Genomic DNA, 72,089 nt, shown 5'->3' on the forward strand with positions numbered 1-72,089 from the left:
TATTGATGTCTTTTGTTATAATTTGGACACTTTTGGGTTCTAATTCTTCCGATTCACAGGGATCTCTGACTGGCAAGCTTTCCCTGTGAGTTACAATGTCGACATACAGGAAATTTTTGGGTAATTGTGTCTGCTTTCCCACACCTATAGCAGAAGAAGACATGCCAATTTCGCGGCAGTTCAGTTTATTATTGGAACTCTAAGGTTGGTTTTCTAAACGAATAGCTGACAGACTTTCATCAGCATTCTCCTCTGGCACTTTTACAGGTTACTCATATATTTCTTTTATTTAGCGGATTGGTCGTTGGAGACCATCTGTATACGTGCTTGTGGAAGCTTCGTTTGGCTTCTATACATTCTATACCCAGTTGTGCAGCTGACGAGATTATCATTTGATACACTATTGGTATTCGTAAATCCCCATTGGAAGATACATTATTCTTGCAGATTGTCACCAATGTAAATATACACTCATCTTTCAACATCAGTTGTCTCTATATAAGGATTTTTTATATGTAATTTTTGGCTTTTTCTATACTCTTCACAATAGCATGGAGAGTATATTAAGTTTGTCATTCCGTTTGTATCATCTCGAAATATACAATTTAAACCACACATTATATATATATATATATATATATATATATATATATATATATATATATATATATATATATATATATATATATATATATATATATATATATATATATATATATATATATATATATTCTATGTCGATAACCGTCCGCCTCGAGGGACCTCATTTTGTAACAATTCTTGGGTGGTGCGTGCTGAGTCCTGTTGGAATGTCCAAAGTCTGCGGCCAAAATGTTTGCGTGCCCAAGGCTTTAATGCACCCTCCACAATATCTTCGCCATAATATTCGGCATTTATTCTGATCCCACGGTCGATTAATACGAACGGAGAGTGACCATCGGCTGTTATGGCGGCCCACACCATCACCATGGCCGGCGCTTAAGTTCTGGTGGCCAACCGAAAGTGCACATTTTCAGCTAACCTCTTTGGCAAGTAAACACGATCATTTTATGGTAGAAAACCAAATTCGTCAGTTCATCAATTTCGGCTAAACGAAGCAACTCTTTAGCTCTTTTGAGCATATTTGCTTTCTGTTGCGGCGTAAGTTCTTGCACTTTTTGGAATTTCAATGGCTTTACCCCGAGCTCATTTTTCAATATGGAATGGAATATTGCGATAGGTTCAGCTCACGTTTGAAGTTGGTTGCAGTTTTTTCATCTCACCCTGTATATACAATTTACTTATAGCCCTACAATATAACTGTACCTCCAAATATTTTAATGTTTTTAGCGTAATAATAGTTCATCATGGGTACTACAGTCTGTGACGGAAAATGACTATGCAGGTCCACACCTTTGTATAAAGACCATACAACGGTACCTCCCTATATACGGTATTTTGCTGGTTTTAGTGACATTATTCTCCGGAATTGTTTCAAATTTCGTATTTGCACTTTGCAACGGGTACTACAGCTTGTAACAGATAATTGCCACGTCCACGTATCCGTATAGACTCCAAAATAACGGTAGCTCCCTGTATTCGGTATTTTTATGATTTTCACAGAGTTTTTAAACGCTTCTATTTATACCCTACAACACTATGTGTTGGAAGTATTATAAGTTTGATTGGGCCAAAAATTATGTAACACCTCGAAATATTGGTTTCCCACATAGGAAAGTATATATGGATCTTAATATCTCACCGAGATGGGTCGATCTAGCTATGTATGTCTGTCCGTCTGTCCATTTCAATATGTAATCAAGCTACAGGTCGCAATTATTAACCGATCCTCACGAAATTGAAATTGGAGGCGGGGTTATGGTCAGAATAGAACCCTATTGTTTCTGGAGATGATCGCACGATATTTAGGGGTTGAAATAGACCAAAAACAGGAAAAATTCCTGATTTTGCAGTTGCTCTATAGACCACAATTATGAACCAATCGACGCGAATATTTACATGGAGTTAGAGTTTAGGAGTGGGCAGAAACCTACCAATTTGGGCGGCCATCGGACAATAATTAGCGGGTAAAATAGAGCCTTACTTTTATGTAAGAAAATAGGAAAATGTCCACTAAACCGCGAATATTTCCAATCCCAGCCAAATCACAAATACATAAAAAGATCACTTCTGATCGTAAGAGTGATGCTAATAGCCAAGATATCGGATATATAGCAAAATATGTACAATATACATGTAAAAGAATAGATGTTATTTATTCTGCTTATAAATCAAGAACCGCTGAGCCGATTTTCACAATTCCCATCAATTCGGAATGATCTCTTACCATAAAACGATAAAATCTAAGAAAATATACCAATAAAAAAGTGAATATCTTTTGTCGATTTTTTTTTCAATTTTTGTCATATTTTTATCGCATGCGATTTTTTTCAATTTGACTTATAATTTTGAATTGTAAATTTTCAAAATTTTTACACCCCCGACACTACGTTTTGATGGTATTATATGCATATCGCAATTATCGTCCGATCTACACGAAATTTTGCATGGGGGTAGGCTAAGGGTCAGAATTAAAGCATATTGTTCTTAAGATGTGCATTTAGAGGTGCAAATAGACTAAAAAAAAATAATTTTTCTAATTTTGTAGTCGCTCTATAGGCCACAATTGAAAACTAATCGACACGGAATTTCGCATCAGAAGAGAGTTAAGGACAGGGAAGAAGTTTAGCATTTTGGATGACCATTGGATTATATTTAGCTGTAAAATATACCACAACTTTCGTGAGATTGTTTTGAATACCTAACAACACTACGGAGTGCGTAAATATTGACCAAATTCTCCAGATCAAAAAACTAAGGGTAACCTCTGGGCGGGGCTCTTTGACATTATTTCAAAAACAAAATCTTCCAAAATGGATTTGGATATAAGGGGACTTTGAACATATTGTAATGTTGTAGGGTATCACATGGTCGGCCCCGCACGACTATAGCCTTTGCTTACTTGTTTTTATTTTATTTATTTATTATTATACCCTACAACACTATGCGTCGGGGGTATTATAAGTTTGATTGGGCCAAAAATTATGTAACACCTCGAAATATTGATTTCCCACATAGGAAAGTATATATGGATCTTCCTATCTCGCCGAGCTGAGTCGATCTAGCTATGTATGCCCGTCCCTCCGTCTGTCCATGTTAATTTGTAATCACTCTACAGGTCGCAATTATAGTCCGATCCTCACGAAATTGAAAATGGAGGTGAGGTTATGATCAGAATAGAACCCTATATCTTTTGGAGATGATCGCATAATATTTAGGGGTTGAAATGGACCAAAAACTGAAAAATGTCCTGATTTTGCAGTTGCTCTACAGGTCGCAATTATATCCCAATCGAAGCGGAATTTAGCAGGTGGCTAGAGCTTAGGTCTGGGCAGAAGCCTTCTAATTTTGATGGTCATCGGGTAATATTTAGTGGGTTCAATTGACAATAACATTTGTTTTAAATAAAAGTCAAATTTTCCATTAAACAGCGAATATTTTTAATTCCGGCGAAATCACAAATAGACAAACAGGTCAATTCTGGCTGTTACGTAGATGCCGATGTAAATATATCGGATATATATAGCGAAATATATACAATGTATATATATAAAGGAAGGGGATGTTAGCTAGAATGCTTATATCTTAAGAATGGCTGGACCGATTTTGAAAAATTTTGTCAATTCAGAATTCTCTCTTGGCATAAAAGTATAAAATCTAAAAAATCGCGTAAAAAGTTGCCAAAAATGATGTTAATATAGATTTTTTTTAGCATTTTATTACATTTTTTTATTTTCTTCATATTTTTTATCGCATGCGATTTTTTCAATTTGACTTATAATATTGAAGTGAAGTGAAGGGCTAGGCCTATTGTTTTTAAAGATGTCCGCAATATAGTATTTAGGGGTTTAAATGATATAAATGAATGATGACCATTGAACTACATTTAGCTATAAAATGGACCACAACAACTAACAGCACGACGGAGTGCGTAAATATTGGGCAAATGTCCCTGGTCAAAATGCTAAGGGTAATATCTGGGTAGTGGTCCATGACATAATTTCAAAAGCGAAATCTTCCAAAATGGATTTGGACATAAGGGAGCTTCTAACATATTGTAGTGTTGTAGGGTATCACATGGTCGGCTCCGCACGACTATAGCCATGCTTACTTTTTTTTCAAAATTTTCCAAAAGCTTGAGTCATGGCTAGGCATATTAATGTCAAATTATAATGGAAAACGATGGCAGGATTTTAGTGTGGCTCTGTAATCCCTTTATGAAATGTCACAAAATATGCCTAGCCATAGATTTCAAGCTTCTTATGTACTTGCACCTTTACACCTTTAAGGTGAGAATACATAAAACGCTTTTTTGACTGGCTTAAGTCATTGGCTGGCTGCTGACACATGATTTTTTATGTGATCTCTTCTTATTATCCTATCTGCCAAATTGATAATTTGCAAAGCATTCATATTACCATTCTCACTTGTCATTTCGTCGGGTCCTATTCTTCTCTGGAAAGTGAGTCGATCTATGTCAAAGGATTCGGGTCTACCACTTTTTATTCTTTTTCTACTACGTGCATTGTATCTAAGTCTTATTTCTTGAATAATGTTTTAAATATTTTTATATTTTTGTAACTTAAAACATTAATACCAACCAGTTGTGACATTTTGCTACATTAGAATTCTATAGTAATTTTTCAGCCAGCATTTTGATAGCATGAACACACATACATCTTCTTTCCCATATCATGTTATCAACAAACGCAAATACACATAATAATCTCCCTGTGCCACAGTGTGGCGTGGGGCATATAATAATTTGTCATAAAAATATTCATATACGACGCCATTTTTTGTGAAATGAAAGATTAGTGTTCTTATATTTATTTATTTTTATTTATTTTGTATTTTAGCTATTATCGAACTAACGATTACTTTTTTTATTATTATTTAAAATGCATTTGCTTTATGGACTGACTGACTTTGTTCAACTTAAATTCAAAAAAGAAAAACATCAGAGTAAACGAGAGAATAGATTTTAAATATAGTGGCGGGTTATTTAAAATAAATTAAGACACTATTAAAATATAACTAATACAATTAAATACACACATATTTTTGAAGTCACAGCGACAGTTAAGTTAAAAACTAGCCACGCCAACAACTGGCTAATTATCTTTTATCAATCATGCTAAGAACTTTGTGACAAAAGGGGAACAATAATATTTTTGTCGTTTTCAAAATAATATTATTGCTTTACAGATAACTTTACACATGTATGTTTCGAGTGAAATTGTTTTTGTGGTGTTTGCATACTTTTTTCGGTTAGCATTAAAAAATGTTTACATCAGTTTAGGCTTAAAATTAATTAAAAGACTGTTTAAGCTTTTTAGAATGCCAAACCAGCATCGCGATAAGTGGTGAAAATCTTTTCAATTGAGTTGACGTAGGCAGCTGTTCTCAAATCGAGACCCAAGTTGTATTTCATAGCGGTCTTCATGATAGCACGAGCAGAACGCTCCATGGTGTAGTCCAAACCAGAGTGGACAATATCCTTTTCAGAGGCACCGGAGATACGTTTTTGGAAAGCTTCGGATGGAGTAACAGGGATGCGACCACCAACGCGACCAAAGCGACGTTCCAGTGATTCTTGTACGGATTCTAAGAGAGAACAAAAAAAAAAAAACAACGAATCATGATATTAATAAGTACGCCACAAGGTTCAACAATTAATGCATGTAGGATACACTTGGGAATAGGATAAATCATTATTACTACAAACATTTGGCATATACATACATAAGGGATAGGCAAGCAGTACATAAATAAAACTACATCTACACAAAAGAAACAAAAGATTGGGCAAATAGTTTTGATGTAATGCGACAATCTTCTATTTACCCGCGATGCTTTTGAATCTTCCAAGATACTATAACTTGAAAAACACATGTATATATTTAATTTTACAAATCAATGAGTGACATTCAACAAAGTTTTAGAAAACGAATTCCAAGACTATAAAGGTTTTCCCAATTACATATTTCTTTTTTTTTAATTTGTCTGTAAATATAATTTCTTGTAAACAACATTTACTTCCATTGGTCATGCTCACAAAAGCACACCTCATTACAACCCCGGTGTTCGTTTTCACAACAAATATGCATTTCAAGTGTAGCTACTACAAATATAAACTAATGATGCCGTGACGAATAAAAACCAAAATATTTGAAATGATACAAATAAAACAAAGGTGTAATAAAATAAAAACATGAAACTGTACCGTCCAAAATAAACCGTTCAATAGACTGTTGTACTGAAGCTATATTGATTTAAGAAGAAATAGAGAAACGGAAAAAGAATAAACGAATTACTATGGTAAAAATGCAATATACCACACATACATACAATACAATAAATACTATATATATGAATCAGAGAACGGTCAATGGTCTGGTCTTGTCTTTCGTTAGTTCTTATAAAAATGGGCTCAAAAAAAATATACTTATAAATGAATGATTGTAATTACACCACACGTTGTCATGTCTGTGAAGCAACCCAAAGATATTTGTGGCAAAACTAATCTCAAATTTATAACTTAGCAAAATAAAAATATCGGATAGTAAAAGCATCAATAAAACCATAGCTAAGCAATAAAATGATTACTTACCCAACAAGTGATAGTTTGATTCACGTTCATATTTGAAAGTAAGACGACCGTATGAGACATGATTCAAGTTCTTTAACCATTCGAAGAAGGAAACAGTTACACCACCAGCGTTGATGTACAAATCGGGAATAACCAAAATGTTGCGGTCAATCAAAATCTTATCGGCAGCAGGTGTAGTGGGTCCATTAGCAGCTTCGGCGATGATCTGTGATCATGTGTAAATTAGTTTGAGAGTTTTAACATTATTTTTTTTTTTTTTTTTTCAGAATACAAACCTTAGCTTGGATTTTATGGGCATTCTCGCTATTGATAACTTTTTCGACAGCAGCAGGGATGAAGATGTCGCAAGGTTCGAACATCAGATTTTCACCTTCATAGGGCTTGGCATGAGGGTATCCCACGATAGTTCCATGTTCATTCTTGTAATCTTCCAAAGCCTAAAGAAATATAAGAAAGTACTTAATAGATTTGTTTTATAATTAAATAATAGCAATGTTCTGATTTTGATTATATCATTTTTTATAACGATTTTACTTTTAATCGCGTTCGTTAAGTCTGACAATGCTTAGTAACTTAAAGAGAAAAGTTCGGACGTCTTATGTCTCTCTCCCTCTTCCTCTTTTGCAATAAAAGGATAATGGGTTTACAATTCAATAAGTTATATTAAAATTAAAAAAAAGAAAGTACATACCTTAGGATCAATACCCTCGGGATTGAAAATGCAGCCGTCGTGTTCAATAACACCAATGCAAGTGGCACCGGCACGAGTCAAATAACGGGTGGAGTGAAGACCGACATTACCAAAACCTTGGACGATAAAAGTTTTGCCACCCCAGCCGGGAGTTGTACCGATCATGCTCATGTAGTTGGCCTCGTTAATGAAATTCTCCAAACCGTGGAAAACACCGCGACCAGTGGCAGATACACGACCATGAATACCACCTTGATTGATTGGTTTACCAGTTACACAAGCATGGGCATTAATATCCAAGTGACCGATAGTTTTGGCATAGGTATCAGCGATCCATGACATTTCACGTTCACCAGTACCCATATCAGGAGCTGGTACATCAACGCCGGGTCCAATGAAGCCCTTCTTGGCCAATTCAAGAGTGAAGCGACGAGTGATTTTCTCCAATTCATGTTCTGAGTATTCTTTGGGATTGATTTTCAAACCAGCCTTGGCACCACCGAATGGTACATCAACACAGGCACACTTGAAGGTCATCAAAGCGGACAAAGCCTTAACTTCATCGCGTGACACATCCATAGAGAAACGGATACCTGTAAATATTGCAAGAAACAATTTTTAATTTAAGGTATTACTCATAAAACTGGGTGTTAAGTAAAATATAACCAATAGTATGATCAACAATAATGTTTCAGTGTTGCAACAACATACAGCCACCATGCCATTTGGAAAATGTCCAACTGTTTTCATTTTCTTTTTATGCAAAATACTTTGAATTTAGATCCTGAAAACGTATGTTCATTCAAGTGTGTTTGTAGAAGTAAAAATTGCTAAATAAAAAACTATTTCAAGGTGCTGTTGCAAAGTCTATTGACTTGACAGCAATGGCGACCCAATTGCAACACAATGTGAATGAAGATCGATTAATGTGCCACGTTTTTCTCTTGCTTTCATTCTTTTTATTCATATCGACAAGTAATTGTGCCAGGAATATTACGAAATTAACATGCCATATGGCAGAAGCACGTGATTACAAAACGTGTGTAAAACAAGTGGCACATGTGATTTCTACAAATCAAAACAAAAAGAAAAAAAATACATTGCTCTGAAAACAGATGTTAAGGCATTGTCATTTTTTGTAGAGTTTGCTATAAATAACAATTCAAAGGAATTTTTATCACAAAAGCACATATGTACGTGGGACTTTGGGAGCGATAAGATAAACACATATCTACAGATATCGTTTTTAATAGACGTTATAAACAAAATGCTTTGAAAGTCTAATATCAAATTCCATGTTTTCTAATTGAATACAATAAATATTCAAAAGGTGGACTATTTATCGTTTTGGATATAAAAGGCAATCTATGTTTATGATATTAAAAAAGGCTTCTATACTTTGATATGGGCCCTGAGATACATATATGATTGATAGGAGTTACCTTTTTACGTTTTCAATCCTTCTTTAAAAAACAATTTATTTATTGAAACTAAGCTATTGAAAATAGATTCATTCAAATTGAGTCTGATTAAGAATAAAATATGTATATTTCTTGTGTTTAGCCACATCCAATATTTACCCGAATCCCATCAGAAATCAACATTTTCCAGATATTGTTTATGTACGACCGAAATTTTTCATCATTTTTAGATTTAATGATTTTCTTATATTTTAAGGAAAATGAATGCATGTATGCTGAAAAATCATGTGGGAAATAATTCTGCAACTTGATTGCTACGCATTTTGCAAATAAATAGCGTGTCCTCAGACATTTTCATCAGACAATATTTCGACTCACGTAAGTCATATAGAACATTTAAGAATGGATGTAGACTTAAACATTGCAATGAAAATATCTTGAAAATCATTGAAAAGGTCTAAAAGCCGCATTCCATCTCATAGGTTTGATCTTTTCTCTCATATCTCGAGGTTTGTGTATCTCATCGTCCAGGCATAGATTTTCCAAAACTCAAATCGGCTTCTAGGTTTATTTTGTCAGTATTTTATATTGATCGAAAACAAAAATTCTCCATAGGTAGTCTTTTATTCATTGTATGTTTTGAAAGACTAGTTTTTTTAGACCTAGGAAAGTTTAGCTGGGACATTTTCGTTCCCCTTTGACCATGCCCCCCTTGTGTTCGTTTTCAGAAATTTTTGTTTTTCTATTATTTCCTTTTTTTACATGGTCTTTTTCTATTCTTGCATTAAATATCATAGAAAGACACAAAAGGCATTTCCTCGTAACGCTCCTTAATACAAAGAGCGAACACAACAAGTAAACTTTAATAATTTTAAACATTATATATTAACTTATTTATTTCGATTAGGATATACGAATAAATTTCCTTTGCTTTAATCTAACAAAAATTGCATTTAAATCTACAAAACAAAAAAAATAGAAGGGTATCAGCTGATCCTGTCGTTTGATCATGCGAACGTAACGAAAGCAAACCATTTAAAATGGATTGTTTATTAAACAAATATTTGATTAAACTGTACCACTTCTAAAGAGCATTCGAAAACAACGAATAATTTATGATGCCATCTCACACGATGAACATAAAACGGCAAATGGTATATAACCTTGTTGCTGCAGAGAATTTTGCACCATTGGATGACAAAAATACAGTTTATCAGTAAAAAAAATGAAAAAGAGAGAATGGCGTTTATTTGCCGAAATAAACGTACAAACAGCAATACAAAATGGCAAACTAACAACAAATAAAATAAGCAAACATCGTAAATGATAATGAATAAAAATTATCGGGTATTTGGTATGTGTGTTGGTGTATGAGTAAACAACACTGAAGATCACCATTGCAGAATACCAACACCACAAGTCCCGATTTTTTGGCCAACGCATACATACATTCATCGCGTGATAAAAGCGTCAGTTTGTAAGAGGTTATTCTAATCAAAAATTTATTTTGAAAAACAAAAGACGTATTTTGACAGAACAAAAAGCAAAACACGTTGTTAGAAAAAAAACAAGTAGCAACAACTTAGCTGGCAAACAGTGAAAATTGGGGGCTCGATCACTCGTCGCCATGTGGGGTGTGTTCTTTATATAGCAACAGATAAAGACCAAGGTTAAAGAAACTATGCTGGCCGGTTGTTATTATTTACGTATTTGCTGTTTTCTTATAAGACATCAGTTCCATTTATACAGTAGATAAGAAAAAAAATAATAATGGCTACCTATATTCCATATATATGTACAGCCAGCACGTATGTAGGACCTATCGATTGTCACCGTTCATATGTCTGTAAAATAGAGAACGTCATCACGGCGGCTATGCTACAGTTTCTCTAGCTAAAAAAACAGCCAAACAATTTGGTAGTCAATAAAAACTATTCACAACACTCTCTAATGAATTTGGTCACCTCCCATAGCTAAAAACAAAATATCAGAATAAACAGAAAAAATGAGTTGTTCGAATACATGCTTGCGAAATATTTGATTGTTTTTTTGTTTTTTAGTTTGTTGTCAGGTGACTTGCTGCGAACTTAAAAACAAGAACAATACATAGCCGCACACATCGTCGAATACTGTTTAGGTGGTTTAGTATACGCTTATATTTTTGAAACAACAACAACATCTAATGCTGGCATTTGCTCATACGTTATGTACAATGAAATTGAGAAATGATCAAAAATGTTTTCATAACTAAAATTTAAATAAATTTAGTAACTCGGACGAATTATATATCTAAATAAAAATATAGTATACTTTATGCTGATGCACATTAGAAGTTTAAGTGCAGAAGTCATTCGAGTTTATTTCGTGTTTATTTTAAGTTTCCTATAATCGATAGCAATTAGAAGACAATATAAATTTTATTTGAAATATATTGACTACCATGGATATTATTGTTAAACGATAATTATGTTTTTTCGCTAAATGGTGCAAAATTCAGAACCAAAAAAATCAAAAGGTATATGAGATTGCCAAACTTTGTAAAAAAAGAAAAAGATCGAACAAAAAAAAACAAGTAAAAAAACATTAAGTAACTTTTAATACCATCCACCTTAGGGTAAAGGAAACATTAGAACCCATTAGGACACACAAATACCAATTTGTAGACAAATTCGCAAAAAAAAATGTGGCAAAAATTATCAAAATACGGAATATCTGGAGGTATAACAAGCGTATGTAAGTCTTGTTGCAATAGATCCCAATTTGAAGTAAATGCTTAAAAACTAAACTTCAACTTTTTTACCTACGAAAAAAGAAAAAATAAATGACAAGGCAACAAAAAATATTTGAGACAAAATGCGGCATCTGACGAAAGCATTAAAATTAATCTAATGTAAAAGCCATGGTTTGCCATTGACAGAATTTCACTCCTCCTTACACGTTACGACACTGCCCATTTTATCAAAAACAAATATGTAACAACAAATTATTACTTCAACAATAAATCAATTCGATTCTCAAAAACAAAGGTCTATATTGTATAGTAAACTATAAACTAAATATACCCTCCCTTATGTAAGACGTTTACAATTTGATCAACCCAAGCTGTACATATGTTGGACTGTTTTGGTAAATTGATAAGCGTTGTAATTTGTCACAATATTTAATAAACAAATAAATGCATATTAAATTTATGACACATTATAAATTGCCTTCTATTTCCAGACTGTATTCATGTGTGCACGTTGGTGGGATGCTTTCAATGTAGCAATGTTGCATACAAGACAATGAGAAGGTGCATGTGTGGGGTGTACATCGACAGTGCATTTAGTTGGTTTATTCAACTGTCAAGTGATCTGTAGAAAATGTACTGAGTTTATCTCACTGTTTTATAGAAGTAATAAGCAATTTTTTTGGTTATTCCTGACTACCAATATCAGTAGCAAACTATCGTTTCTTCATGGATGGACGTATACATTTAGTGTACATGTCTACATCGAAAACCGGTATTGTTAGACAAATTATTAACACTTATTTGAATGTGCGTATGAATATGTATTAAATCAGTTGATTAAGAATAGTGGAACAACGACAGCAACCAATTCTAAAATCTTACTGCTATTCTGTTTATTCTACGAGAGCTATCTGGATTTGTTTATCAATAAGATAACATGTTTTTAGATCATGCGACTGACTTAGTTTCTGTTAAAATAAAATGTGGTTGCCAACCCGATTCTCGAATTATTATTTAACGATAACATATACTGCCCGCCTGGTGCAGCTATAAATGCTAACGTTTTTCACCAAAGTCAATAAAATGTCTTGTGTTAATTGATTTCTATTTATGACTTTGCCTTCAGTCTTTGGTGTGATAACGTTTACAATAAAACTCAACAAACAATTTCATTAGAATGTTTAGAAATTGTTATTCAAACAGTATGTATCTGTAAATAAGTACCTACCTAGATTACAATGATTTTGAATTGTTTGCTAACATACTGTTCTAATTTTTCTTTCTTATATGCCACTTGTAAATATCTAATTCAAATAAACTTCTAAAATTAGTTTGAAATTGCATAGAAGATATAAAAGTACCTACATACCAATACATTTGATATTTTTGAATTTATCTTAAAACTTCTAGACACACCCCTTTTTTGATTTCATTCATTTATTTATTTATATTGTTTGCTTTAGTTTGAAAATTCTACCATCGTTGTATTTTGAGATACTATAAATATTAGTAATAATATGAATTCCTTGAGTTTGTGATTTCAATTGTATAATTTATTCCCGTAAACAGGGGTCAATTTGACACATTCGAAAGAATTTCGATTGAAATGAATATAAATAAGGGGTCGAATTTCCAAATTCGATCGGGGTTGGGCATATTGCACAAAATTTTAGTGCACTAAGAATTCAATAATTAGTGGTAGTGCTATTAAAATTTCACTATCACTAAAGAGTAGGAAATTTATTTTTTAAATATCACTAAATGGTTAGTAGTAGCGCAATTTATTTTTTTTACTACCATCAACCCCTTAACTAATTGCACTACCACTAAATGAATAGTGATAGTGAAATTATTAGTGCACTAAAAATATATAGTGTACCCATCTCTGATAAATATCGAATGTTAGAGTTGAACCCCAGGTCATGGCCTTATAAGGTCAGCCAGTAGACCCATCTGACAACTTAATTTGTTGTCAAAAGAAATATTGTAAATTAAAATTTAAAGAGAGTCAAATCACAATGGCGCAAAAAGTACTAATGTATTGCCAACTTTTTGTCAATTGGAGTTTTTTTGAAAAAGGTCGGCAAGGTTAGGCCTTGCCTCAGTTGTTACTACCAACATTTTCAATCAAAATGGGCATATCGAAATTCATTTCGATCGAATTCTGTTATGTGCATTTAAGTTTGATTAAATGAAAAACGATTAATGAAAAAAGTTAAACAATTAATGACGATACATTTTCATTCTCATCAATCTGAAATAAAAATAAGAGAGAATTTTTTGTAAAATGTTTCACGAGGTGCTTTTAACTTAACTTGTTTCATCATGATTGAGAGCTTAAAATATGCGAAATCTTTATCCGTATATTAATAACAACAAATAAGTTAAACCGAAATTACAAAACTGTACTTTCCTTTCCATGTACATAGTGGCATTTTTTAAAGTTAGAAACTCATAGAATAAAAAAACGAATTTCGATTTCCTTAGTTTTGTCTTTTGAAAGTACCTTCAATTTTATAATTCAATATTTTTTTTCAAGAATTCAACTTTAAAATATGCAACCGTTAAAATATGAATAATTAGTTTGATACGAAAAAGCAATGAATGTACGAACGTATCAAATATTTGAGATGACAATTTTTAATCAAATTAATAGGGAAGGAAAATGCTGCTTCTATGCTACCCTACTGCGGGAAGTTATACAATTTTCTAATCTTCCCTTACCCCCAAATTCTGCAATTGTTCAAATCGACCGACACCATGTCACTAATTATGCACCAAACAATGCTTAAGTCGATTTTGCCAACAGTGCTAGATAAATATAGCATGGCTTATGTATGTTGTATAATTCAACATACAACCTCCAGAGGTGGAGATTGGTAAGAAGAAAAACAAAAGGGTTGCAATTGTGTAGGGTAGATGTATACACCTTATGCAATTTCTTTGCACTTGAGCATACAGGCAGACAGCCACCTAACTCGGGGAACACACAAACATACTGCAATACTCGCATATAGCAAAGAAGGAAACATTTTATTAGATAAAATATTTTCGTTTATTACTGAACGTACAATGTTTGCTTTCTTGTGCTTTTTTGGCCAAGTGACCAACAACACTAGAGATTGTGAAGACCTTCTATTAGCGGCAGAAAAAACAACAATCAACTGCAAAAAAATACTATGTATATACGTTTTTCCGTGGCGAATAATGCGTCAATAAGAACATGTTGAGCAAAAGGAAAGCACAAAAATGGGTATTACATAACCAAATCACATCAAAAATGACACTTTAAAATGGAACTGTGTGAACAAAAGTATGACAAATCAGGATTTAGAGAAATCTATTGATATAGAGATGGCACTGCTCGGCTAACATGAACATTTTGTGCTTTTATTGATAATGGACAATTTTATATTTGGATTTGTTACTTACCGCCCTTGGTTGGAACACGGTGAGTGCTGTGTTGAGCACGATAACCGGTAATAAGTTCAAAATCGCCGGAATCACGACGCAATGGGAATGCAATTTCAATGATGTGGTCACAGGGTTGCATAAGCATCAAAATACCCTTAACCTTCTTTTTCTTATCCTCCAGGGACAATTTGCCTTTCATGTCATCCAACAAGCGGTCTTCGGCGATTTGACAACCACGGTGGAAGAAGTATTCAACCATGTCAAAGAAGCGAGGGTCTTTGGCAGTGGGCACGTCCTTTAGACGGTCTGGAATTTGGTAATCGGCATAGCCGCGAGCCTGCAAAGCGGCAGTTGGCAAAGCCTTGACCAATGTTGCCGCTTCTTGGCGTATGGCGGCATGACGTGCTAAATTCTTCAGGTGATACATTTTTCTGGTGTTCCGCGAATACACTTCAACTCCTCACACACAAAACCAATATCTTACAGCTGCCTCGGCTATTGTTTAATCTCCACTGCCTAAAGTCGGTGGAGCTCTCAACCGATACCACGAACTGACTGACAAAAATTTCCTTTGCAATGTTTAAATTGAATTTTCTACGATTACAATCGGATATATTTGCTATGGTGTGTGTTTTCGTCTTCACAATGGTATTGCCAGACACAAATTCAATCTGACGTGGCCGCATATTTAATACGTACGATTTGTTGCAAGCAAACGTATCATTATTGTACGACCGACTAAGTGGAATTTGAAAAATGTAAAAATTTGTATAAGTATACAAAGCATATACATTCTTGACACGTAAAATACTAAGTCGATTTAGCGATGTCCGTCTGTCTGTTGTAATCACGCTTTCTTTCGAACAAATTGAGATAGAAAGGTAAAATTTTGCACACAAATGGGCCATGTAGGTCCACGTTTTCATATAGCCACCATATAACGATACCTCCCGATATTTGGTATTATGATGATTTTAGCGAAATTATTAACCGGAATTGTTTCAAATTTGGTTTTTAAAGTTCATAATGGATACTACAGGCTATGACAGAAAATTGTCTGTGCAGGTCCACGTCTTCGCATAGCCCTCATATAACGGTTCCTCCCGATATTCGGTATTCACCGGAGTAGTTTTAAATTACGTATTTGGAGTTCGTAATGGGAACTACTCTCTGTGACAGAAAATTGACTATGCAGGTCCAGGTCTTCGTGTAGCTCCGATATAACGGTACCTCCCTATATACGGTATTTTGATGATTTTAGGTATAATAGTCACTGAAATTGATTGAAATGCCGTATTTGAAGTTCGTAATGGATGCGACAGCCTGTGGCAGAAAATTGTCTATGCAGGTCCAGGTCTTCGTATAGCTCCGATATAACGGTACCACCCTATATTCGGTATTATGATGATTTTAGCTATATTATACGGCGTTTATTTCAAGTTTCGAATTTGAATATGCTGATGAATGGCTTATGACAAACAATGCCTATGTAGAACCACATCGTATAGACCCCGATACAACAGCTATATTCGGTATTTTTAAGATTTTAAGAGAATTTTTAACGGATTTTATTTTTGAAAATTTCCAAATTCGTTCCACATGGTGAGGGTATTCAAAGTTCTTTTTAACTTCTTATTATTCACTCTTTTTTGTAATGAAAATTTAAAACCAAATAAACTGCATCAACATATATCTGCTGTTAAGTTGTTTTGATAAATCAGCTATTATCTAACAAATGTTTTGCAAAATGCTGTTCGTTTACTTTTTCGTATTTTTTTTCTCAGTAACTTCTTACTGATTAAATTTTACTGGGGAAGTAAACGGGCAAATCTTTAATCAATTACATTATACACCAAAAGATTGACTTGGACAGCTGTTTTATATGGTTATGGTATGTCTATTTGAAAATAATTTTATTCTGTTCATATTTATGAATACAAATTACAGCTTTTGAGAAGAACAAATGTTTCTGTTTTGGGATGAAAAGGTATTGCAATCATATTATGACTCGATTTTGCAATCATATTATGACTCGATTTTTCCCGGTGTTCCATTCGTTTTTCGCGATTTCCTCTTCAATTAAAATATTGTAAGAAAAGTGTCAAAAATAAAACACCTTGTTGCATTAGTTATTAGTAAATTTGAAGTTACAAGATTGTAGCTTCAGGGTTAGGTAGTTTTATTCTCTTTTGCAAGGAAATTGCGAAAAGTAAACAGACGGTATTCCTGCAGAAGCTTGCAACTAATCAGCTGATTTGTCAAAACAAATCAATTTGTCCCCCATTAAAAGAATTAAAAGAAAGAGAGCACTACCAATTCTACAAGTTTTATAAATAAAAAGGAAATTGACAATAAAATAAAAATATGAGCAATAAAAGGAAGATAGATTTGATGTGTTCCGCGGAATCATTTAAACCTGTTGCTAATGGCATTTGTCTAAAAATGTTGGAAATATTCTTTTATTTTCTTTTTACATATTAATATTTACTTTTTTCACATTTTGTAAAGTTGTTCTTCAAAAACAATTAGTCTTGCTAATTCCAAAACAATATTTTCAAATTTAAAGCACAAAATAAAATAAATAAACAATAGAAAACATCTGATTGAATGTCGATGAATGAGAAGAAGAAGAGTTGCAAATGATTGCAAGAAGAAATTTGTCCAGCAAGAATTTGCAAACTCTCACTGAAACAACTGTCAAATTTTCTCTCTCCAACCGCTCTCTTTTGTAGAACTTTCGGGTTAACAGACGACTTCCAGTAACAATTTGTAACAATTGTTACAAATTTTAGGGTAACCAGACACACCTAATTTTGCCAACGTTGTACCCATGCACAGTGGTTCCACACGTATGGCAAGATGTGAAAACTAAACAACTAATTAATATGATTTTTTACACCTGTTGTACTTAGTGGATACCTGATTTCCTTACAAAATAATGTTAATATGGGCCCACAACTTCATATAGCTACCATAGAAACCTACCTCCGATTTTACTTCTTTGAAGGGCGTATGTTTTAAATCTAGCTTGAGTACATAAAAGACTTTTTTGACTGGTTTAAGTCATCGGAACAAAGGAGTTTTAGTTTGGAGTGTATGCACTCTACAAGAATGATGTTTGGTACCATATAACTTCTAGATTTTTTCATATTCAACCGAATTTTGCAATTTGGTAAAGAAGCCAACCGATGACTTAAGTCAGTCTAAAAAACGTTTTATGTATTCTCACTTTAAGTTAAACTTACTTAAGGCTTTCCTTCGCACTCTCAAACTTTTTTCATAAATCCTGGGCCTCAATTCTTGTTCTATGAAAATGTGAAATGAAAACTTTTGTAAAGCAAAAAAATGTCAAATTAAAAAATTTATAAAGGAAATATTTCTCATTTCATATTTTCATAGAACAAGAATCCAGCCCCTGGGCCTCAATTCTCGTTCTATGAAAATATGAAAGGAAAGCTTTATAAAAGAAAGACATGTCAAATGAAAAATTTTATAAAGAAACTATTTAAAGTTTTCATAGAACAAGAATGCAGCCCCTGCCTACCCAGAAAATTTGTTGTTTATCTGGGTATGTGGGCTAATCTGGATAAAGTTATATATCTAAACGCACTGTAAATGTACATTTAAGCTAGAAACAGAATCCTCTTATGTATCTGCACCAATGGCATTGAATTAATTTCAAATTATTGTATTCTTTTTTTTTAAACAATACACACACATACATAAAAGTTGTATATGTTTTGACAGAATAAGGGCACCAAACGAAACGAAAAAATAGGGGGTAGCATGTAGATAGGTTTGTTTTACCTTCAGTAATTTTGCTATGTAAGTTAAATGAACTAATGGTACTAGAGGAAGCAAAGGAACTGGATGAACGAAAGTATTGGATATAGCTCCGATCGTTCTTTCCACAGAATATTCAATTTGAACTTGTTCGCTCCGAAACGCGAACGACACAGAATAAACAATTGAAAGAATTCGTGAATTCTGTGGGGATTACTTAAGCGAACGATTATCGCTTTCCCTCAAACAAGTTCCAGTGTAGCCGGCATCGGCATCTGTTCATTCGTTTGCGTTAATGCATTTTAGAAGCTTTCCTATTTTAAATAAAACTCTAAAATTAAAAATTATAAATTTTTTTGTTCGGCACGAAGGATCTGGGGCCGCTGCACAGCGAACAGCACCATCATACGGTTGTAATCCAGTTGCTGCAGGAGAAGTTGGCAACCGCACATTTTCCACTACAACAACTAAGTGGAAGGCAACAAGCTGCCCCAAGGTTAGTAGCGCTATGAATTTAAAATAACATTGATTTTTTTTTACTTTTAGACCAGTACATTGTTCTCTATTCGAAAGTGTGCAAAAATGTTTGTTTTTTTGGCAATAGGTGTTATGACGACAGTTTATTTGTTGTTTTCCAAAATGTTTTCTTCTATATATCCCCTGCATTTTTTTAATTTTTAGACAGTTCAGTGCACTACAGAATATATTGGCTTCAGATGACAACATCGGATGCTAGCTAATTCTATAAATAAAAAAGTGTTTGTTTTGGCAATCGCAATCACAATTGCTGCCTTTCGCATATTTTGTTATCATCTATTCAACTCAACACAGATTGTATATACCTACACATAAATTGGTTTTGAAAGATACCCGAAACTCGCTGTTAAGTGTTCTTTGTTAATGGATAATGGATGGCATGACATGTGACGTGTCACAGTGTCAGCGAAAAGTAACGATAAGATTCTTTGCATTTGAATTCATTATCATTGATTGCACTCTTTTATGCATCGCAATGACATGCACATTACGCGTTTTGGCTCAAGTTGAGTTTTGTGGTTCTAATGCTCGTGAAATATAGATTACAAATTTTTGCAAGTTTTATAAAAAACTAGCTGAGCCGGCCGGTGTTGCTGGCCTTTAGTTTCACATATATTTCGTAAGAACTTAATTATCTACCAAAAAGGGTCCTATAAAATGTAATCTTATGACTCTCTGTTTGAGAAAAAAAATGCAAAATTATTAAATAATGTTGGATTGAAGCAACATGGGATGGGAAAAATGAATATTGCCGTATAATTTTCCTATTTTACCATTTTCCTATTGGGCCAATCATGGTACAATGAAGAGAAGGTAGGTCAACTTTGAAAAAATTGCAAGTATAGAGATCTACCTGTTTGGCTTATAATGTCAGAAATAGTATCAAAACAATAACAAAATCAAACAACTTGTTGCATTTATTTTGAATAAATAATTGAAAACCGCAAAAACTGAATGAAAGGTCAACACTTCTTTTCAAAACCAGGTTCTATATATCTCTAAAGGATTATTTCGCTACAAAAACTCTAGATTTCGTCGATGCATACGATTAAATAAACATTTTGAAAACATCCGAATTTGAATGTTTTCTGAACAATTTTTTGTTATTGAAAAGAAAACACATACATAAACAAATAAAGATGACATATAAAGCCAAGAAAATAAAAAAATTGAAATCATATGGTAGTTCTGCCCTACCTTGAATTCATTGTACCATGTTTCTATCTATATCCATGGTACAATGAATTCAAGGTAGGGCAGAACTACCATATGATTTTAATTTTTTTTATTTTTCTGGCTTAATATGTCAACTTCATTTGTTTATGTGTGTGTATCCTTTTCAATAATAAAAAAATTTTCAAAAAATATTCAAATTCGGGTGTTTTCAAAAATCTTATTGCAAGGTATGCGTCGACAAAATCTACAGTTTTTGTCGCGAAATAAACCATAAGAGATATATAGAAAATGATTTGAAAATAAATTTTGATCTTTCATTCAGTTTTCGCGATTTTTAATTATTTATTCAAAATCAATGCAACAGGTTGTTTCCTCTTTTTATTGTTCTGATAGCATGGTACAATGATATCAAGGTAGGGCTATGATACCATATGATTTCAATTTTTTTATTTTCTTGGCTTAATATGTCATCTTTATTTGATATGTCATTGTTGTTTGATTTTGTTATTGTTTTGATACTATTTCTGGCATTATAAGCCAAACAGGTAGATCTCTATACTTGCAATTTTTTCAAAGTTGACCTACCTTCTCTTCATTGTACTATGTTCTGATAGTAATTCTCATGGTACAATGAATACAAGGTATGCTAACTTTGAAAAAAATTGCAAGTATAGAGGTCTACCTGTTTGGCTTGTAATGTCAGAATTACTATCAAAACAATAAAAAAGCAAACAACTTGTTGCATTGATTTTGAATAAATAATTTAAAACCGCGAAAACTGAATGAAAGGTCAAAATTTCTTTTCAAAATTATGTTCTATATATCTCTTATGGTTTATTTCGCGACAAAAACTGTAGATTTTGTCGATGCATACGTCGCAATAAGCATTTTGAAAACATCCGAATTTGAATATTTTCTGAACATTTTTTATTATTGAAAAGAATACACATTCGTAAACAAATGAAGTTCACATATTAAGCCAGAAATTAAAAAAAATAAAATCATATGTAGTTCTGCCCATGGTACAATGATATCAAGGTAGGGCTATGATACCATATGATTTCAATTTTTTTATTATCTTGGCTTAATATGTCATCTTTATTTGTTCATGTATGTGTTTTCTTTTCAATAACAAAAAAATTGTTCAGAAAATATTCAAATTCGGGTGTTTTCAAAATGTTTATTTCAACGTATGCATCGACAAAATCTAGAGTTTTTGTAGCGAAATAATCCTTTAGATATATAGTACATGATTTTGAAAAGAAGTGTTGATCTTTCATTCAGTTATCGCGTTTTTCAATAATTTAATCAAAATAAATGCAACAAGTTGTTTGATTTTTTACTGTTTTGATACTAATTCTGACATTACAAGCCAAACAGGTAGACCTCTATACTTGCAATTTTTTCAAAGTTGACCTACCTTCTCTTTATTGTCGATGCATTCGTTGCAATAAGCATTTTGAAAACACCCAAATTTGAATATTTTCTGAACATTTTTTTATTATTGAAAAGAAAACACACACATAAGCAAATGAAGTTGACATATTAAGCCAGAAAAATAAAAAAAATTAAATCATATGGTAGTTCTGCCCTACCTTGAATTCATTGTACCATGATTCTATTTCTATCTATATCTGCAGTAATGCACTAAAAGAATTGCTTATATTTTTATTGAATAGGGAATTCGCTTGAAATTGTAAGCAACATAATTCGTAAATATTGACCGATCGAACGGTTTATTGTTTAAGAGTTTGAGAATTATCGGAACTTTACTGTAAACTTATCAAACTATTATCAGTAAACCGGCGATTTCAATAAATCTCATTATTTATTTGATTCTTGATAGTAAATGGCGTACGTATAGCATATAAATACAAGTAGTTTCCTTGGTATTTCATGGATGGTTAATCTACCTTGCATAAAAATTATGTAGGGTAAATGCGCCAATGGTCGACATGTAAGTATTTTCTTATCTTTAATTTTTTGTCTTTGTGATTGCAAACATAGAGATAAAGTTATTGTGACTACAACTTGTGTGCTTTTACGCAAAAATCGGCAAGGTACTTCAGCCCCATGTGCCTATATTCGACTTATGTATATTACCATATAGCACGTATCTTTGTACATATAAATGTACATATAAATAGAAGTTGAAATAAAGACAACTATTAAGCCAATATAAATATTTTTTAAAAAAATTAGTCAATCATTGTTCCCATACTTTATACTTTTCACTATCTTACCGGCTTTTGGAAGGAAACCACTAAATTTTAGCTTGGTTAAGTCAGTGTCTTTAACAATTTTTCCTCAGACTAATTTTCAATGTAACAATATACAGGGTGAGATGAAAAAACTGCAACCAACATCTCTAAGCCACTCGTCCGACAGCTGTTAAAATTATTTCAGCGAAAGCTGATTATATTGTTTACAAGCGTACAAAAGCATTTTGGTGAGAATTTTCCAGAAAAAAAGTTATTCCTGATGAAATTCAAGCGTGATAGTGTGATTTCTTTATATTTGGCTGAATAACCACAAGTGGCTATCGTTAGAGCACTCCAGCATTTTAATGTGAATAAATATTTTGTGTCTCGTACCATCGCTCGTTACCGACATCGATACTTTCCATCCACCAAAATCTCCGGATACCAATCCGTTGGACTATTGTGTCTGGCGTATTTTGGAAAGCAAGGTTGACACCAAAAAATACCAAAGTGGCGATCACCTCAAGCAAGCGCTTCGCCTCTGCTCCCGCCGAGCAACATTCGGGCAGCGTGTGACGGTATCATTGGCCGTTTGCCCATAATTCGTGCCAAAGGTGTCCAATTCGAACAAATCTAAACATATTCTAAAATTTGATGCTATTTTCGACATTTTTGCCTTCATCCAATAATATTTAAAATAATGTAAATATTGTGGCGTTGGACTTTGTTGCAGTTTTTCTCGCCCTGTAAAAATATATATATTTTTTTTGAATTAAATAAAAAAATGTCGACCAACGGTACTAACGGAACTGCACTAACCCTACATATCTGCTGAAGTGCAAAGGTTTGAGGTTTGCTATTAATCTCGATTGTTATCGAAATCAAAGATAAGGCTTTTCTTTGTGATTAGGGCCAAGATTAATTTGTTAATTCGACAAGTGCGTTTAGTCTAGATGACACTTTCGCTGTGTAAAAATGTGGGAACGACATGCAGAAGAGCCGAAAGTAAGACAAAATAATAAAACAATATAATAAATAGATTGAATTTCTCATATTCATTAACTTTCTGCCGCATTGAAATATAAGGAAATAATGTATTTATCCCCTATACAATCATTGTTATTTAAATGTTTTTTACGGGTTTTACTATACTACGGGATATACTGTGTCTCTGAAAATGGCTGCGATTTTTTAAACGTGTAACAACAAAGTTGGCAGTCACAGACATTCAAAACAAATATCAAGTGATTTGCAGTGCTGTACTGTAATGCGATAAATTCCACATCACATAAATTTGACTGTGCTGCAAAGATTTCACACAAGTCATTCAATAATTTTAACATCACCAAAAACGAAAACTATTTCTGTGCTACGAATATTTGAACACCACATAACTTTACAGACAGCAAATTCAAACACCACATTTCGTGACTACCAGTCACAGTCATGTGATGTTAAAATTATCGCAGCCCAGGAACAGTTTTTGTTTGTATTTTTTATGACTGACACTGCCAATGTTATGTGGTGTAAAATTGATCACAGCACAGCATGGCTAAAGCTTTTTGAAAACAGTGGCTACAAACTGTGCTGTAAAATTACCACAGCTGCATCATAGTCAAAGTCATGAGATGTACCAATTATCGCTGCCGAGCACAACATTCGTCTTTATTTTAATTCTCGATTTACGCTGTGACGTTTTATAGCCACAGTCGACGACTAATGTCGAAGACTGTGACAAATTAGCAGCAAATTAAAATAATGGTTTTATCATGCATGCTGGCGTTATTAAAATGTATTTACAATTCATTTTCTAGCATTTTTAAATATTTGAATAAAATAAATCTTCTTTTTTTGCATTTCAGATGGCAGTAGATTTAAAATTCAATGCCTCGCTTACCAAAAGTGATCCACATTTTAAGCCAGTGTTGATTATTGGTCAACTGAAGCATTTGAATCTACTCAAATTTTCCGATGTTGCTTGCAAATTGGAACCTCGCGTCACCGAGGACACATTTAACAAAGCCGTGTCGTGCTTACATCCCTCGCCGACTGATAAAATATCATTGTACTTGGACGTAGCCACCGTTGCTGCGGTACCCCTTAAGTGTTCACGTCACAATACACCTTCTCGAGCCCATGCCATAACACGTTTGGTAAAGAACAACGTTCTCAACGTTAGTGAGGAAAGTATTGTCATCGTTTGCGAAAAAGCAGACCTCTTCGCTAGCGCCTGTGCCGTAGTCCGTGCTTTTTCCCTATATTCCCGCAAGACTACAAACAATGTTAGCAGTCCTTCGTATAATCGTGCTGTTGATCAAGACGTGCCAATGAAGAATGCCGGTGATAATTCAGTCGTCAGCATTGAATTTGTCATTATTGAAAAGGACGGATCGGTCTCTGAGACCCCATTAGATGCTTCTGAACTTTGCTGTTTGGAGGTAGCAGCCAAAGGGGTCCAATTAGCAGCTCGCATTGTTGACACCCCATGCAATGAAATGAATGTTGATCATTTCGTGCAAGAGGCAGAAATAATTGGCTACGAACTTAATATCAAACCGCTAGTAATAAGAGGCGAAGAATTACGTGAACGTGGTTTTGGTGGCATCTATGGCGTTGGAAAGGCAGCCGCTGTGCCACCTGCGTTGGTAGTGTTGTCACATGAGCCAAAAGGCGCCCAAGAAACTATAGCCTTGGTTGGCAAAGGTATTGTTTATGACACTGGCGGTCTTAGCATTAAAGGTAAGACTGCCATGCCTGGCATGAAGCGTGATTGCGGTGGTGCAGCAGCAATTTTGGGTGCATTCTATGCAGCGGTAAAATGTGGATTTAAAGAAAATCTTCATGCTGTGTTTTGCATGGCGGAAAATTCTGTAGGCCCAAATGCAACAAGGTAATTATATATATTTTTAGAATTGAGTAGGATTCTGTTTACAATTTACATTCGAACAACGGCCCTATTATATTCATAGAAAATAAAACGTCGAATAAGTTCTTTGTTATAACAACTAATTCATAAGAGTAGAGTCGAGAAAAATATGAAAATGTTTATAAGTCAGGATATACGATTTAAAATATGTATAAGCTTATTTTGTTTTTTGGTTCCTCTTCTATTGAGTACGCGATCGTCACATGGGTATAAGTCGTAGGAGTTGTTCTTAAATAGCTCCTGTGGAGAATAACCCCAGACAAAAAAGCAAATAAACTGACAATTATTTGTGGCTCTTTCCGAAATCATACCTTTTATCTTCATAAATATTTTCCTTTTCTCCACAAATACGTAGACATTGTTATAAAAACCAAAACATTTTTACCGCAAATTCCATTTCATCTAATTTTGCACAATAAGAATCCGCTTTAGTCAGATGGAAACAATGCTGTTAGGCAGATGAAAATAAGGCACGCTCTATAACCCGATATACAATAGTATTCAATAAAATTTAGAACATATTGTTATTTACTCAAAAAATGGCATAACTCAAAAAATGTGCTTTGCGAGAAGACAGAAAGACATTAATTAAAATTTACGATTTCATACATTTTTGTGATTTCTGGAATTTTTTCTATTTTCAACATAAACTAAGCTACATTCTCTGAATAAGTTACGGTAGGTAAATCATTACTCTCCAATAGTAAATCATTTTATTGTAACAGGCCTGAGAGTAGAACTTGGTCTGACTACTGTAGATTGTAAACATGATTAAACGAGGTCATTAACGACTTTTTCCCTTATTTAACCTTAAAGCACTTTATTGGTTTAATACAACGGACTTTATTCAGGTCTCCTATTACCAAAATACGCCAGGTCCATGTTTTCAAACCTACCCAGTAGTAACAAATTTACTAAAATTAACAATTTTTAAAATTAGAAACCCCAGTCGGTTTAAATTTCCAGTTCCACTGTATATACCTCAAATAAATCTTCATAACGAAGGTTAACCCGGAAAAAGCTCTAACGTAAACATGCCTTAACATACAAATAAATAAAATAACGTTATGTCAAAGTTGAATTTGTTCAAGAGTGCAACTTCTCTTAAATATTGGCAGTCATGGTTAAAGTTACACATTGTTTTTTGGTCAGAAAAAGCTATACAGGGTGAGATAAAAAAACTGCAACAAAGTCAAACGCCATAATTTTTACTTTTTTAAATTCTATTGAATGAAAGCAACAAATTTCGGAAATAGCATCAAATTTTAGAATATGTCTTGATTTGTTCGAGTTGGTCACCTTTGGCACGAATTATGACCTTCAAACGGCCAATGAAACCGTCACACGCTGCCCGAATGTTGCTCTGCGGTATTTTGGCCCATTCCCGGCAAAGCGCTTGCTTGAGGTAATCGACACTTTGGTATTTTTTAGTGCCAACCTTGCTTTCCAAAATACTCCAGACCAACGGATTGGTATCCGAAGATTTTGGTGGCCATTGTGCGCTGGAAATGAAGCGAGGAACCTCATTTTGTAATCATTCTTGGGTGGCGCTGCTGAGTGCGATGGTGCTGAGTCATGTTGGAATGTCCAAGGTCTGCGTCCAAAATGTTTGCGTGCCCAAGGCTTTGATACACCCTCCAGAATATTTTCGCGATAATATTCGGCATTTATTCTGATGCCACGATCGATTAATATGAGCGATGTCAGTTCTAGTACTTTTTGGAATTTCAATGGCTTTACCCCCAGCTCATTTTTCAATATTTGCCGAATGGCTCACGAATCATTTTTCGGCTTTTTTACTTTTCGGACCAATTCTGCTGATGTTGCTGTTTTCTTCCGTCCACTTCCTTGACTTCGGACTACGCTACCAGTATCACGGTAACGAGTGATGGTACGAGACACAAAAGATTTATTCACATTTAATTGCTGGAGTGCTCTAACGATAGCCACTTGGGGGTTTCCAGCCAAACATAAAGAAATCACACTATCACGCTTGAATTCAATCACGAATAATTTTTTTTCAGGAAAATTCTCACCAAAATGCTTTTGTATGCTTGTAAACAATATAATGAGTTGTCACTGGAATAATTTTAACAGCTGCCGGACTGTATGTGCTGGCATAACACAGATCGACTCAGCTATAGCCTTGTATAAAATACGCATTATACGCATCCCCGTAATACCTCCGATATTTATGAAATTTCATACGTTGTAATTTCATTTTTTCAAAGATATTAAAGCATGTTAATTTTCGGTGCTATATCTAAATAAGCGTTAGAATTTGAAACTCTGGTTATTTTCTATAAATGTTTATTCCTGCGAAAACAATTTAACGGAATTTTAAGACTCAAATTAATTTTAAAATATCTGTTTGGCTTCAGACTTTGTCTAAGTAAAATCTTCAATTAACATGTTTTCCCTTCTTTTCATTTCATATCTCGGTTATTCTTTAATTTAAACACACCATCCACTCACCTTTCAACAACATATGCTGGCGAAACCTGCGATGGATAACAAAATATTTAAAACAACAATCATAACCATGGTGTGTGGCTATCTACGAACGAACGATGAACATTGGATGTTCTATGGTCGGCATTCTCTCCCTGAACTACGAAACATAAATGAATCGACCGACCGACAAACACGTACTTTGTGTGTACAACAATTAACATGGCAACTATGTATGCGAATATGCCAATGTAAACATAAATAAACGCACGGATGCTCATTCCAGACCTGATGACATCCACACATTGTACTCTGGACGTACAGTGGAAATTAATAATACTGATGCCGAGGGACGTCTGGTATTGTCCGATGGTGTTGCATATGCCCACAAAGATCTAAAGGCGAACATAATATTGGACATGGCAACACTGACTGGTGCCCAGGTGCGTATGTTTCGTGTATTTTGAAATGATTAGAATAACTTGTATTTGACAACATAATTTTGTATATTAAACGTTTTTTTATGGAGGGATGGAAACCTGCCAGCTTTGTTCAAGGCAAAATTTTTTATACATCCAAACATTTCCAGACAAATCAATGATCTTAAGAATGCATAAAATAGTCCTAGTGACAATAACGTGTTTCATATAAAATTTTGTTAAATCCTTTGAAGACATTATGCACATATTTGAAGTTGTTTCATTTTCATCCAGACATACTGTTCTGTGTCATAGTCTTGTTTGATTATTCTCATTCAGATTCCTTTGTTTGAAATATTGCAGTTCAGTGACTGTTCAAAGCTACTCTTGATTTTTATGACAACCAAATATTGACAAATGTTCGTTGCCTCTGAGACGATATTATCGACCGATATATCATGGACATTGTTTGAACATGAATGCAGCAGATGTTAGTCAAATCAAATATTATAACGTATTTGATTCGATTACGTCATAATGTTGATTGAAATGTTGACAGAACATAGAAACTTAATCTCATACATTTAACAGACATTTCTGAGGGATTTTATTTAAGAATATTAAAGTTTTCTGGCGTTTTTGCATTATGGACGTACGCATAACCAGCCAGCACTACTAGTTAATTGGTGATGAAATATAAATAAAGCTTTTGTTCCGAAAACCTTGTCGGATGATTTAATTTGAACCTTATTTTACTAAAAATTCCAATTGAAAACAATTTGTGCACAACTCATGCACAAAACACACCTATTCTCATTATTCAATTTCTGTTTGTGATGTCAGTTTATTTATGTTCTATAAATATTTTGCAAAAAAAATTGAATATTGGCTTTTATTCACTGCTGGTACTTCACTTCGTTCATTTTGTTTTCAGGGCATTGCTACTGGAAAATATCACGGCGCCATACTGACAAATTCTGAAGAATGGGAAATTAAGTCCCTCGAAGCTGGACGTAAATCTGGAGATTTATTGGCGCCCTTAGTTTACTGCCCCGAATTGCATTTCTCCGAGTTTGCATCGGCCGTTGCCGACATGAAGAACTCCGTTGCGGTAAGTAGTCATGTAGCCTACATTTACATTATTTTTTGTTACGAAGAACTGGGAATTACTGATAATATGTTTATAACGATTTAATTACCATTCTGTTGTGGACAAGTGCGGACAGCAGGCATGACGATACAATGTATGTCGTTAATTCGTAGAGTATTACCTACATTTGCGTGTGGGAGATTTGGAATTGTTCTTATTTTAAATATATTTTAGTAGAAGGATAAATTGCGCTAGTGGCTGTTTTTTACCTTTTTTGGAAATATGTTTTTAAACTCTTTTTAAACGGGATCAAAATGTTTTGCAAAATTATTTTTTATTAATTTCATTATTATTAAATACGTTATAAGTTTACATTTTACCTAAACGTCAGGAATTCAAATATATTAAAAAACACATTTTTTCATTAATATTCATAAACGTCGCTAAAGAAAAGAAATCTACGTTTCCACTGCGTATCAAAAAATATTTACATCAATATTCCCTAATTTTTTGATAAGTTTTCCCTTTGCCTTTTTTCGAGTTGACGCCGGAAAGTACATATATACAATATTCAAAATAAAATTTCACTATAAATCTCAAGATAAACTATATATCTAGATACAATTGTTTTTAAGAAAATTATATCCGAAATGTATGTACTACAAGTGAAAATTACCTTATATACCCTCCACCATAGTATGGAGGGTATATTAAGTTTGTCATTTCGTTTGTAACACCTCGAACTATACATTTTACACCCCACAAAGTATATATATATTCTTGATCAGCATAAAATTCTATGTCAATTTAGCGATATCCGTCCGTCTGTCCGTCTATCCGTCTGTGGAAATAACTCTAGCTTCCGAACGAAATGAAATAGTTTGATAAAATTTTACTCAAATGTATATTATGTCTGCAGGACTTTTAGTATTGAAAATGGGCTATGTAGGTCCACGTAGGACATGTAGGACATTATTCACCGGAATTGTTTCAAATTTGGTATTTGAAGTTCTAAATCTATACTACAGCCTATGACAGAAAATTGTATGTGCAGGTACACGTCTTCTTATAACCCCCATATAACGGTACTTCCCCATATTCGGTATTTTGATGATGCAGCTCCACGTCGTCGTATAGACACTTATATAACGGCTACATTCGTTATTTTTAAGATTTTAACCGAATTTTAACGGATTTTCATTTTTTTTTTAAATTGCCAAATTCGTTCAAAGTGGTGGAGGGTATATATTCAGCCTGGCCGAACTTTTAATTGTTTGCTGTTAATTTAATACGTATCCAATCCGATAAAGATCTCCTTTTATATATTTTTTTTTGGGAAAGTGTCAATGCCTTTGAACAAAATAAATTTGTATAATCAATATGTGTCATGAAAAATATCTACCTTGTATGGAACAGGGTCCCCCGATTTAGGCTACTATGCGATGTAAAATTCAAAACGCCGACGTGTCTTCTATTTATAGCTCTACTTTCATTATCTGAGGGATTTTCCCCGTAATTATTCAAAAAAAAAAAAAATTGAATTTGTCGCACAGCGTAATAAAGAATTGTTACAATATGTTAGTCTAGTTTTATTTGCCGCAATTCTCAGTCTATTTGTGAGACACTAGCTACATATACATATATGCTGGTTTTTCGTATTTATGATGGATGACTAACTTCTTGTATTTAAATAATGGGTGTGTGCGATAACCAATGAAAATATTACAAAATGTTATTCGATCAATATATGTACGTAAAAGGGAAAATTCTCACAGTACAAGTTACTGAGTGTTTTTTACTGCAAAATTTATGGTATATAATTTCTTGCATTCTTGTAAAAAGCTGTGAAGTGAATTGACTTTAATTTGCTAGTTTGAGATCATAACTGCTGCATCCATCCCGTCTTCTAACGCATCTTAAAGTCAACTTTGTTGATTAAAATTGATGTTTTGTTTGTGGAGGGTATACGCGAACCCTACTTCGGCCACTCATTCCCAAAATTCATAGCTTATTCACAGAATGAATAGTAAACCAAATCAAATGATATAAAAACCTACGGAATCTTTTTTATTTGAAAGAACAATCCTTCCGCTTAATAATGTAAAATAATTTTATTCAAATGTCTGATCTTTCAAATGTTTAAGCACATTATTGATTGTGTGCAGCTGTATTTCATTAATCGTTCACGAATATAATGTTTTGAGGGGTAATTGTATCTGGCTTGTGAAGCCTCGACTGTGTGGCACGTAGCGCCGTCTTGTTAAACCCAAATGTTGTCAATATTCTCCTCTTCATTTTTTAGGGATTTGTGTTCTGAAAAATCGTTCAACTTGGTCCGATAATGTAACGGTTTTTTTTCGAAGGACAATGACCCAATTATGCTTTTGGAGCAAAAAGTTACTCGTTTTCGGCTTTTCAATGTCTGCGTGTGGGTTTTCTGTACCCCAAGTGCCACAATATTGCTGGTTTACATACGGTGCTTCTGTTCTTCCAAAATTCTTACGCATTCTGCAACATTTTAAAGTAATAATTTCATAATGATTTTAAAGTAATTTCGAATATTTTCCAAGCGAACAACCAAATCCGTTCAGGGGAAGGATAAAGCAATTCATCTTTCAAATCAGGGGCATTCACGAAATAAGAACCAGTTAAAAAAATGATCAATGGCAGACTCTGCAAAACTAGTAGATTTTTGTCGGTTCTGTAACAGCCCTATTGTTGTTTCCTGATAGTAAAAAATCGCCCCTAAAAACTACCACAGGATATTTTGAAAAGAACAAAAAGCAATATAATTTTTAAATATAAATATTTTACAAAAACGAATCTTTCCAATAAGTAAATTCCAAATTATTTTGTTCGATTTATTTTAATATACTTTTTTGCTTTCCGATTAATAGGAAATAAACGTTTACTTGCATCGTTTTCTTTCAAGATTTTTTTTCAGTCGTTTCTGCAATGTTATGCGAATCCGTTTTTCCTTCTTTTACACTATCTTGTTGACTTTTCTTTTCGTTTATTTTATTCAGTTTTATGGTATGGAAATTATGAAAGCAATTTGAAGTTTCCTTTTTATGACTTATGCAGGTCGTCAGAATGTTTACTGCTGGCATCCACCTCCTTCTTTGTTTTCCTTGCTTTTTTTTGGTTTTTTTGCTTGTGTTTGCCCTAATCTTAGTATTATCCAAAGTTTCTTGCTGCTACATCTCAAACTGATAATATTTGGATTGTCTCGAAGCAATTTTCTCATCACAAAAAAAGAAATATTGTTGTTGGTTTCCTTATTTTTCATAATCTTATTTCGGTTTATAGCTTTGAAAAATATAAACTAACAGTAGTCTGGGAAAATATATGTTCGAAATATAACAGAATAAAATTGTTCAATAATAATAAAACATGTAAAGCACACGTCCATTACGAAACGATGTTGAGAGGTTTTTTATTTTAAAGAAGTTGTTCTATTTGGATTTAGTTTTTTCTAAGAAAATTAGAATTCAGTTGTGGTTTTGTTTTTCGTAAGTTGAAACAATTGGAGTTGAAACTAAAGGCCGTGATCATATATCTCCTTTTGTGAGAGAGTTTCTAGGTTGTTCGTTTGATAGTTTTATTGCAGACATCTTTTTCTTTTTTTGAATCTCTTTAAGTTTTCTAGATCTGTAAGGACCCCACAAATCCTTATACCGCGCTTGATTCATCTGTTACAAAAATTTTTCTATTTAAAAATTGCTCGCATTTTTAACAATCTCCCATCCAATCTTAAGACATTGTATTCTTCCTTTAAGTTTATAAGCATAAACTGTATGCTAATTTTAATCCAAAATATCGCTCATCTCTTATTTTTTATACCCTCCATCATGCATAGTATGGAGGGTATATTAAGTTCGTCATTCCGTTTGTAACTCATCTTAATAATTTTAGACCCAACAAAGAGATAAAAATAAATGCAAAAAAGTCAAACACCATAATTTTTACATATTTTTTTTTGAATTTTATTGAATGAAATGTCGGAAATAGCATCAAATTTTAGAATAAGTTTAGATTTGTTCGAATTGGTCACCTTTGGCATGAATTATGGCCTTCAAACGGCCAATGAATGTTGCTCTGCGGTATTTTGGCACATTCCCGGCGAAGCGATACTTTGGTATATTTTAGTGCCAATACTCCAGACACAATAGTCCAACGGATTGGTATCCGGAGATTTCGGTGGCCATTGTGCGCGAGAAATCTCATTTTCTAACCATTCTTTGGTGGTGCGTGCTGAGTGCGATGGTGCTGAGTACTGTTGGAATGTCCAAGGCTTTAATACATCCTCTAGAATATTTTCGCCATAATATTCGGCATTTATTCTGATGCCACGGTCAATTAATACGAGCGGAAAGCGACTATCGGCTGTTATGGTGGCCCACACGATCACCATGGCCGGGGCTTAAGTTCTGGTGCCGAACCGAAGGTGCCCATTTTCAGCTGACCTCTTTGGCAAGTAAACGCGATCATTTTGTTTGTTTACAAACTGCTGGACAACGATTTTTTTTCTCATTGGAGAAAACCAATTTCGGCAGTTCACCACTTTCGACCAAGCGAATCAACTCTTTAGCTTTAGTGGACCATCTACATGAGGAGGCGAAAGTCCTTCCCTTACGTCAGCATAATCATATGCTTTCGTTGCAGTACCTGCTTGGGTGTTACCGTGAGAGCCATCCCAACCATCAAATGGTGGATAACTCTCCCTCACCCAGGCGTGTCAGGAAGGACATACATGATCTAGAGAGGGAGGTCCAGCGCTACAAGAGAGAGCCTCTAGATCAAGAAGCCTATCAGGCAGGTCTGAGTGGCATTCACACCGATGCAGTCGCGGATGCTATTAGCAGTTATAAAGTGAATGCCGTCCTCGGAGTCCACCCCCCATCCATTGCAGCCGAAGAACGTCAGCTGCCTAGACAAACCAGGGTAGTTTTGGCGCAATTACGTTCAGGATGGTGTAGTCGCCTCAATTCGTATTGGGCACGAATTGATGAAGATGTGCGTGACGCCTGCCCGGCGTGTGATACAGGCCCGCACAATACGCTACACCTTTTTAATTGCTCAGCCAAACCTACCCAACTCACTCCAGAGGATCTCTGGCTACAGCCCGTTAAAGTAGCCGAATTTCTAAACCTGGAGCTGGAACCAGATTAGCAGAACACAAACACACACATGTACTACTGCTACAACAACAACAACAACAACAACTCTTTAGCTAGTCTATTTTCTTTCTGTTGCGGTGCAAGTTCTTGCACTTTTTGGAATTTCAATTGCTTTACCCCGAGCTAATTTTTCAATATTTGCCGAATGGAATATTCCGATATGAGCTGAACGCTCACGAGCCATTTTTCGGGCACTGCGACGAGGTTTTGATCAAATTGCCTCTTTACTTTTCGAACCATTTCTGCTGATGTTGCTGTTTTCTTTCGTCCACTTCCTTGACGTCGGGCTACGCTATCAGTATCACGGTAACGAGCGATGGTACGAGAGACAAAGGAGTTATTCACATTTAAATGTTGGAGTGCTCTAACGATAGCCACTTGTGATTTTCCAGTCAAATATAAAGAAATCACACTATCGCGTTTGAATTCCATTACGAATAACTTTGTTTTTGGAAAATTCTCACCAAAATGCTTTTGTACGCTTGTAAACAATATAATGAGCTGTCACTGGAATAATTTTAACAGTTGTCGGACGAGAGACATTGAAATGACAGCAGTCTGAAGTTGGTTGCAGTTTTTTATCTTACCCTGTAATTTGCAACGTTTTCGCATATTCCCCATATTGCTGTAACCCTTGATTAAAAGTTCAGCTCAGCTGAAACTAGTTTTTTTGTTTTTGATAATTATTATCTTTCTTATCTTTCCCTTCTGCTGAAATCCCTGCATGGCTTTATTGGCAGGACAACTATGTCAATTGTTAAATTTTAGTAAGAGAAGACTAGGGCATGAATTCGCCTTCTTTATATATGTGCTTATTAAATACGCCTTGGGTGCAACCGAGTTGTATTTACAAGAACGGTTATTAAAGTTTGATTTTAACATCATGTTTTTGCAAATTTTTTATCTCTTCCCAGTATCATTGCCTAAATAATGTTTAGTCATGATACTGTTTTACCCAACTCCCCTCCCACTACAGCTGACATGAAGAAATGTCTACATTATTTTTATGTGAAATTTTAAACACATTAAAAGAATTTTATGACTTTGGTTGGTTGTTAGATTTGTTTACTTCTTTCTTTTTTTGCTATAGAAATGAATTGTTAGTTGGTTTGTTTTACTCATCTGGTTCAAAATATATCTATATATAGCCAACTTCTTGTGCACAAAATTAGAGATGACTTTTCGTCAAGGGTAATATTATCCTTGCTGGATCTAATTAAATCGGAGTTATAAAATGTCCATTAATTATTAAATTTTAATTTTATGCCGTTTTGTGTGTTGAGCCTATTCAAAGATTGTTTCGAAATTCACTTCCTGTTCAACTGGAAATGCTATAATTTAATTACTTCAAATGGATTCTTTTTTTATTTCGATATAACAGAGGTTTAATTAAAACTCCCCTTCCCATAATGTGCTGTGTGAAGGCTATCATTTTTCACCGTATTTATGCGTGTCTGCAAGTTTGAGAATGTGTGTAAAAAATTTTATGCAGTATGAATTAAAAAAATATATATATCTTCAAGCCGGTGAATTTTAAATTATCGAATAAAAAGAAGATGTGTTAAGAAATATTTAAGTTTAAGGAACACTGATATGATAATTTGTTACACAAACGCACAATATGTATGTGATATTTTTAGAATAAAAAAATCAGCCAAGTTTTGTCAAAATCTGTTAAAAATTAGATATAGCTCCAGTGTATAAATATACACCAGCCGTGCTAGTTATTGGTTCGCGCGATAAAGTTGCAACTAGTCTACTGCTAAGTTTGTACAAAATTTATTAAGATATAACTATAGATTCCATATACTCGCTTTAATCGATTTCATATTTACGTCTTCGCAATGCCATAATATGCACTCTATGGCAATGATATGTAATACAAACTTTGTGCAAAACCGATTCAGATTAATATATAGCTCATGAAAAAGCCATTATACGAATCTATAACATATTTACAAGTCAAAATAAAACATACTTATATCTTACCAAGTAACCAGTGTGCACCTCCGAATACAAGACTCAAGGTCGTTGATTCAAATCTCCCTGTTGGCAATCCAAAAAATAATAATATATAAACTTGAGGACGCACAAATCATCACATATTCAACTCTTGTCTAAATACAAAGTGACATTTGTTATGAGAATTTCTGCTAAACATGATGGGCGTGGTCGCGCATAACATAGTCGGCCCAGCTTGCCCTGTGTCATTTCCTTACTCGTATTTGCCATTGTTAAATTGAAATTTGAAACCTCTTTAAAATCCACGTTTATACCTCCAGAGATGACATCATGAAAATGTTTTTTTTTTTTAATTTAAAATCCTTACAAATAACCTTGTTTATAGTTCAGAAAATATTTTAAAAATATCCACATATATAGCCTCGAAAATATTCTTAAAAAAAATATTGAAAATTAAAAAAAGAGCAGTAAAGAAAAATTAAAAGTCGGGCGAGACCAACTATATAATACCCTACACCACTATACATATTTAGCAGAGCTACCCGTTGCAAATGAACGTTTATATTGGCAGTTAGTGTGTTTTAGAACCGTAATAATTTAGAATCAAAGGGAACGAATATATGAGAAGCATATCCAACTCTGAATCGATTTTCACAAAGCATATGTATTATTTGATTATTTGTGTCAAATTCCATCTTATATGTGCCAATATTACATATCTGGTGCAAAATAAAAGGCAAATTAGACAAACATGTATATGGGAGCTTTGTATATCCAAATCTGATCCAATTTCAATAGGGTTCGTCCTTGGGTCAATCAATGACCTGTGTAAAATTTTATCCAATATAAATGAAACGTCCATATTTTTCACAAAAATACATGGACAGACAGACGGACATGTTATAAATCGACTCAGAATGTGATTCTTGCAGATCATCAAAAGGAATTATGGTTCTATCTCACTTCCTTCCCTATTTAACAAACAAATGCACACGGACATAATACCCTGACCACAGTGTGGTGTATAAATATTTAAAAAAATGATATTAAAATATTTTAAAACTCCACATTTGTAGCAACGAAAATTTTCTTCCATTTTTTTAATAAATCAATTTTTATTTAGTTATAAAATTGATCTTCAAAATATCCAAATCTTTAAATTTAAAAATTCCCTCTGTTAAAAATAAAAAACTATAGATCTATCTATTTAAAAAGGAAGTAAAAAGCGGATCGAACTTTGAATAATCTCCACCATTTGGAACGAATTTGACAATTTTCAAAAAAAACAAAATCCGTTAAAAATTCTTTTCAAATCTTAACCAGTAAAGAAAGTCTTAAAGTCGAGCGGGGCCGACTTTATGATACCCTACACCACTTTGCTAATTTAGTAGAGCTGCGCATAACAATTAAAAGTTTTTATGGGAGAATTCAATCATACACGCTATGATTATAATTATAATTTAAAGTTCAAAGGACTAAATATGCCGAAGCATTTGTATCTTTTAAATTCGGACTTGTATTGCCCATTTGGTGCACAATTAATTTGAAATCGGATAAAAATATATATGGGAGCTATACCCAAATCGGAACTGATCTCGATAAAATTTAGCAAAGATATTTCTGAGCTGTATTTGATATATTTCCCTGAATATCGTTGTTACAGAGTGCATATAACGGCTGTGGGTAACAAATATGACAAATCGGATGAACAATATATATGGGAGCCATAGCTATATCTGAACCGATCTTCACTAAATTTGACATACTAGCTTCTAGACTCAATTCGGTCGTAAGTGCCAAATTTCATCCCAAATATTGTTATTTTAGAGTGCATATTACGGCAGCGGAGGACAAAAATAACAAATCGGATGAACAATATATATGGAAGCTATAGCTATATCTCAACCGATTTCGATCAAATTCGGCATACTTATTTTCTGGTCCAATCTGATCGTACGTGCAAAATTCCATACTATTCGGACTGATGTTACACGTTTGGTGCACAATAAAAGGCAAATCGAACGAATATATATATATATATATATATATATATATATATATATATATATATATATATATATATATATATATATATATATATATATATATTTATATATATATATATATATATATGTGAGCTATATCTAAATTTTGACCGATTATCTCCAATTTCAATAGAGTTCGTTTTTGGGCCAAACAAACGATTTGTGCAAAATTTCATCTGGATAGGGCAATAAATGCGAACTGTGCTTTGTTTACAAAAATACATGAACAGACCCACGGACGGACAGACGGACGGACGGATATGCATAAATCGACTCAGAATGTGATTCTATGCAGATCATCAAAAGGAACTATTGATCTATCTCGTTTCCTTTTGCCTGTTACAAACAAATGCACAAAGACATAATACACTGACCACCTTGTGGTGTAGGTATAAAAATACCGAATGTAGACATGCATAGGCAACTTTGGTGATAAGCAAAAAAGAAATCGGAGAATAATGTAGCTAAAATCATCAAAATACCGATATAGCCTACCTATCGGTATATGGGGGATATACCAAAACGTGGAGCTGCACAGACAATTTTATGTCATTTCGAACTTCAAATAAATAACTTCAAATTTGAAACACTTAAATCACTAAAATACCGAAAATATATAGGTACCATTATATGGGGACTGTACCAAAACGTGGACGTACATGGCCCATTTTCAATACCAAAAGTCCTGCTTGAGTGATTTCCACAGACGGAAAGTCGCTAAATCGACATAGAATTTTATGCTGATCAAAAATATATATACATTGTGGGGTCTAAAATGTATATTTCGAGGTGTTACAAACGGAATGACAAACTCCATACTATGATGGAGGGTATAAAACAACATTCGGATTGTAAGAAATCGGGCAAAGCCGTTAAATGTTTTAGGATGTCTTCGACCGACAATGGTAAGTTTGATTCGAGATATGTTACTTATTTTCTTTTTCTAAACAAACTTCTGTTCAATATTTTTGCAAGATAATGTGCCCATGTCCAAACGTCGAGTCAAAAGGAAAATTCCTAAAAAAGGGTAGTAGTGTAGTGTAGATTCAAATGGTTGCAATGACTGGCTGCAACTTACAGAATCTACCTCCACCCACATCCACGACCAGCTATCCAGCCAGTCACTTCCATTCGCATAGAGTGAGGAGCATTAACGGTTCGTGAACACGTACAATATTGGTTTACTGGACTTTGATGACGTCGTATGGCTGGTTTGTTGGTCATATGGTTATCTGGTCGTGGATGTAGTCGTTTTCTTCATGGGATTCACTTGAATTGTTTCCAGTTGACTGCCTTTGGCCTTTGATTGGTAGTGTTTCTATGTTTCTCTTCCTCCTCCTCGCCTCTTTTGGTCCATTTCATTTGTTTGTTTTTGTTTTTTTTTTTTTTTTTCACGAATAGCACTTGCATCCCGGTACATCCATTCTTTACATTGTAAATCGCTTGTAGTTTAATACGCATCACAAATTGTCCATGGTAGTTAGGATGCTTTTACGTGTTACCGAACTCTAGGAAGTAGTTACAAGTTGTGAGATTTTTTTTGTGCCCAAGCGAAAGAGGTTGGCTTTATAGTCCAGGTAGTCTATTTAATATGCCCAGTTGCTCTGATGGACGGTATTGTGTTTCTTCAACATTAGCTCAAATAAGCAAAAAAGGTCTGCTAGGATATGTTTCGAATTTTCTTAATTTATCTGGGATTTCTTTGAACTATTACCCTAACTGGTTATCGTAGCGGTTATCAATGACCATTTTGGGGTATTTCTATGTGTGTCAAATGATACGCGACAAATGCTGTTATTACTTAATAAACGGTCCATAATAAAGGAATTTCAGGTCAAAATCCAAAGTTTTTTTTTTTAAATTAAGCTTTATAATTAGTGATGACATTATATTTATAAAAAAATAAAAATTTTAAGAAATTGCTTTGTAATTTCCTTGAGGATTCTCAGTACAAGATGAGTTGAAAAAAATGCCAAAAAAAACTTCAGACTGCTGTCATTTTTGAGCCACTCGTCCGACAGCTGTTAAAATTATTCCAGTGACAGTTCTTTATATTGTTTACAAGCGTGGTGAGAATTTTCCAGAAAAAAAGTTATTCGTGATGGAATTCAAGCGTGATACTGCGATTTATTTATATTTGCCTGGAAAACCACAAGTGGCTATCGTTAGAGCACTCCAGCATTTAAATGTGAATAAATCTTTTGTGTCTCGTACCATCGCTCGTTACCGTAGCCCGACGTCAAGGAAATGGACGGAAGAAAACAGCAACATCAGCAGAAATGGTTCGAAAAGTAAAGAAGTGACTTGATCGAAACCCGCGTCGCAGTGCCCGAAAAATGGCTCGTGAGCTGAACATATCGGAATATTCCATTCGGCAAATATTGAAAAATGAGCTCGGGGTAAAGCCATTGAATTTCCAAAAAGTGCAAAAAGAAATAAAATAGACTCAAAAGAACTAGAGTTTGCTTCGCTTTGTCGAAAGTTGTGAACTGCCGAATTTGGTTTTCTCCGATGAGAAAACATTCGTTGTCCAGCAGTTTGTAAACAAACAAAACGATCGTTGTTACTTTCCAAAGAGGTTAGCTGAAAATGTGCACCTTCGGTTGGCCATCAGAACTCAAGCGCCAGCCATGGTGAGGGTGGGGCCCGCCACAACAGCCGATAGTCGCTCTCTGCTCGTATTAATCGACCGTGGCATCAGAATAAATACCGAATATTATGGCGAAAATATTCTGGAAGGTGTATTGAATCCATAGGCACCTCACCTCAAGCAAGTGCTTCACCTGGAATGGACCAAAATACCGCAGAGCAACATTCGGGCAGCGTGTGACGGTTTCATTGGCCGTTTGAAGGCCATAATTCGTTCCAGAGGTGACCATTTCGAACAAATCTAAACTTATTCTAAAATGTGATGCTATTCCGACATTTCTTGCTTTGATTCAATAAAATTAAAAAAAAATGTAAAAATTATGGCGCTTGACTTTGTTGCAGTTTTTTATCTCACCCTGTATAGATGTGGGTCCACTCCAGAGGGCTGCAATGAATATGATTGAGTAGGCTTGATCACACACAGTGGAAATACAATCAAACTCAATCAATCGGTCAGATGCAACATGTTCATTCGAGTTACTCAAGCCAAACGAAAAAGTTGTGATCAAACATGTATTGATCGAAGTTTTGTGATCGCAATCAAACAGGTCACATGAGTTATTTGTTTACGAACTTATGTTGAATTGTTCATAACGGGTCGATCATCTATGATGAGTCTGATCGGTTTTATTTATCCTAGTTAAGTGAGTGATTTGATTTGATTAAAACACAAATGTTCGAATTTGAGCGAAATCATGATTGTAATTTTACTAAGGATTTCATAACTAAAAGATGTCCCCATTAAAGAAATTGGTACAAATTATATTTAATAAGCATACAATTTTTCATTTTATTTGGGTTTTTGGTATGCTATACTTCAGTAACTTATTTGAAAAAAAAAAAAAAAAATAAAACAAAATTAAATTTTTTAATAAAGAAACACATCATTGGTATTTAGAAAGCTAAAAATGTTGAAATATTTTTTTATTTTACAATATTGGTCAAGATTTTTCACAAACCTCGACCTTTTCGTTTACCTACACCTGTGTAGTTTCTACTTGCAACAATTTCGGTCGCACTATCACAATATTCTTCCATTTCAAATATTAAAAAAGTCAAAATAAACTGTCCCAACTTGATTAAATGGTTGAATAAACAATGACGCTGAGCGAACTCGATTCAAAGAAGACAATCACGGTTGTGATTGCTCATTTACATTCATGTGTTCGATCAACTCATGTTGCTGAACACATCAAACCGTCTCGAACGCTCATGTTTGATTGTGAGTGAAGTGATTCAAACTGAGCGTTCGATTCGATCAGAAGCGAAAACGGTCATTTCATTCAGATCAAACTAAACGACTGCATCAACAAAAATCATGTAAGAAACCGAGTATGCTTGAATTTTTGCATACTCGTTGCAGCCCTCTGGTCCACTCCTTCTCGTACCTCCCCTAAATAAATTCAATATTTTTGTTAACAATCTTTCGCATATAATTGGAAAAGTTTGTCCGGTTCCCTCTCAAGTTTTTACATGCCTAAATTTTTAACAGTATGATATGAAGTGTGAAATTGGAAAAATCTCATTTTTTAGCTTACTGGTAATGTAGAATAATGTAATCATTCGTTTTGTTCGACTGGTAATGCGGGACCGTTGTTATCACTGGTATGATACATGTGCTAAGCAAATGCTTTGCTTGGAAAGCGGAACTTTCCATTTAATTCGGGGTTTTTATAATTTTAGTTTACTTTTCACAAAAAATACTGTCCTCTCTCCACTAGTTGATACAGGAGCACTATATTACATTACTTGCTGGCTTCAAATATTTCGAAGTTTATATTCACTTCTAGCCCTCTGAATTGCCTGGAATTTCTTTGAGTGTAGCTATTCTAATGTACCAAGGAATCTTTTTCATTCTTTCTTCTTGTTGTTGCGACGTAATGTTAATTTCGTGTTGCATGCACCTGTAGATTGTTAGCCGAGAGTAATTGTGTGTTTGTGTGTATGTTTTGTTTTTGTGTCCATGTGAAATGAAAGAATTATTACAAAGAAAACACACACACACACAACGTATAACCGCAAACACGTTACACCATGAAGATTAAATACATTACAAACAACAAGAACAACGACAATTTGAACAACAGGGATAGAAGTAACAACCTTACCATGTTTTGTTTTGTTTTTTTTTTTTTTTGCAAGGGGATTGTAAAAAAATACTTACCTTCACATCCTGGTAGGTGGTGTACTGCTCATCTTTTTTTGTAGTCCTTTAACGATCCCACGGATGTAGAGTATGCTGATATGGAGTTATATGAATATTTATGTGGATATGTATGTACAAATGGATATGAGTATGTATGTTGTGTGTGTGTGTGTGTGTGGAATTGATGGAAGTCGGTTGTTTTGTACTTTTTGTTCCCCTTTGCCACACATCGTAAAACGGAAATGTAACAATACCGTTTTCCTTCAGATTCGACGGAGCGAAGGAAACGGAAATTGTATTCTTCGAGCAATGTTTATGTTTATTATTTAGATAAATATTTAATAAAAAATAGTTTTTCTTGCTTTACAGCATATGTCGCTGATCTCGCCTCTTTAACCGGGGTTCAGCGGATGCGAAGAGAGATATTAAAAAAATCTTTAAATAATTATTGTGTTCTGGCAATTTTTCGTTTGGTTGTTAGTGAAATTTTTAATAGACCTTATTTTGTTGGAAATCAGATATTGCAGTTTCCAATTTGGGAATATTATGGGTAGTAAAAGCCAAAAATCGGGTCCACTGGTGAACCCTTGAAAAAAAGGATGATAGGAACTCAGTCACCTTTAACGACGTAACGGTGACTGATCCGAAGTGGTGCGCGGAGTATTTTAACCGACAATTTGTCGAGCACCCCGAGAGCGACAGGGTGAAGCGAAGAGTACTTCGTCGTATCAGATCTCTTCCCGCCGAGGAGGAACCACCACAGTTTACGATGGGTGACGTTGCAAATGTCATCCGTAATACTAAGTCATCCAAAGCGTTGGGCCCGGACGGAATCTCAATAGTAATGTTGAAACAGCTGGATACGCCGAGAGTCGAGAACCTAACATGCATATTTAGTAGGTCTACCTGTTGCAAATAAACGTTTATATTGGCAATTAATGTAAAGAGAATCGTACTAATTACGAAACTTTTTTAAATGCTTATTGTAGATTTAGAGCAGTTATAATTTCGAATCAAACGGAACTAATATATTTTTTAGTGCCAACCTTGCTTTCCAAAATACTCCAGACACAATAGTCCAACGGATTGCTATCCGGCCATTGTGCGCCGGAAATGAAGCGAGGAACCCGCGTGCTGAGTCTGATGGTGCTGAGTCCTGTTGGAATGTCCAAGGTCTGCGGCCAAAATGTGTGCGTGCCCAAGGCTTTAATAACCCTCCACAATATTTTCGTGATAATATTCGGCATTTATTCTAATGCCACAGTCGATTAATACGAGCGGAGAGCGACCATCGGTTGTTATGGCGGCCCATACCATCACCATAGCCGGCGCTTGAGTTCTGGTGGTCAACCGAAGGTGCGCATTTTCAGCTGACCTCTTTGGCAAGTAAACACGATCATTTTGTTTGTTTACAAACTGCTGGACAACGAATGTTTTCTCATCGGAGAAAACCAAATTCGGCAGTTCTCCACTTTCGGCCAAGCGAAGCAACTCTTTACCTCTTTTGAGTCTATTTTCTTTCTGTTGCGGTGTAAGTTCTTGCACTTTTTAGAATGGCTTTACCCCGAGCTCATTTTTCAATATTTGCCGAATGGAATTTTGCGATATGTTCAGTTCACAAGCCATTTTTCGGCCACTGCGACGCGGGTTTCGATCAAGTCGCGGGTTTCGCTGGTACGAGGCACAAACGATTTATTCCAACCACTTGTGAGTTTTCAGCCAAATATAAAGAAATCACACCATCACGTTTGAATTCCATCACGAATAACTTTTTTCTGGAAAACGCTCACCAAAATGCTTTTGTACGCTTGTAAACAATATAATGAGCTGTCACTGGAATAATTTAACAGCTGTCGGACCAGAGACTTAGTACTGACAGCAATCTGAAATTGGTTGCAGTTTTTTCGTCTCACCCTGTAAATGCGCCCGGTACTTTGTTTTCAAAAAATAAATGGACGGACATGCAAAAATCGGCTCAGAAAGTGATTCTATGAAGATTATCAAAATGAGCTGTAGGTCTACTTCGTTTTTTTTCTGCATGTTCGAAACAAATGCACAGACATAATACCCTGTACCAAACTGTGGCGTAGGGTATCAGTAGGCATGGTGTTTTTCTTTCGCATTCACTATCGTATCGTCATAGCGGAAGAAGCCCTAACACTTTTCAAATTCTGAGTCTAAACTGCTCGCTCAATGACAATTTGAACAAATCGTAAAAAAGATTATTGAGTTATCAATCGCACCTATGATTCAATAGCCTGACATCATGACAAATTATTACAAAAACATAAAACATTTGTATAGTTAAAATTGTTACATATTGACGTTTGTTTTTTTTCTACTTTGATTGCATCGATATGTATAACAACACATCGATATGTCACAATTCATTTGCAATGCATATTTTAATTTACGAAATATGGTCAAATCATCATATCATGCTCCAGCACGCACACCCACCCTTTCGAACATACACACGTATACACACCCACATACACGCCCAGATGAGATAAATTCTATTTCCTAAAATTGCATTTGCCGAACATAGTATTGAGGACACCAGTTGGTGGGGAGTTGGGGGCGGTGGTTGATTCGACGAACGATCAACGACCAAATACTATCACTTTGTGTCCCCCTCAATCAATTATGTTGACAAACATTTCTGTTGACATATTTCAAAATTACCAAACATAAATTGATTGCTAACTAAATAATATTTTGACATTTTGAATACAAATTGCCTGCCAGCCGGCCTTCTTGCCGCCTTGCAACCTGTTTGTTGTTGTTGGTGTGTGGGTGTGAGTGTTTGTTTTTATTAGCTTTTGCGATTTCGATCCAAGTGTGTTCGATATGTAATAGGGACGCAATCATAGTTCGAAGGGTATACATATAAACTACATAGTTTTCAGCTGTGATTCGTCCTGCAAACATTTTCTATCGCCTGCGTGACGAAAACCTCTCTAAAAAGCGATTGCTGATAAGAATCTGACTGTCGCAAATATATAGGAATAACCTGAGCAACATTTCTGAGATAAACTAAGTACTATAGTGATGTAAAGACAACAATGCGCATTCGACCAGTTCGATCGACCGAACAGCGAAGGGAGTTCGTAAGTAGGTTATTATAGAGCAAGTTGTTTATTTTACCGAAAAAGTTATCTTTAGAGACGAGGCCCATTTCCATATTGATTCCTTCGTCGATAGGCAGAATTGCCCCTTTGAGGTGAGGAAAATTCTCGAGAGATTCACGAGAAGCAAATGCATCCTCAACGTGCCAATGTGTGGTGGCTGGGCTGGAGAAATAATCGCATTTTTTATGAAATGAGGCCGGTCAAGCTTAAACAGTCAATGATGTTCGGTATCGTGAATTGATAATCAGTTTGTTCTTGCCTAGAAATGAATATAGAAGGCATTTGGTTTGAAGAAGACGGCACCACATGTCATAAAACCAAAGAAACAATCCAATAGCTGCATCAGTCATTTCCCGATCGTGTTATTTCGCATTTTTAACACCTGAATCGGTCGCCTAATTCGTGTAATTTAACACATTTAGGTTTATTTTTTGGGGGGAGGTTTGCATTTTGATGTCGATAGTTTACGTTCAAGTAAAGCCTTAAAAGAGAAAACTGGACGCTGCATTAATGAAATACCGCAGCATTCATGGAAAACGGTCATTAAAAATATAATTAAAAATTGTGTGTGTGCCAGCGGTATCCTGCCACACATAACCTCAATCTGTCTGTTTTACGATTTTTTTTAAATATCTGTGTTATATTTATAATTTAAAAATTATTTTCTACTTGGAACACCCTTTACAAATTGTTAAGCGAACATTACAAGATCAGAAAGAGTTGAATGAATTCTCAAAACTGAAGTAACATTAAACAAGTACAAAAGCAGCTAAGTCCGGCTGAGCCGAACTCCCTCCATCATTTTAAAGGAATTTGAAAAATTAAATAAAATTCCGTAGAAAAATACCTCTCAAATGAGTCCCCTTATATGGGTGCTATACAAAGACGTGTTCCTTCATAAGTGATTTTTTCTCATAGGCTGTAGTACCCGTTACGAACTTTAAATACAACATTTAAAACAACTCTGGTAAAAAAGTTCGCTGAAATCATCAAAATACGGAATATTGGGAGGTACCGTTATATGGGGGCTATACGAAGACGTGGACCTGCTGTGATTTTTTTGTCATAGGTGTATAGACTCAATAGAACGATACCCGATATTCGGTATTTGATGATTTTAGCCACTAATTTTAACAATAATTTCACAATTAACTTCGTAGCTTCTAAACTATTCTGTCTTTTGACAGTAAACATAATTGTCAAACGGGTATACTGGGCCATGAATGAAGGATACATTCGTTGAGAACAATGATACTTACATTCATCGACTGAAATGAACAAAAATATGATATCATTACTCTTTCATTGCCTCAAAATTTCAGCAGTAACTGAATTTTTATCCCAATTTTTGGATCCATAGATCTAAAATAGTTAATAACTCCGAATATATGTAATTCCCTGTATTAATGTCTCACATTTACGTATATTTCAGGACCGCAGCAATGCTCAATCGTCTTGTGCTGGCTTGTTTGTAGGAGCTAACCTGGGATTCGATTATCCAGGCATATGGATGCATGTAGATATGGCCACCCCTGTCCACTGTGTAAGTAAAACATAGTTATAGGAGATGAAGTTCAATTGATACCCTGCATTAATAGAGTATCAATTGATATTGGACTACCGAAATAGTGCAGTTAAATTTCATAACAATAAGAAAAAAAACGTGCATTCGTACTTGAATTTCCAATTAATTTTCGTGGCTCACTATATTTTTTTCTATTTTTAGGGTGAACGTGCCACAGGTTATGGCGTGGCATTGTTGCTGGCTTTGTTTGGTAGCCACACCAACTGCAAGATGTTGCAATCGATTGCATGCAGTGACTCTGAACCACCACCGAAACGCATCTGTCGCGACTAAATTATTGGCTGAAGCAGCTCTGCCATTGAGCGACATAATCGCTTTCCAGAATGAAATAAATCTTGAATGCTATTATTTAGTTTCCATATATTATTCATTTCAATGTTGTTCATTTTCAAAAAAAATGGAAAACATTCAAGTAACATTAATCGAACGAGTAATCTGTAATGCGTTTAATTTTAATTTTCAGATATTTACATTCATTTTTTGTGGTCTGATCTATAATATAAATAAAAAGAATTGAATTCAAAATGTACTGATATTAACTGAAAATTTGTTTTTCTTGTTTAGAATGGTGTTTAAAAATGGAATACAAGTCTCAAATTAAGTAATTTTATTATAAGTTTGATTGCGCCAAAAAGACATGAGACATCTTGAACCAATTGTTTTTATCATGGCCCAATTATAAGGTAAACTAGAAAATAAATTTTTTTAGCATCAGTTAAAAATAAATAAATGAATCGGGATTGAATATTGGGTCCACGTCCATTTTCGCTAGTGAAATCGGTTGGTAAAAAGTCTAAGTACTATGTGGTTGTTATCTATTGTGAGTTTTAAATTCTAAATTAAACAAGTAAAAAGGCAGAAAGAAAAACAAGTAAGCAAAGGCTATAGTCGTGCGGGGCCGACCATGTGATACCCTACAACACTCCTTATGTCCAAATCCATTTTGGAAGATTTCGCTTTTGAAATTATATCACGGAGCACTGCCCAGATATTCGTCGTGCTGTTAGTTGTTGTGGTTTATGTAAAATATAGAATATAATACAATGGTCATCCAAAATGCAGGAATTCTTTCCTGTCATTAACTCTCTTCTCAGGCGTGTCGATTGGCTTCAATTTTGTGATCAGGAATTTTTTTCTGTTTTTGGTTCATTTGAACCCCTAAATATTTTGCGATCATCTCCAAAAGCAAGAAGCCGCTATGCATCCACAAATTTAGACCCATATATATGATTTCCTTGACTATGATATTTGGCTATAATCATCAACGAAGACAGCATAAATAAGCCAGAAGTTCGCCTTTTGTGTATTTGGCATATCACTTGTAAGTAATGTTGGTATTTTTTGCACACAAAAGTAGTGGTACTTTCTAACCGCTGTCATAAACCCTAACTACATGCGAGATTTCGAGTCCGTTGGCTTCTATTTGCTGCAAAGTCAGGAACATTTTTAGTGGTTGGTCCATTTCAAGCCATAAATATATTGCGGTCACCCTTGAAAACAATGGCTCTTCTGAGCCTAAACCTACCCTTGTGAAAATTTTCGGGAAGATCGGACGATAATTGCAATCTGTATATAATAACCCCAACCCGTGTTGTAAAGTGAAAACATTTTACAAAATGTATACTTCAATATTATAAGTCAAATTAAATAAATCGCATGCGATAAAAAATATGAAAAAATAAAAAATATGTCACAAAATACTACAAAATCTATAATAACACTATTATTGGCACATTTCTATGAGATTTTTTTTAGATTTTATTCTCTTATGTTAAGAGAGCATTCTGAATTGACAAAATTTGTCAAAATCAGTTCAGCCATTCTTGAGATATATGCATTCTAGCTAACATCCAGTTCCATTTTATATTTACATTGTATATATTTCCCGATATATATCAGATATATTTACTATCGGCTTCTACGTAACGATCAGAATTGATCTCTTCATCTATTGTGATTTGGCCGGGATTACAAATATTCGCGGTTTAATGCAAAATTTTACTTTTATTTAACACAAATGCTATGGTCTATTTCACCCACTAAATATTACCCGATGACAATAAAAATTGGAAGGCTTCTGGCCAGCCCTAAGCTCTAGCCCCATGCTAACTTCTGCGTCGATTGGTCTATAACTGCGACCTGTAGAGCAACTGCAAAATCAGGAAAATTTTCAGTATTTGGTCCATTTCAACCCCTAAATATTATGCGATCATCTCCAAAAGCCATATGGTTCTATTCTGGCCCAGATCCCACCTCCAAATTAACATGGACAGACGGACGGACGGACATACATAGCTAGATCGACTCAGCTCGGCGAGCTAGGAAGATCCATATTTACTTTCCTATGTGGGAAACCAATATTTCGAGGTGTTACATAATAGTTGTGTTGTAGGGTATAGTGTTGTATGGTATAAAAAGCCATGGTACAATGAATTCAAGGTAGGGCAGAACTATCATATGATTTCAATTTTTTATTTTTCTGGCTTAATATGTCAACTTCATTTGTTTATGTGTGCGTATTCTTTTCAATAATAAAAAATGTTCAGAAAATATTCAAATTCTGGTGTTTTCGCAATGCTTATTGCAACGTATGCATCGACAAAGTCTTCAGTTTTTGTCGCGAAATAAACCATAAGAGACATATAGAACATGATTTAGAAAAGAAGTGTTGACCTTTCATTCAGTTATCGCGGTTTTCAATTATTTATTCAAAATAAATGCAACAAGTTGTTTGATTTTTTATTGTTTTAATACTAATTCTGACATTACAAGCCAAACAGGTAGACCTCTATACTTGCAATTTTTTTCAAAGTTGACCTACCTTCTCTTCATTGTACCATGGGTATAACAATGTATTGTAAAATCAATTAACCCGATTTTGGCTTGGACAAAACAAAAGCAACTCTGTGGTACATTTTTTTTTGTACTTCTACGTCGTCAAGTATGTTGGTGGTTAGAACACTTTCGTGCCCATTCACCATGACCGGTTATTGTTTACTTGAAAAGTATCAGTACTCTTTTATTTTCGTTTTCTTTTTGTTTACAGTATATGTGTGTTTACAGAATGTAGTGATATGAATGGAATACATAAGAAACTGTAAGCAAATATGATGATTATTTACAAATAAAAGTCAAACTTCAATTTTGCAAAGTGCAATAAAGTTGATTAATTCATCTATATTTTGTTGGTTTTTGGACATCAGGATTTCCGGTAAGTTATTAAATTTCTTGAACAAATCAAAATCATTCCTATGATTTTGAAGCTTTTTGCAGAAAAAAATTATGTGTTTTTCATCTTCAATTTCGTTGCAGGTTTCACAAAGATTTGAGTCAGCAATTCCAATCCTGTGGAAATATTTTTTGGTGTAAGTATGACCAGTGAGCAATCGATTAAGAACCAGGGCTGTTTAGCAGGCGCTGGGAAGAATTGGTAGAAGTAAGTTCCTTTAGTCCGTGAGATGTCCTTGTAATTTTCTATAAACTCATTCCACAGGAGTGACTCAATGCGTTTCGACGCATCTGTGACCGACAGACAGAAGTTGATTGGTGAACCAACATTTGCTGCATGCTTCGCAAAATAATCGGCTGTTTCATTGATTGGTATACCGACATGGGAAGGTGTCCAAACAAACGAGATTTTAATTAAATGCGAATTAACAATTTTGTTTAGAATATTGTACACAGTGAAATTGTGAGATGTGTTGTTTTTAAGCAGAATACAAGCATTTTTGCTGTCTGTAAATAAAGCAGCTGTGCTGACACCGTCTTCGATCATCAAATCAATTGCCTTTTCAATTGCACATAGTTCACCAGTAAGAGAAGAAAGTTTTTCATTAATTTTGAAAACAAAATTTTGATTAGCAGATATATTGCAGACAGCGCAGCCTGAGTTGTTGTTAAAAAAAGCAGCATCCGTCGCCCAAATAGAAACGCCTTCGGATCTGAAGTCGTTAATTAATTCGTAGTAGTGTGCTTTGAAATATTCTGTTGGTGTATTGTTTTTGGTAGTATTAAATATATCCAGCATGAAATCTACCTTGTTGGTCGGATGTTGGTACATTCATATGATCGCTGCAATTTCAGTTGTTTTTACTGTTATATTTATCGTTTTTTGCTCGCTTCAACAGTTTCGTCATAAGTCATTTTTGAGATGTTTTTTTTTTACAATAGAATGTTTTTAAATACTGTCCAAAAAAGTTTAAAATGGCTAGAAGCAAATACAGTACATGAATAAAACACCAAATTATCAGTGACTATGAAAACAAGCTATAGTAGAAAGTGATTCCCTAAGTCGGTTTTAAGCAACTGGATTAGTAGTCTATAACGGATGAAGTCCGTGAAAAACTTCAGCCCGTACTGATCAAAAAATTGTGAGAGAAATAAAAAAACAACCATTTAAGAGTTCAACTGAATTGGTGAGAGAGCTATTATTGGATATAAGCTCGAGATCAGTGCGTATGCGAGTAGTGGCAGGTGGTCTGCATGTCCGTAAGTCATCAAAAAAACCGTTTATATCTGAAAAAAAAATGGAAAGCCAGGATGGTTTTCGGAAACGATAATATTAATTGGCATTCAGCTGAATGGAAAAACATTTTATTCTGGGATAGTCTACGTTTATTATTAAAGGCTCAGACTGAAAAATTTTACGGTGAGGAGACCAAAAAATAAAAGACTCAAGCCGCAGTGTTGCAAGGGTACAGTGAAGCATGAGGGAGGGTTAAAAACGGTATTTGGCTGTTTTTCTTTCTATGGACTTGGGTCTATCCATGAAAGAAAGGAAGTTATGGATCGGTTTGTTTACAAAGATGTGTTGGACATCACGTAGTTTCCTTTCGCTGAGGAAACTATTTGGCTTATTTGGATGTTTCAACATGACAATAATCCAAAACATGCATCAAAACTTGTCAAAGATTGATTGCGGGAGTCAAAAATCGGTGTTCTGTCATTGCCGGCACAATCACCTGACCTAAACCCCATAGAAAACCTTTGGAGTATCGTAGACAGGAAAATCAAGCGAGATTCGGAAACAAATAAAAACAACATTTTCCAAAGAATTCAGGGTGCCTGGGAAAGCATACCCAAGGAATAATTGGGCGTGTTATAGATTCAATGCCTCGTAGATGTGCAGATGCTATCAAAAATAATAGTTATCCTATCCACATCTAGCCAAAAGTTAATTATTTTAAATTAAAAAAATCAAAAGTTGCTGGCTAAACGAAGACCTGGACCTAATATTTTCGATACCTAAAGTCCTGTAGACCAAACAAATATTGGAGTAAAAATTTATCAACCTACTTCAATTCGTTCGTAAGCTAGAGTGATTTCCACAGACGGAAGGAAATCGTTAATTCCGTATAGGATTTTGGGGTATTTCGAGGTGTTACTATGATGGAGTGTATTCAAATTTATTAAAAAATGTGGCTAAAATCACCAAAATACTAAATATTTTGAGGTCCCGCCTTATGAGTGATAAAATAAATAATAGGCTAATTAAGCAAGTTTCTTTCACAGAAGACAGGACCCATTCCAAACTCCACATATCGAATTCTAAACGATTCCCCTGAATATGTGGCCAAAGGAGGAGATATAACCCTAAGTACCGAATTGTTAACAACTCCGTTAGAGAATGAGCCTTAAATCATCAGAAACCCCTTATAGCGTTGAACCTCCATCTCTAGATCATGTATGTTCCTTCGTAACACGCCTGTATGGATGAGTTTTATCCATAACACCCAAGCACGAATGCTGACGTACGGGAAGGACCTTCGCCGCTTCATGTAGATGGTTCGCTGCTGTCATGAAGAGGAACCCTGTCGAAGTTTTCAGAGCAGCATTCTGGCAGGTCTGGATGTTCTTGCGTAGCATTTGTATTCAATAGCTGATGACAGATAGACCTATCGCGTTATAAGAGGTTTGTACCCCAAGTGCTGCCGGCTTTTGCCTTGAGAGGTAGAGTTCCTTAGGTATAACGCCTCCTTGGGGAACTCCCTGTTTCACTCTACAGGGTTTGGACTTATTGTTCCGGAATTCCCCGTAGGACTGGTGTCCACGTATTTAGTTCATTACCTAACATTTCAAGCTTCGCCGGAGGCTAGGTCTCTTAAAATCCTCAAAAATGTGGTTTCGTTGACTATATCAAATAATAGAAATCTTATAAAACGTAGTACTCACCGTTTTCCCCTCTGGTTGCTTAAAATTTTCATGGTTCATTTAAACCCCTAAATATTTTGCGATCATCTCCAAAAGCAAGAGGCCCCTCTGTGTCTCCAAATTTAGACTCATCTATATGATTTGCTTGTCTACGGTATTTGGCTATATTCGTCAACGAAATCAGCATAAAAAAGCCAGAAGTTCGCCTATTGTGTATCACCTGTAAGTAATGTTGGTATTTTTTTACACAAAAGTAGTGGTCCATTCTACCCGCTGTCCTAAGCTCTAACTTCATGCGAGATTTCGTGTCCTTAGGTTCATATTTGGGACCTTTATAACGGCTGCAAAATCAGGAACATTTTGAGTTGCTGGTCAATTTCAACCCCTAAATATATTGCGGACATCTTTGAAAACAATAGGCTCAGCCCTTCTGAGCCTAACCCTACCTTTGTGGAAAATTTCGTGAGGATCGAACGATAATTGCAATAACCCTAACCTGTTGTATTATAAGTCAATTTGAAAAAATCGCATGCGATAAAAAATATGAAAAAAAAATTTCACAAAGTACTACAAAATCTATATGAACATCATTGGTATCTTTATATGCGATTTTTTAGTATTTATACTTTAATGCCACAAGGACATTCTAAATTGACAAATTTGTCAAAATCGCACCAGCCATTCTGAAGATATAAGCATTCTAGCTGACATCCCCTTCCTTTGTATATATACATTGTATATATTCCTCTATATATATCCGATATTTTTACTATCGGCATCTACGTAACGGTCAGAATTGACCTGTTCGTCTATTCGTGATTTCGCCGGCAGTAAAAATATTCGCGGATTAATGGAAAAATTGACTTTTATTTATCGCAAATGCTATGGTCTACTAAACCACTAAATATTACCCGATGACCATCAAAATTGGAAGGCTTCTGCTCAGTCCAAAGCTCTAGCCCCATGCTAAATTTCGCTTCGATTGGTCTCTAATTGTGACCTGCAGAGCAACTGCAAAATCAGGAAATTTTTCAGTTTTTGGTCCATTTCAACCCCTGAATATTATGCGATCATCTCTATTCTGACCTTAACCCCAGCTACATTCTAAATTTCGTGAAAATCGGGTCATAATGGCGACCTGTAGAGTGATTACAAATTAACATGGACAGACGGACGGACATACATAGCTAGATCGACTCAGATCGGCGAGATAGGAAGATCCATATATACTTTCCTATGTGGGAAACCAATATTTCGTGGTGTTACATAATTTTTGGCCCAATCAAAGTTATAATACCCCCAACACATAGTGTTGTAGGGTATAAAAACCTGAATAATAATAATAACTTTAATGTATTTAATACATTGAATTCTTGTATTATGTTACTTTTTCAAATATATATATAAAACTTGAAGTAAAATAACAATCAAATTTTTATTTTCTCTAATGTATTTAATACATTGAATGTAATAAAACTTGAGTACCTTTTTTATGTATAGTGTAAAATTTTCAATAAAATTTACTTGAATACAAACTACATATACACCAAAGTCTGTTTTTACACGGTTTTGATATAACACGGTTTGAAAATTGAATATTTTTTAAATTTTTTTACACGATTTTATTCCATTTAGCACGATTTGAAACTTTATGTACTTAATTTTTTTGTCAAATTAAATTTTTGCGAAATATGTTCATATCACAAAAAAGTATTTATGAAAGAAAAAAGTCTGAAACCATCGATAGTATCGATAGTTTGCGAACACTACCTTATAGCATGTTTCCATTGGAAACCGAACAACGTTGTTCGCTCTCAGAATTAGGTGCACGAATTAACCCGTTCATACGGCACGATTCGTAATTCATAGTAAAATAATTCCATTTTTCACAAATTTTGTTTGTTGATTTGAATGGGAATTTATACAAAAATACATAAAATTCTCACTAATATGAATAGAAGAAATTATTGTTTTTCTTCCAAAGAATAATGATATCATTAATTTTACAATTTTCATTCATGTTTTCAACTTTTTGTGTAAATATTGACATTTTGAACATATGTATGTTTGTATTTTTATACCCTACACCACAAGGTGGTCAGGGTATTATGTCCTTGTGCATTTGTTTGTAACAGGCAAAAGGAAACGAGATAGACCCATAGTTCCTTTTGATGATCTGCATAGAATCACTTTCTGAGTTGATTTATGCATGTCAGTCCGTCTGTCCGTCCGTCCGTCTGTCCATGTATTCTTGTGAACAAAATGCAGGTCGCATTTATTATCCGATTGAGATGAAACTTTGCAAACAACATTTGTTTGGCCCAAGGACGAACCCTATTGAAATTGGAGATAATCGGTAAAAATTTAGATATAGCTCCCATATATATCTTCGTCCGATTTGCTTTTTTTTTGTGCATCAAACGTGTAATATCAACCCGAATTGAATGAAATTTTGCACATACAACCAAATTAGGCCTAAAAATAAGTATGCCAAATTTGATCGAAATCGGTTCAGATATAGCTATAGCTCCCATATATATTGTTCATCCGATTTGTTATTTTTGTCCTCCGCAGCCGTAATATGCACTCTGTAACAACAATATTTGGGGAAATATATCAAACGCAGCTCAGAAATACCTTTGCTAAATTTTATCGAGATCCGTTCAGATTTGGATATAGCTCCCATATATAACTTCGTCCGATTTACTTTTTATTGTGCACCAAACGTCTAATATTTGCCCAAATGGGATGGAATTTGGCACATTCGACCGAATTGAGTCTAGAAGGTAGTATACCAAATTTAGTGAAGATCGGTTCAGATATAGCTATAGCTCCCATATATATTATTCATCCGATATGTTGTATTTGTTACCTACAGCCGTAATATGCACTCCGTAACAACGATATTCAGGGAAATATATCAAATACAGCTCAAAATATTTTGAAAATATTGCCTCTGTTGTTTGCAGTTTTCTGTGGAAATTTCAACTCGTGGACAAAATGCGTACCTCGAATGAGAGAGAAAGCAAAATGTACTTTCGTTTGAATGTACAAACGCCATTCAACATTGTAGTTTTCATTCATAAATGTCCGTCTTCCCAAAAATTTTTTAAAATTTCATTAAATTTTTCTAGTTTTAATTTTTAAATGTCATAATTTATTTTTTCGATAAATGCTCTCATTTGTTAGAGATGGGACATATTTTTTCGTTGTTCTGAGAGTGATTTGATTTGAACAATGTACAAATATGAGTGTTCGCTCAGGAAATTTTGTGTGAAGAATTAAGTAGTTTTTTCATAGTTAAGGGTCAAACAACGAATAGAGAGCGAATCAAGTGTAGTGGAAACGTCACATTAAAGATTTAAGTGAATTCCCCTTTAGCGCGTACAAATAATTTTTACTGGTCAAAGCAAATGTGAATAGCACTAATTTAGGGGAATTCCCTTTATGTGCATACAATAAAATTTACTAGTCAGAGCAATTGAAACGTGTTAATATTTTGTGAACTGTCAATGCAATAAGACGTGTTTGGTAAAGGAAAAAATTAAAAAATTAAAAATTCTTGTTTTTTGCTAATTTTAATAGGTTTTAGAGATTAGGAACAAATCACCCATTTTTGCATAAGATCAATGTCTTTTTTTACACGGCTCCTTCTGGAATCAATCTACCGTGTAAAAACAGACTTAGGTGTAAATTATTCAACTTTTTACAGTTTGGGCGGATATTGTTGATTTTGGGCGGTTTTTAGAAAAATTTGGGCTGAAATAAAAATTTCAAACGGCAACACTGGACAGGTCTCCAAAGTGAAGGTTGTTGAGCTCTCTGAATAATGGAGATTTCCCATTGTAAAAGAAAGTGCGTCATTAAGAGATTATAAAACCAGACGATCTGCTTATGAAAACAATCATTGGAGATGCTCTGCTCCAAGAGAAATAACAGGTTACTAAGGCATATATATTTTCAGTCCAGGTGACACTATGGATTAGTCTGACGAGCTGTGTCACTCTCCTCTTATTTTGTTGGTGTATCCTCATTTACCGTGAAGAATGTGGAGTAATAAATCTGTTCTGCCAACGCTGATACCGTCTGGTCGTTACATAGCACACTAGGTCAAGTGACCACTTTTTCTGTGCGAAAGTCGGATTTCGTAAGGGCGATTTTACACTGATCATTGTTGCCACCATGTAGGGAATAGTCCAAAGTAACATAAACTTCACTTTGTTTTTGTAAAATGTCAAACACCGTTTGACAGTAATCAATCAAAGTTACACGTGTAACACGTTATTGAAAGACTGTTTGCGCAGCCTATTGTTTTCTAAAGTTTCAAGTGCTTGTTTTTTATCCAGCGGAAATAAATGACGGAAATTTTGAAATGGAAGACAAATTTATAAGTGAGTACTTATGTCCCAGTTAATAAAAAGTGTAGATATAGTTTAATTACAAAAATAAATGCTGACTTATTTACATAACCTCAAATTTGTTTGAGTGATTTTAAATTACGAGTTAATGTAAGCTTTACAAATTTCGGCAGACAAAAACTAAAAGAAAGGATTCAATTAGGATGTAGTTAATTGATTCTACTTTACTATAAACCGCACCTTTTAGTGCTTTTCAAGAAAAATCTTTTTTTCTAGGTTACCATGCTTTAACAAACTGAACCTACAAAAATGGCAGATCGGAACAGATGAAGACAAAGAAGCAGTTGCAAAAAGAAAGGAAAAAATTTAAAGCGCTTTCTGGAGGCAGCTAAGTCTTCGGGTAGATATGCCCAAATTTGGTGGTTCCGGTAGCACAAATGATGCCAACACTGCGCGTCGAGCTTTCACAAACCATGAAATCTTCGCTGATATTACAGGCGTCAACCAACACTTAATATTTCGATTTAAAACTATATTAATTTATTTATCGCTTCAGTTTCCATTAAATTTTGAAAAATTTCAAACTTTTTACTATGCCACAGCTGAATTTATTAAAAAATTGTATCCTTGGTTGCCGATGACGCCCAGTGTATATAAGTTCTTATACACTCAAAGACCTTGTGATAGATCAGATCCACTGATTTCTACAAAATATTTAAACAGACGTATTCAACATCAAAAGTCTTTGCAACTACTACCTGAAGTTGTTGAAATGATAAGTTCGTTTTATTCAACCCAAGAAGTTAATGAAGATGAGATAGGCGACGAAATCAATAAAGATTATACAGGCTATGAAATGTCAATTTTTTCACTTTCTTCCCTTGATGCCTTAAATAACTTATGTTTAGAAAATTATATACATATAAATGGAAATTTAGAAGAAGAATAAACAAATATTTCAAACAAAATATACATACATACACAAAACATTTGTTTTCGTTTTTGAAAAGTTACAGTACTTTTCTCATTACTTACTCAAGATGGTGTCACATAATGACTAATTTTAAGGGTTAGGGGGAGATGACTGCTGGTATTTTAACATTTAGTTGTGGTAGAAAAAATCGGTTAACAACTTGTGTCAAAAATCAAACTGATTGCAAAATGTCTTCTAATACCACACGAGCACCTACATTCATCACTATGACTATTTAAAAAATTTGGCTGAAAAGTCTGGTTTATGAATGTCAAGTCATGTATTTTTTGTTTAATTTTCTGATTTTACACTTAATTTTCTGATTTTACGCTTGCCTTCATTTTAGTTTAAAATAGTACAATATTTTAGTTGCAATTAATTTCGCACAGAAAAAGTGGTCATTTGACCTAGTGTGCATAGGACGGAGTGTTACAATTTATGGTGGGCATTAAAACCCCCTAGTACCAGGCGGATGTGGCCTTTCAAAAGTCTGCTAATGTTAAGCAAATAGCGCGGTACACATTAAGCACCTCTAACTCGACAGTTCCACATCAATGATGTAATAAAAAACGCAAATCCCTCATGTCCATTCCAAATGTGTTTCTTCCTCATTGCGACGTTGTAGGCTGTAATTTTAATTTAGCTTGGATTCCTGTACTACTGTAATCAAAATATGCCTCCGATTCATAAATTCCTCAGAGTCCGTTGCAATTGCAACAACTATGCACAATCCGCAACAACAGCAACATGTGGCTTAAGATGCTGCGGTAAAGGTTCTTGTTCGAGGGACTGCGGCAAATCAACGCATCTGCCGTTACTGGGTGTATCGTAACATTTCTAATTTATGAAAAAAATATCAGCGGTAGATTTGATTTCTTCACAAATAATTATTTTTTTCTCTCACAAAATTGATTTGTTACATCGCATTTTAGTTTATGTCATCGTTGTTGTTAAGATTTACAAAAAATCATTAATACTTGGAATTATTATCTTTTACTTCCTCTCAACTCCTGAACTTATTATTCAAGTCCTTTTCCCCATTACTTTTTCGGTTGGTTCATCCATCGCATGTACAATGGTGTGTATGTGTGTGGGTCGTAAGTTGGTAGACTCCTGCAATTATGATTGTGTTTCCACTTCTTTCCTTTCATTTCCCCCGGAGCATAATGCCACCAAGCATGCTGGCTAGCTAGCGTAGTGGCTGGTATTTATATGCTTCGACTATTCAGATTGGCAAGAGTATTTATTCAGTGATTCCGCTAAATGCAGTTTGGCGTTTTTGCCTCTTTGCCTTGCCGGGTAAAAGTTTTAATTATTTTGTTTTCGCTGTTTTGTTTGTCTCCAACAGCGGGAGGAGGAGGTGCAGAGCAGTAGCGGCAGATGATAGTCGTAGATTCCTTCATCTGCTTGTTTACAATTTCTGCTGGGTTTTTGCTCCGTGATTTTCCCTTATAAAAATTTACAAATGATTTGGTTTTTGTGGTGGCATTTTTCGGCTATCATTGTCGACAATGGTCATTATACCCTACCTTCTAACATTAATCGAAAGTTCCACTTTATGGTAGTCAGACCAAGAAATGTTCTGATAAAATTGAAAACTTGAAGTTTTTCTCTCCTTTTTAACTTTCCGATTCGAACTACATGCATAACTAGTAAAAAACTAGATTTTCCATGTAAAATGTAAACAAATGTAAGAAATACAGGGTGGGATAAAAAACTGCAACAAAGTATTGATTAATAGGAAAAAAATTTAGAATAAGTTTAGATTTGTTAGAATTGGTCACCTTTGGCAGGAATTATGGCCTTCAAACGGCCAATGAAACCGTCACTTTGCATTCCAAAATACTCCAGACACAATAGTCCAACGGATTGGTATCCGGAGATTTTGGTGGCCATTGTGCGCTAGAAATGAAGCGAGGAACCTCATTTTGTAACCATTCGTGGGTGGCGCGTGCAGAGTGCGATGGTTCTGAGTGTTGTTGGAATGTCCGAGGTCTGTGGCCAAAATGTTTGCGTGCCCATGGCTTTAATACACCCTCCAGAATATTTTCGTGATAATATTCGGCATTTATTCTGATGCAACGGTTGATCAATAGGAGCAGAGGGCGACCATCGGCTGTTATTGCGGCCCACACCATCACCATGACCGGCGCTTGAGTTCTGGTGGCCAACCGAAGGTGCATATTTTCAGCTGACCTCTTTGGCAATCAATCACGATCATTTTGTTTGCTTACAAACTGCTGGACAACGAATGTTTTCTCATCGGAGAAAACTAAATTCGGCAGTTCACCACTTTCGGCCAAGCAAAAGCAACTCTTTAACTCTTTTGAGTCTACTTTCTTTCTGTTGCGGTGTAAGTTCTGCAGTCAAGTTTAGTTTATTTTGATTTGACTTTTGACTTTTCCTTACTTTAACTGTCTATATGGATGCTTGTTCTTTTATAGCCCCATATATAGCTAAATTCCCGCATTCGGTGTTTTGATGATTTTAGCCACATTTCCCAACAGAAATTTCTAAAATGTTGTATTTAGTGTTTATAATGGGTTCTACCTTCTGTGACATAACATTGTCCATATAGGTCCACGTTTTCCTATAACCCCTTTATATTGGTACATTCGAATCTTCGAAACTTATACGATGTGAGGATATAAAGAGAAACGTATTTGAGTGCGGCTGTGGCATCCCTTTATAATATGTCACAAAATATGTCATGCGAAGACTTCAAGCTGTTTACGTAGTCTCACATAATGTATTAATTTTTCCATGCAAAGCCTGTGTTGTACATTATTAATACTGTGATTTCAATCGGATTTTTAAATAAATCGAGATGTAAGATGATGTATATTTGTACGACAAATCGTGACAAATTTATTTTGATTAAGTCAATACATCACGTCTACACGCAGAGTTTGAAAGAAGCAGAAATTGATAGTAAAACATTATGGTCAAGTTCTCTTTCTAATAATCACATATAACCAATTGATCAGCTCTAGTCAGTCTGAATGAGTTGGAGTTGGACACCCATCATTCAATTGAATGTTTAAATTTGTATGAATATATATTTATTCTGAATTTTGTATGCACAACTTTTCACACCGCCACTGTAACAATCAGGCAAACTCTAATAATTAGAAAAGTTGGAAGAGTATTAGTGATTTGTGGAACGGAAAATTTTCATTTGATTTTAAATGAAATTTCATCAATTTTCGATAACCATTTTGCTTGCCCACCCGGGCATTTATGTATGTGAGTGACGATGTACACATACAGTTTGTCAACTTAAAGTTTACAAAAATAAATTATTTTGGGAGACTAACATTACATTTAAAAAGTATCAGTCGCTATACCCTCAGCCAATGTTCGATTATTTAAATACATTATTACTGCTGTTATGATTATTCAAATTGTCGATCCTCTATGGAGTAGGTTCCGAAGGTATGGACCAATACTGTCCATTTCGAATCGGACCTAAATAACTATGATATAAATATTGCCACTTGCCAGGTTTCTTCACTATATATGAGAGTTGTGATAATTTTTTTTAAAAATTTTCGAAATATGCCTGAGGCACCAGCTATAGTTGATCAAAGTATTCCATTTTCATACCTCATCAAATACAGATATGGCCTATTCCAGAACTACCAGAATGTACATTTGTGTATTACGATAACCGATTTTCCCTTTATGATATCGGGAAAAATTGCAAAAATAGTAGATTCTTTCAGGATCTGGAACAGTATTATCGGTATTGACGAAATTAAAAAAATCGAACATTTATATTCAATTGTATGTGGGATCACAAATTCCATATTCATCTCAGGTTTCTGGTTGTAAAGAATCACTGAGTTGTTTCGCAAGTAATGACAGATAAAAGTATTGAAAATTGTAACCCTTTGTGGATGAGGTTCACAGATATATATCATCTTCACAACAGATCTTGTGTTGGCAAAAATATATAATATGTGTGAATGTATGTGTGTGTGAAATTTGAAGAGAGTTAGATGCTTAAAATTTGAAACCTTATGTGGGGAGGTATCAGAAGAAATGGTCCGATCTCTACTATATTTATAATAGATCTTGTGTTGACGGAAATATTGAGACGTATCAAGTCTCGAATAGAATCAGATGTTAATTTCGGTTTTTTTAGCTTAATGGATATTCAAAATTTTGATCCTTTGTGCGGGAGGTGCCAGAAGGAGTAGACTGATATATCCCATCTTCACAACAGATCTTGTGTTAGTAGAAGTAATGGGATGTTCGAAATATAAAATTTCATATCATTCAGATGTACCAAGTCTAAATGAAATCGGATATTAAATTCGCGTTTTATGAGCTAAATGGATATTCAAAATTTCGATCTTTTGTGGGGGAGGTACCACAAGAAGTGGACCAATATATTCCATCTTCACACCAGATCTTAAGTTTATAAAAATATTGGAATGTGTGAAACTTGAAGACAATTGGAGTTTTACATGACATGAGTTGTAATTATTCAAAATGTTGGCCCTTTGTGCGGGATATTGTCCATTTTCGCACCTTACATAGAACTGACGCTTATATTAGGATTTGCAAAATCGGATTATCGTTTCTATTTCTGAGCAGAAAATATATTTTTTGAAAATTTCGATCTTATGTGGCAGTTAACAGAAGGAGGGGACCGATATATTAAATCTAAACACAAGACCTTGGGTTGATAAAAATTTTGGGATGTGTAAAATTTAAAGACAATCGGCCTCTTACAGCACATTTTTTACGTGTTGTAATTATTGAAAATTTTGACCATTTGAGGGGAGGTACTTGATGGAGTGGATCGATACTGTCCATTTTCGCACGTGACCTAGCATTCGGATTTGCAAAGTTAGAGCAAAATCGGATTATAATTTCTCTTTCTGTGCAGAAAATATATATTTTTGAAAAACTTCAACATTTTATGGGAGAGGTACTAGGAAGAGTGGACCGATATTGCCCATCTCCAAACTCGATCTAAGTTGTCCAAATGTCCTGAAACGGATTTGGTTTAAAGGGACCTAGGGTCTAAAACCGTTATTTCGACTAGGCACGTTTTTATCGTATCAAATGATATATACCCTCTCTAGCCATTTGACTGAGGGTATAATTAACTGCGAAAAAATATACCTATGGCATTGTAAAAACAGTATGGTAGAGTTAACAGCTGATATAAATTTTGATGAAATGAAATCAATTTTCTAAATAAAATACTAAATAATTTGAATTACATTTTTGAACGAAAAATCTTGTCATTTCAGTAATCTTTCGAGCTCTTTAATCCATTTAAAAAATGAGGAACACCTTATTGCTTCTAATTTTGAATAATTATGAAAGGAAGCGGGCAGAGCCTTAGTGCTGAATTTCAGTAGTTTTACGCGGCTGTTTGCCTTTTAATTCTACTTCATTACAAATATATCGTATATTTTAAAATATCGAATGTTCTAAAAACTAAGTATAGAAATGTTAAAAACTTGAATAAAAATTGAATAATAGAGAGTTCGCCTGATTTACACTTTCTGCTGATATATAATGGTAATAATACTAAATACCTATCATCGTATTATTTTGTATTACGAATGCAAACATTTAGCTGACAAACTGTTTGCACATGACTTCCATTTGAGAACCTTGTCCATCATTTTTAACACATTTCGAATTTTATTTCAAAACAAAAACAAAAAACACAAAAACTAAAATTTCATATCATTTGATTTGGTTTTACGGAATTGTGAATATTCGCTGATTACTTTGTTGATGATGATTGTGGCAATGATGACGACGCTGGGACCCAGGGACGGGAGGGATATCACATGTTCGGTGTTGGTGAGTGTAATTTCCTTGTCCTTTGTTTTTCGGTTTTTGGTTTCGCTTTGAGCAAATTCCATTTATGCATAGTTGGATGATGGGGCATAGCTGTTCAGCAAGCAGCTGCTGTCCGCTAGATTCGACGATGTCGCTTCGCTGTAGTTTTCGGTTATTTTTTTGGCTTTTTTCGCTATTTCGCTTCAATTTTAATTACGTAATTGTATTCCTTCCTCCAGCAACGAATGAATGAATGTTTATTATTTTTGCATAAATTAGACATTTTTCTTGTTGTTTTTCATTTTGTTTTATGTATTTTTGTAATTGATAATAAATTATTGCACACAAATAGAAAAAGTTGGTCGTTCGTTCCGTCTCCTTTGGCAATTGCGGTGCATCGGGCAAAGTAATTAAGTGCGGAGGAGAAAAATCGCTGTTTTGAACTCATTTCGATTCGATGGCAATAAATTATTTGAAATGGGATTGGTGGTGGTCACATTCAAGTGATTGGTAGACAGACCTATTTTATTGTTGCTGTTGTGTTTGAAGTGATCGGCATTAAGATCATCACTTTGGTAATTTATGTTAATATAAGTGTTTACATTATGTTTACAGCCATGACATACTTGTTAGAAGATAGCAGCAAACTATATTGCAATATTAGTTTAAAATTCTATATGATGTTTTGTGTTTTAGTTTCATTTTTATACCCTCCACCTTGGAAAGGAGGGTATATTAACTTTGTCATTCCGTTTGTAAGATCCTTAAATATTCGTCATAATCAGCATAAAATTCTAAGTCGATTTAACGATGTCCGTCTGTCTGTCTGTCTGTCCGTCCGTCTGTCTATCTGTCTGTTCGTCTGTCTGTTGAAATCTCGATACAGCCCACATTATTTGACGTAGAGCGCCAAAATTTAGCAGAGCAATTGGTATTGTGTCTGGGTATTGAAAATGAGATATATCGGTCCACGTTCTGGTATAGTCCCCATATAACGGTACCTCCCGATATTCGGTATTTTGATGATTTATGCCACATTTTTTCACGGATTTGTCTGAAAATTGGTATTTGTAGGTCATAACGGGTCCCTGTACGTGTAGCAAAACATTGCATGTATAGGTCTACGTTTTGGTATAGCCCCATACAAAGGTACCTCCCGATATTCGGTATTTTGATTATTTTTGACACATTTTTTTCACGAATTTCTCTGAAAATTGGTATTTGTTGGTCATAATGAGTTCCAGCTCCGGTGGCGAAACATTGCATGTATGGGTCCATGATTTGGTATAGCCCCCATATAAGGGTACCTCCCGATATTCGGTATTTTGTTGGTTTTTGCCACATTTTTTCACTGATTTGTCTAAAAATTGGTATTTGTGGGTCATAATGGGTCCTAGCTCGTATGGCGAGTCATTGTAATTATAGGTCCATGTTTTGGTATAGCCCCATACAAAGGTACCTCCCGATATTCTGTATTTTGATTATTTTTGACACATTTTTTTCACGAATTTCTCTGAAAATTGGTATTTGTTGGTCATAATGAGTTCCAGCTCCGGTGGCGAAACATTGCATGTATGGGTCCATGATTTGGTATAGCCCCCATATAACGGTACCTCCCGATATTCGGTAATTTGATGATTTTTGCCACATTTTTTCAAGAATTACTCTGAAAATTGGTAGTTGCAGATCCCAGTTCGTGTGGCGAGTCATTGTAATTATAGGTCCACGTTTTGGTGTAGCCCCCATATAACGGTACGTCCAGACATTCGGTATTTTGATGGTTTTTGCCACATTTTTTCACTGATTTGTCTAAAAATTGGTATTTGTAGGTCATAACTGGTCCCTGTACGTGTAGCAAAACATTGCATGTATAGGTCTACGTTTTGGTATAGGCCCCATTTAAAGGTACATCCCGATATTCGGTAATTTGATGATTTTTGCCACATTTTTCACGGATTTGTCTGAAAATTGGTATTTGTAGGTCATAATGGGTTCTAGCTCCGTTGGCGAAACAATACATGTGTAGGTCCACGATTTGGTATAGTCCCCATGTAACGATACCTCCCGATATTCGGCATTTTGATGGTTTACCCACATTTCTTCTAATGTGTCCTTTACTCTAAGGTGGAGGGTATTAAATGTTTGGACCGGCCGAACTTACAGCTTTTTTAATTTTTTTTTAATCTCAAATGCGCAATATGTCGATTGAGCGTTGTAAAAGAAGTAAGTTGGAAGAGCTGTAGTATGGTAAATGTCTGATGTTATATTTATATATCATTTTAAATATTGACAACTACTATGTTGAAGGATTAATAGCAACTTCTTAACAACATTGTTTTGAATAGTAGCATACGGTGTTGGATTTACAATAGTTTCTAAATCGCGATTAAAAATACAATATTAGCCTTGCAATTTCAATCTTGCATTATAAACAAGGCCCATCAAATCCCTTTTTATAGCCTTTACAATGACAATAGTGCTGATTTAAATAGGAATGGATAAATTAAAAATGTCTGTTACTAAGACGGTTATTACGGATTTAAAACATAAACTGGGTTCAATATCGTTTTGGAATTTAAAAGGAACATAAAAACACAAAATTTCATCATGAAATTATGTATATATTTAAAATCCGATGTTGATTTGTTCAAATTGTCCAAGTTGAAGTTCAGCCTTTGCTCTGGCCTCCCTTTGTAAAACTTGTTAAGAGAACACGATACCAGTCTATGGCCGAAGATAAAAAAGCCGTAACAAGCAATAGTCGGATGTTCTATTTGGCATTTGCACTTGAATGCATTCTACAGTTTGGCTCAATTAAGCTGCTTCGGCAATTCGGTGCAGAGCACAAAGACACATGTGGCCTCTTGAATGGATATGTATACATGTATGTATGTATGTGATTTTATTGAAAGTAGCCTTGTTGGGTAGATTACTTGCATTTAAAGTGCAGGAACTAAAGGATAACGTATCAATTTTGTATGTCATATGCTATATAGGATCCATCTTAAGCCTGTCTTTCTCTCAATAGTTTTCCAAGCAATAAGAAGTCAAACAATTTAAAAAGTTTTAGATATACACCCTAACTATTTGACTATTTTTATACTAAATATAATGTTAATACAAATATGGTAATGTGGAGTTTTGAAGAAAATTGGGAAGCATTTTCGCATTGCATAAATGTAACCATGGTAGAACTAAGAAGGTAAAATCAAGCAATCATATATTTAATTTTTTTATACCCTCCACCATAGTATGGAGGGTATATTAAGTTTGTCATTCCGTTTGTAACACCTCGAAATATACATTTTAGACCCCACAAAGTATATATATTCTTGATCAGCATAAAATTCTATGTCGATTTAACAATTTCCGTCCGTATGTCCGTCTATCCGTCTGTGGAAATCACTCTAGCTTCCGAACGAAATGAATTAAGTTGATAAAAATTTACTCAAATGTGTATTATGTCTGCAGAACTTTTGGTATTGAAAATGGGCCGTGTAGGTCCACATCTTCGTATAGTCCCCATATAACGGTACCTCCCGATATGCGGTATTTTCATGATTTTAGCGACAGTATTTACCGGAATTGTTTCAAAATTGGTATTTGAAATTCATAATAAATACTACAGCCTATGACAGAAATACATAGTTCCTATGCGGCACATTCTTCTTGGTACGAGTATTAAGTGCTAGATTTCATCACATCAACCTCAAGCATTTCTCATTCGTCCCACCATCGACCAACCCGGCTGGCTAGTCGTCAATCCACTATTTTAGTTTCAAAGGACAAAGTAAACACTCATCTGCTGTTGGTGGTGCTGATGCTGCTACATCCAGACAAGACCGCACATCACTCTTACCTTCGACTCGACTTGGGAGCATTCATCCATGATTTCGAGTGAATTCAACTTGTGTTTGATCGGACCAACGGTATAAATTAAATTCGGCTTTATTCCGAACATTCTTCCATGTACCCATATCCAAACACACGTTCACACATACATATGTATATAATATGTGTATAAAATATATAGCCATCATTCCCAAATTTTTTGCATTTGTATAAATGATATCCTACAGAGGGGTTCATAAGAAGCCACACATTCCTATAGAAGTAGGACAGTTTTTTTATGCGATGACTCTCCAGGAAATTAGGATGATATTGAATGAATTTTTTATTGAATGAAATTTTGTTACCGTTACACTTAATGTTATGATAATTACGGTTATATCAGAGAAAATAATATGGTAATACTTCGGTTGGCAAAAAAAAAAAAAAAATTTTTTATAAGTCCCCTTGGAATGTCCAAGGTCTGCGGCTAAAATGTCTGCGTGTCCAAGGCTTTAATACACCCTCCAGAATATTATCACGATAATATTCGGCATTTATTCTGATGCCGCGGTCGAGGGCGATCATCGGCTGTTATTGTAACGTGGTTTCCTCATCGGCTGAGGTAAGCACAGCTTTACCCAGGGTCTCCATAAGGACCCACTAAACCTTATGATATAATAAGAGTAGATTTCTCCCTTTCCTGGGGGTAAAAATCGGATGTTTTATTGATCTTTAATGTTGAGTTACAATCTACTAGGGTTGAAATACGATAATATAAAGATGGAATATAGGATGGCAAATGGACATCAGAGATGTTCGTGATTTCAAGGTAATGATGCTTAATTGATGATCGGGAATTTGATGTTAACTAGTATCGTAGGCAGGAGTGTGTACGACTCGTAGACAATCGAGAATGATGATGTCGGGTGTACACAATGAGTACTCGGGAGCTTGATGTGAGGTGTGAATAGTCGACGACTTTGTATTGATTGTAAGGAAGATCGGGAATCACGGTGTTGCATTCGGGTGACGCTTGCGTTGACGATTGGAACTTGAACGATCGGGAACTTGTGTTCGTCGGTTGTCGACGGTTTGACTATTACGATGATTGTATTCGGGTGAAGCGTTCTGTTGACGAATTTAAGGTAATCGGGAACTTGTGGTCATCGATTAGACTATTACGATGATTGTAGTCGGGTGATGCGTTCTGTTGAGGTAATAGGGAACTTGCGGTCGTTGGTTAGACTATTGCGATGATTGCGTTCGGGTGTTGCGGGCTGTTGACGATTTGAAGGTAATTGGGAACTTGTGGTCGTGGGTTGGTATCTGGCTGCATAGGTCTTCGCGAGCAGAGTAAGTTTTCTTCGGGTTCGACAGCTCGTTGCTATGGGCTGTAGATAGATCGGAATTCGAGCGGGTTTGGCCCTTAGTGGAGGGTTTTGTTATTCGGGTCGGCTACAGGGGTGAGGTAACTAGCCTAGCAACGGTTCTATAACTACGTCTACTCCACTACCAACGTTCGACTATAATGCGGAACAGCGAACCGAAGTTCCTGTGGAACAGCGAGCCAAAACTCCTGTGGAACAGCGAACCGAAGTTCCTGTGGAACAACGAGCCGAAGTTCCTGTGGAACAGCGAGCTGAAACTACTGTGTAAATGAATTACCAGCCACTCAACCTAATGAGAGACAGTCTTGAAAAAAGTATTCCCGGCTAACGCTTTTGTTAGTCGAAGGACGGCAGATGATCTTTAGAAAATCACTAGATACCCTTTGGCAAGCCCCTTAAGCCGAACACTATATGTGACCGGCTCTACCAAGTCATTGCGAGTTCTTAGCCTTACGCTGTGAACAGCATACTACCGAAATGTAATTTGTTCACCACGCGCCCAATGAATGCTGTGGTTGTCGGCTAGTGTTGTTGTCGCCTTGTTGACTGCCTATGGCCGTGTTGTGTGTGCATGGCGGTGGTGGTTGGTTGGTGCTGTTAGCGTCGCACTTGCAGTGGCCGCTGTTATTATTGTGCAATGGGTGCGGTTGTTTGTTCGTACTAATGTACGTGATGAAATCATCACGTTACATTATGGCGGCCCACAACATCACCATAGCCGGCGAGCTCACGAGCCATATTTCGGGCACTGCGAAAGGGTTTCGATCATGTCGCTTCTTTACTTTTCGAACCATTTCTTTCTTCATGTTGCTGTTTTCTTTCGTCCACTTTCCACTTTGACGTCGGGCTAGGCTACTAGTATCACGGTAACGAGCCATGGTGCGAGACGCAGAAGATTTATTCACATTTAAATGCACATTTTCTGGAAAATTCTCATCAAAATTCTTTTGTACGCTTGTAAACAATATAATGAGCTGTCACTGGAATAGTTTTAACAGCTGTCGGACGAGTGGCTTGGAAATGAAGTTGGTTGAAGTTTTTTCATCTCACCCTGTATGTGTTTCATCTGATTTGGGGTTTTAAGTCCCTCGCATGCCCTAGTGCCTCACATGGAGTTTTAAGTCCCTCCCCTTCATCCGATATTAAGATTATTGTTTACCTTCGGTAAAAATCTTTATCCGATATAACGGGTATCATATAGTCGGCCTCGTCCGACTTTTACTTGTTTTAAGTTCTAGGCTTACGGAAAGAGTAGGATGATATAAATCTTCAGCTTCCGAGAAGAAATGTAAACATTAAATCCAAGATTTTACCACTTGCATTATGTT

At 34.9% G+C, this 72,089-nt stretch overlaps 2 protein-coding genes and 1 long non-coding RNA gene across 5 annotated transcripts; 2 read left to right on the plus strand and 1 right to left on the minus strand.

Moving 5' to 3' along the window:
- Positions 1–4,919: 4,919 nt before the first annotated feature.
- On the minus strand, positions 4,920–15,543 carry LOC101888084 (glutamate dehydrogenase, mitochondrial). Of its 2 annotated transcripts, XM_059126640.1 has the most exons (6): positions 14,988–15,543; positions 7,404–7,996; positions 6,988–7,149; positions 6,713–6,917; positions 6,326–6,364; positions 4,920–5,706 (listed from the first exon to the last, which is right to left on the minus strand). In XM_059126640.1, the coding sequence occupies exons 1-6, from the start codon at positions 15,394–15,396 to the stop codon at positions 5,435–5,437; spliced, it is 1,680 nt and encodes a 559-aa protein (XP_058982623.1). In that variant the 5' UTR covers positions 15,397–15,543; the 3' UTR covers positions 4,920–5,434. The 2 variants fall into 2 exon arrangements, with proteins under 2 accessions (XP_058982623.1, XP_058982625.1); XM_059126642.1 differs by lacking the exon at positions 6,326–6,364 and having other exon boundaries at positions 14,988–15,540.
- Positions 15,544–18,898: 3,355 nt separating this feature from the next.
- LOC101901719 (probable aminopeptidase NPEPL1) lies at positions 18,899–48,789 on the plus strand. 2 transcript variants are annotated; one of them, XM_005190211.4, is made up of 6 exons: positions 18,899–19,248; positions 24,529–25,556; positions 28,330–28,486; positions 29,397–29,573; positions 48,098–48,208; positions 48,392–48,789. In XM_005190211.4, the coding sequence occupies exons 1-6, from the start codon at positions 19,048–19,050 to the stop codon at positions 48,521–48,523; spliced, it is 1,806 nt and encodes a 601-aa protein (XP_005190268.1). In that variant the 5' UTR covers positions 18,899–19,047; the 3' UTR covers positions 48,524–48,789. The 2 variants fall into 2 exon arrangements, with proteins under 2 accessions (XP_005190268.1, XP_011295256.1); XM_011296954.3 differs by lacking the exon at positions 18,899–19,248 and adding an exon at positions 23,586–23,671.
- Positions 48,790–51,310: 2,521 nt separating this feature from the next.
- On the plus strand, positions 51,311–51,925 carry LOC131804245 (uncharacterized). The gene is made up of 3 exons (XR_009343015.1): positions 51,311–51,461; positions 51,563–51,686; positions 51,744–51,925. It is a non-coding gene; the product is annotated as an uncharacterized LOC131804245 (long non-coding RNA).
- The last annotated feature ends 20,164 nt before the right edge of the window (positions 51,926–72,089 follow it).

Source organism: Musca domestica, unplaced genomic scaffold (assembly GCF_030504385.1).
Source record: "Musca domestica strain aabys unplaced genomic scaffold, Musca_domestica.polishedcontigs.V.1.1 4, whole genome shotgun sequence".
Taxonomy (NCBI): Eukaryota; Metazoa; Arthropoda; class Insecta; order Diptera; family Muscidae; genus Musca; species Musca domestica.

Coding starts and splice junctions, on each gene's coding strand:
- LOC101888084 (XM_059126640.1), bottom strand. CDS start 15,396: ATGTATCACCTGAAGAATTTAGCACGTCATGCCGCCATACGCCAAGAA. Junction 7,150..7,403: donor CCGAGGGTATTGATCCTAAG/GTATGTACTTTC, acceptor ATATTTCTTTAG/GCTTTGGAAGATTACAAGAA. Junction 6,365..6,712: donor ATCAAACTATCACTTGTTGG/GTAAGTAATCAT, acceptor AAATCAATATAG/CTTCAGTACAACAGTCTATT.
- LOC101901719 (XM_005190211.4), top strand. CDS start 19,048: ATGCATTTTAGAAGCTTTCCTATTTTAAATAAAACTCTAAAATTAAAA. Junction 19,249..24,528: donor AGGCAACAAGCTGCCCCAAG/GTTAGTAGCGCT, acceptor TTTGCATTTCAG/ATGGCAGTAGATTTAAAATT. Junction 28,487..29,396: donor CAACACTGACTGGTGCCCAG/GTGCGTATGTTT, acceptor TTTTGTTTTCAG/GGCATTGCTACTGGAAAATA.